Genomic DNA, 60,948 nt, shown 5'->3' with positions numbered 1-60,948 from the left:
CAGGTCAAAGAAAATCTCAAATTTTGACTCAAAACCATAAAACCCCAAAACCCCAATTTTTCCAGCAACCCAGCCAACCACAAAATCAATCACCAGCAGCCAAATGAGTTCCTAAACTCATTTTCCAGCCAAAAACGCAGCCAAAATACTAACTTCCCTTACCTCGGTATGAAGAAATCCAAGCGTCGGAGAGAACCCAAAGAGAAAACGAAGGAAGCTTGAACACGGGAAAGGAGAATAGCGAACTTCAACACCAGCTAGCAACCCACTTCACTCAGTTCTACCACCTAGTAGCAGGAAAAGGAAGGTCTAAGTGAAAAGGGGGAGGATTGAGAGTGAGATAAGAGAATTGAGGGAGTGAGAGTTTAGAGAGGAAGGGGGTTGAGAAAAAAAAAATCCTACGGGTCTTACAAAAATAACTCTTAAAAATACTTTTATTCAATAATAATTATAAAAATAATCTCATTTAAGAATAGTTTAAAAAAATATTTAAAAATAGAGCCGTGGTGAGTACAGAAGAAAAAATGGCAAACAAACCATTTCTTTAAAAATATATTTGATATAATATCTGTATCAAAATGGCGTTGAATAAAAGAAAAAAATGTTTAAAGATCATGTGGCATATTAATTACTTGACAGATTTATTTATTGTTGTATAAATGACCTTTGAATACCTACCAAAGATTGGTAAAAGACAGAGATACTACTTCTCCTTAGGCATAGCTTCCGACTAAAATTAATATAAATTGTTCAGATAAGTTCTATCTAAAAAATTGCTGTAGAATTTTGTTGATGCATACAAGGATTCACCAAGTTCAGCTACCATAAGATAATTGAACTACTTTATTTCATTATAGTATTTGTGTTCCATTTAGATATTGGTTGGCTTCATTGGATACGGAATGCAAAAGATGAACAATTCAAAATCACAGGGAAATCTTCGCGAGTGAGGCCCACGATTCATAAATGAGATGTTGTGCAACACTGTCACATATCCAGATATCCTAAACGGATGAGATACGGGCCACTCTAATATTTCGGGTGCAAAATTAAATTGGGCCCAAGTCTCGTTCTATATATGGGACTAGTGGTCTCCAACATCTTTGTACTTCCTTCCTCTTTAATTTCCTACCTAAAAATACGAGTCTATCAATTCTTCTCATGCTTTACTTTCAGATATCTTATGATAGGAAAGTTTAAAAGTGACTTTATGACCTCCTATATTTTTTTAAAACTTAAGGTTTATATCTATGATTTATAAACTTTATATTTATAAAAATAAATAAAAGGGACTAAAAAAAATAATATTGTTAACAACTAAAATGAAACTATACCTTTTAAGTCTCTAATTGATCGAGCAACTCCTCATTTGATTAAACATATCTCCAGTTGACCGAGTAGGTCAAATAAAGGTCCTTCAAGCTATTAACAAATGAGTATGAAGGGTATTGTACCCTCTAGATCGTCATCTGATCGAAAATGTCAAATTTCAAGATTACTCACGAATTTCTTATCGAATTAACTCCTTTAGAATTAATCAAGATTGTAATTTCCACGATTCTTGTACAAACTTAAGTACAATTATAAATATAGATCATAGACTTATTATAAGGATAAGATTCATATGTATTTTAAGGGGTTGAGATTGTTGAAAACAAACTCATATCCTTAATATGACACTCATATATATATATATAGAGAGAGAGAGAAAAAGAAAGGATTTTACAAAGAGGTAGATTATATTCATTTGAATATTTTAGGTCAAAATGATAATTAAATTCTCTTATAATTCACATTACTAAAGATTTTCCAACTGTTATCCTTTTACTGAAATGAAAATATTTTTAGTTATAAAAATTAAAAGATAAAATTAATAAAATTATAGAGATAAAAAAGTAATTAAACTTAAACTTTACTATTTTAAATCTTTATTATATGACCTAAGTTTTTAAGTTGATTTTTTATTTTTTTCTTTTTTATAAAATCTATTACATTTCAAACATTAATTTCTTTTAAAAAAAACATTTTATAATATTTGAGATCAATAAATAAATAAAATTTATTTAATTTATATCTCTTAAAATATAAATAGTCTCTCTCTCTCTTTTTTTAAGGCCAGCCCCTTTCTTTTTAAAGGGAGAGACAAAAACTTTAAAAATATCTTATTAATTTAAGTGTAGTTTTGGAAAAAGATTTTTGTAATGTATTAATTGATGTAGTAAAATCTTAATTTTTCTTAATATTAAAGATTTTTTTTTATCTTATAAAAATTAGTATCAAAGGTAGTATTTTAAAACGTATCAAAATAATTTATTTAAATCTTATTTAACATGTTTCTATATTGGATTCCTTATATAAACATTTACACTATAAAAATATTAAATGAATTAAGTAACATACACAAACAAAAGAGAGAAAGAGTATATAAAATCGCATCAAATAACAACTAAAAGTACAATGAATTTCACTGCGAAAGAGGTGGAAAAGGGTCAAAGCAGGTCTGCTCGGGGGTGGATGAAGTAAAGTAACTGCCAATTGCTAAAACAAAGGACCAACATTTTTTAGCACATGCTGTGTTTGCCCTTTTTCTCTTATATTTATATAATAAGATATCGTAAGATTTACATATGTAAACATTGTTTAGGGAGCCACGTGTGGGGTTCACAGTTCACACCATTGCTGACTGTTACAATAATAATAACCTTCTTCCTTTCCTTGCTCCTTAGTTTAGTTCCTTTGTGTTAGTATTAGTGTCAGTGTTAGTGTTACACCTCAGTTTAGTTCCTGTGAAGAGAGGTGAGAAAAAACAACGAAATGGAGAACAAGAGTAAAAATGGTGGGAAGGGAGAGATTGTGGATGGTTCCAAGATTATGGAGTTAGTTGGAAATGAGCAAGTTTTCAGCAACTTCGTGGACCATAAGTTTGATGAGTTGGATAAGGACAGAGATGGGAAACTCTCCATGAAGGAACTTGAACCTGCTGTTGCCGACATCGGTGCTGGTCTTGGTTTGCCTGCTCAAGGCACTAGTCCTGATTCTGATCACATCTATTTTGAGGTTCTATTTTTCTTTTTCTTGCCCAATAATCTCCACTCTCTTTTTTGGCTTCAATGTTTTTTAATTTGTCTTGTTCTCAAAATATCTTGGATTGGAATCTTAGCAATGTTGGGTGGGGGGTTAAACTTGAAAGAAAATATACATGGCTTTATTTGAAAGAAATTGCTATTGAACTAACTAGTCTTTGTCAGTTGTTTATAATTCTCCCTTAGAAAATAAGCGATAAGACTCAAATCAGTTTCTACAAAGTGTCAAACCGACTTGCTACCAAGATTGATGTTATAAGGGGCTACTTAGCTTTTGACTTTTGCATTGGCTTAAGCTTTGGCAGTATGCTTATTATTTTAATCCTTTCCATGACAATATTATCATGACTAAAAAATAGTTAACTTATCGTCAATAAAATACTCATTACCGTCATCTGATTTGTTTCGGTTCCCATGTCTTTTGGTTTCCATTTGTTAATTTTTTTTCTTTCTGTATATGTAGCTCCTTTGCAGACTCTATAGTCTATAGCTGTTTAATGCTTTAGATGTTGATGAAGAAACAGTCTATGTCTGAACTTGGGATAAAAAAAAAAAAATTAAATGGCAATATGCTTTTTAGCATTATTGTTAGTATGATGCTTGCTTTCAAGAACAAGTTCTCAAAATTTTGACTTCTAGCTGGTCCCAGAAGTATCATAATCCATCATCCATGTTACCTTGGTCGGTCCTGTGGAAATCTGCCTTGTCTGTTGCAATTACTTGGCCTGCTCCATTTTGCTTTTTATTATCTCCCAGGAGGCAGAAAAGGGTGACGTATATGGTGGAATAAACAAAGTCTAGCTGGCAATTTTAACCGCTAATGTATGTTAAGTTATTGATGGCCCGTGCTTTTTAATCTTTAAAGTTTAATCCATACTTGATACCAGACCCTACTGCTGAAGAACTAGAAAACTCATAGTTTATACTAGACTTAAGAGTAGCAAAAAGTTAATCTATTATTATAGTTAATGATGAAATCCTGGGACCCAAACTGCTAGTGCTCCATCTGTGGACAAGTAAAGATGTTCCTTTAATGGCATGCTTTGGAAGAAAGCAAATCTCTTTACCTAATTATGTGCTAAATATGGGAAAACAATAAATGCTAAAAAAAATTTAGAGTACAAGACACCTTAACCACAAGAAAGAAACAGAAGCAATATGATTCTAATTTCTAAATTAATGACGTGTTAGCATACAATGAGGATTTATCGGAGGGCTTTTCCCTTTAGTTATTTTCCTTTTAGTCTGTTTGTTATGAAATATGAAGTACTATTATCATGGATCCATTTTGGTGTTACATAGGATCAATATAGTGTTTGTGGGGTATAGGTATTTGTCTATTTGAGGTAAACCAAGATGTCTAACTTCATTCATTATATTTCTCTGATAAAGAATTTGATTTGTCATTATTTTTCAATAGAAGTCTTCAAGTTTTTTTTTATAATTTCTGCATGTACTATCTGATTTCCATACATTAATTTGCATTGATAATGGAACAAGAGGAAAATTTTCTATTGACTTGTCCTATAGGTCTTGAATGAGTTCACCCATGGCAAGCAAGAAAAAGTGAGCAAGACTGAGTTCAAAGAGGTTCTCTCAGACATTCTTTTGGGCATGGCTGCTGGACTGAAGCGAGACCCTATTGTTATACTCCGCATTGATGGGGAAGATTTCCTTGAGTTTGTTAATGGTCCAAGCTATGAAGCTGAAATGACATCCATTTTCTCTCAGATTGAGTCGCCAAGTGGGTCACTTCACGAACATGTAATTGAAGCTTTTGGGAGACTGTCTGTTGATCAAGGAATTCCTCCCACCTCAGATTCTTGGGTAAACGAATAATGCAACTATTGTGTCCTTGAAAGATGTTTTTCTACCTATCTAAGTACTTGTTTTTTAAACTAGAACTTTCTGTGATCAAAGCATGGTTAAAGGAAATATGTGGCTTATCTTTTTTTTTTTTTTCATCAAGGTTTTCAACAACATTGTGGATCCAGCACTGTCTCAAGCTGGCCCTACTTTGGACAAGCCTGTGGCTCAAGAGACATTTTTGGAAGAATTTAAGAAAGTGGCATTGAATGTAGTTGAATTTCTTAAAGAGAAACCCGTCATTGTTGCCCACAGTGAAAACACATTTGATGGACGCGGCATCAAGAGACTTTTATCCAACAAGTTTGAACTAGACAGGGTTTATTTTTATTGTCATTTATTGCACTTTCATTCTTGTTTTGAATTTACTTTGTTCAAACTTCCATATATGAAATTCACCTATCTATCGCGTGATGCAGACATTGAACTTAGCTTTAGACAATCTGCCAAAAGATCACAATGGAAAAATATCAAAGGACTATTTGCGGGTGGCACTAGATCTGGTGTCCCCATCTGCTGGTTTACCTCCAGTTGGTGCAATTGAAGAGGTATGTTGCCAATGCGAACAGACAAAATCAATCCATCCACATTCCAACTTACTTTGGATTCATTCATCTATTTGTCAATTGCTTTCGCTCATTGAATTTTTATGCTGCTGGACAGTGATTTTGGTAAAAAAGAACTAAACTAGGCAGAAAATATAGGAGAGATTGTCACATGTAATATTGAAGTGTTCTTACTTAGTACCATCATTTATAAGTGATCCTGGAGCAATTTGTTTCATGATACTCACTAGAAGCTCAAAAATCACTATTGGCTTGAGTCAATGCTACTGCGAAAGTTTATAGTAGAGTATAAATTATATTCTATTGAAGTGTTATTAGTACTATTGTTTATAAACCGGTGCTGGTACAATTTATGTTATGATACTCAATATAAGCTCAAAAATCTTAGTTGGCATGGATCAGTGCTACTTCTAGTGTTTAAGTTCTTAAGGTCATCACTCTGCCAGCAATGCATAGCATGAGATACAATGATGTATTACAGTTTATGTTCATTGCCTTTTCCAGAGCCAGAGATTAAAACGCCACGTGTTTGATTTTACAGATGGATAAGATTATTAGTGAAGCCTTTAAGATGGTGAATGCGGATGACACAAAGACGGTTAAAGAAGACGAATTCAAGAAAATTTTAACTGAAATACTGGGGAGTATCATGTTGCAGTTAGAGGGCAATCCCATATCTGTTTCTTCAAATTCAGTTGTGCATGAGCCTTTAGGCTCATCTTCTATACTCTTGCAGCCATCTTCTAGTGAAACAGCATAATTGTCTCATGTTTAAGACCGGCCAAAAACTAAATACAATAAAAAAAATTTATTGATGCAATTTGTTACAGACATAGTTTGTCTTTTGAGAAGTAACTTCCACTTTGTATGCAGTTGGATTATTTATAAATTTGAAAAATTATAGAATGCCATGGAAAGGAAAAAAATCAAACTGTTAATTACCCTTGTTGGGACGTGTTGATTACTTCAGTTGTAATGTAGACAGATATATAGGCCGTTGATGGCAACATAAAAAAACAGAATTAATATTGTAATATGACATACCTTTTTCAAATCACAGTCTTCGAAAGTATAGTATAAGTAGTAGCATTTGGACGATTGTTGAATGAATAAGGAGCAAAGGAAAAGTTGTAAATTCAAATCAATATGGATTCTGTTAGGCATACACCATGTTTTCTTGGATCTTTTGTTGTTTTTGCATGCAATTACAGCGTTCAAGAGGCAGAGCCAAAAATGTTGAAGAAATTTGGGATGTGGCACCAAGCCGGCTAGAGGATATTCCTTGTGCAATTAAATTATTGTTTGACTTGTGCAAAGGCATAATTAGGCATAGTTGCCTCTTCAACATGAATTTGAGAACATGTCAACTGATATTTGGAAAGAAAATCGAACTTGCTTCTTTAATCTCTTTTGTATTTGGATAAAAAAAAAAATTACTCCACAATTACTCGTGTTTGGTCTTGCCATCTCCATATATGGTAGAAAACAAACTCAGCATTTATGCAAAACCCATTCTTATCGGTTAGGATTGAATCTCAATACTTAATCAAGGACTATTTAGTGACCACTTGTAGCAACGATTTTCTTTTTGAATTAGCTCTTTGTACTAACCAAAATTCAATCATGAATCAATATCGGTGGCAAAAGTCTGTTAAAAAAATTGAGGTGATAAGGGTTGATAATTTAAAAATAAATGATATAACAACTCTCGAGTCTCCACAAGGATGGCGCGGTTAGTGATTTCACAACCTGCAAACTTATGACTCTGTCAGTTTTTTTTATCACTTTCAGCATGATTCAAATACGATGGCTAAAATACGTAACGTATGAAAGCAACTTTGTGTAAAACTTTTAACGGCTCACAAATTATTGAAATTAAAGAAAAAAAGTAATGAAAGGAAATTAATTTTGCAATTGCTTAGGCGCAAACAATCCAATTTTAGTAATTTTCCGGAAAATCAATCTACTGTGAGGCGGTGAAGCTTTGAAGGAAAAAAAAAGGTCAACTTTTAGGGGAAAAATAAAGAGTTTGAGGACCAGCTGTCCCTCCCTAAGGTAGTGATGTTGCATTACATAGTTGTTGGGGGCATGGGAACTGTTGGATATTGTAGCTGCGTATAAATCTATGATATGGATAAGTTTTGGACACAATCAAGGAAACATATCCCTTCTTGTTCTCCACAATTTACCCTGTCACCAAGACGTTATCCAATCCAACAAACATAATATTTCAGTCGATTCATAATAAGTCTCCTTTCTGACTTATTTTACATATATATAAAAAAAACTAATAAATAAATTAATAATTTTATAAAATAAATTTATAATTAATTTTTTATTAAAAAATAAAACACAATAATCAATTTTTGACATAATATTATTAGAATATAATTAAAAAAATATGTAATTAATATTATGTTCAAAAACTAAACATGACACGTTAAATTTATTTTTTTTTTAATGTGACGCGAAGGAGAAACTAATATTTACACTTTGAAACCCAATCAACAAACCATCAGAAACTTTACTTTAAAACTACATCATGGTCTAATAAAAAATGTATATCATGTTTATAGATTCTGTAATATATTTTGAGTTTTTAACATAAACTATGTTTTTTTTATCCTTTTGGAATGCAATGCTTTCTCTGTATTGTACATGGGTACCGCTGGCTCCTCATAAATAGCAGCTATATATGGAAGAAAATTTAAGTATATGCTTTGTGAAACATGATATGTACGCGTAGGTGATACCAAGACCACTAGACAATTCATTTTTTAAAAGAAAAATATATTATTTTTATACCGAAGACGAAATGCAAATTATATTTTTATCTTTTGGAATCCAACAATAATACGCTATTCTAGTCGAGTGCACATTTCAGGTATGTGCTCGACAGAAAGGACTTACACATGGCTGTGTTCTATGAGAACCTGTTCTTAACTGTCCTCGTACAGCATGTTCTTAACGGAAAGAACTGCTAATTATTTTATATTCGTCTAAAGCAGAATGTTATTTGATTTAAAACATACTTTTTATCATAATAATTAATAAATATAATTTTAAAAAATAATCATGTGCTTATTAGTTTAATATATTTAAGTGTATTTTTATAATTTTAAAATATCATTTTAAATTTGTAATAGAAAAAGATGATTATATATCATTAATAAACTAATATATATGATAATGAGTTGCTGAATTGAATAATTGATTATTATAGCAACTGCTCCTTTAATTATTAAAAAATAAAATAATTAATTAATTATTACTTGAAATAATTTATTACTTTAAGTAAAAATTTAATATTTTAATTTTTTATATTATTTTTTATTATTATTCAATTCTAACACATTTTTAAATCATCCATCATCATTTAAATAAAGATAAAAGGTTAATTTACTTACCAAGTACCAAACACACAAATAACAAAACTTAAAATTACACAAAACAAAATATAATTTGTATTTTTATCTATCATGAAACTTAAAACTCAAAACAAAATATAATTTGTACTCTTATCTATCAAGAGACTTATTTGTAATCATCAAAATTAACTAGATCATGTCTTTTATCTTGAGTTTGAGTTTGATCAACAGATGTTGGAGTTGTGTTTTTGTTGTAGCTAGCATTGGAGGTGTTATGGTTGTGCAAAAACTTGTGTATTTTATAGGATACAATCCCAGCCTCATGATATGTACATGCGTATTATTGCTACTGTGGAGTCTATTTCAACTTCTTGTTTGGAGGTGGCCAAGTTTACGGCTACTGGTGGAGTGCCTGGCGTTCAGAAGCAGGCTAGGTGGCAACCACCACTACACGAGCAATTTAAACTTAATTGTGATACTTATCTTACTGCAACAAAGGCGATTCTGGCAATTATCTTCTCTTATGCTGCAAACATTGGTTGTTGTTTGATTTTACATGTTGAGTTGTAAACTACTCACATTGACATATTACACTTGCTTGGAATAAAGGTTTTAGAAGCTTCCTGGTGGAATCTGATTCCACAATCGCAACCTCCTTGTTACAGGAAGGGTGCACATCTTATCATTCATGTTTTCGCTTAGTACAAAGTATTTATTCATTCAAGGTAGCTGGAGGTGATATGTGTTGGTGTCATGCGTTCCGTGAAGGAAATCAAGTAAAAGATAGTTTAGCTAATTTTTGGCTTGTCTCTTATCGAGAATTTACGTGTTTTTTTTTTTTTTTTTTTTTTTATGTTGTTTTACCGTCTTTTGCTTTAATTGCTATAGCTGATATAGCTTCAAAATTGTACCCTGTGATTATAATTGATTTTCATAAGTAAAAACAAAAACAGGAATTAATTCCATCAAGAAACTTATGAGTAAAATTTGAATACATTAAGCTGTAGAAAATAATTACTTAACTTCCAATCAATATTCGCATAAGGTCTAACAAAAACTATAAAAAAAAAGTCCAAGTGCCTCAGTGCTATCATAATCGATTTCAACACTTATCTGGATTGGCTTTGAAATCAATTGGTCTAGTAAATAACTAAAGAAAATGGGTTGAATTAAAAAAAATTATTAAAAAAAAAACATATAGAAAAAACTTTGTATTATGTAAAAGTAAAATCCATCTCACATAAAACAGTCTCAAGAGAAATGACAGGTCAAGAAAACATGAGACCTTAGCAAGTTTTGGTCAAGAGGATCTATTGTAATTTGTCCAAAATATTATTCTGTAGCTTGTTAGCATGCCTTAGAGTGGAATATTTTGAAATAGTAGCTAAATGCATGATTTGTCTAGTCGTAATAACTGCTGATATTTCCAATGACCCCTTTGTTTAATCCGAGTATTTTAATAAGAAGCAACACATAACGGGTTTCTCTAGATTGATACACTACTTATTAGCAAAGGCACCTAAACCTGCCCATTTTCAGAGCAACAAAAAAATGGTGCTGATTGTGCATCGCGTATATCCTCCTATTCTCAAGTGGATACTCTTAATTGCTCTGTGCACTATATCAGGCAATGCACTTCTCCTTGCTTCTTCTCTTCTGTTCTCATTAGCCTTTTTTTTTTTTTTCTCCTTTGCATATTTTCTTAGTTCTCAACCTTCTCTGCAGATTGCTATGACCCGTTGGATCCAAATGGGAACATTACGGTAACTTTTGACATTTACCAACGTACAGATCATGGATATCTGGTTAGTACAATCACAGGCTTAAACCGCAATATTGATTTTTCAACCACACACTTAGTAGCTTCACAGTTATGCTCAACAAAGTGTACCAAAAATTATCCAGGAGCTTGAGGAATTATTGATAGATAAATTATACAATGAAAATTAAAAATTTCCAATCAACTTGGTCATTGATACACTGTATAGACTATAATAGATTTGGTCTGCAAATTACTCTGAATAAAAGCATTTGGAGTTGAATTTTTTTTTTCCACACTAACTAAATGATCAAGTTCTACTATTTTGTAACATATAATATAAAGTTATGAATCACAACTAGCTTGAATTTTGTGCAGGCAAGGGTGACCCTTCAAAACTACTATCTATATCGTCATATAGACAAACCAGGGTGGAAGCTAGGATGGACATGGGATAACAATGAAGTGATATGGTCAATGAGTGGTGCCATAGCAACTGACAGAGGGAATTGCTCATCTTACAGCGGTTCTCAGATGCCACATTCCTGCAGGAAAGATCCCATCATAGTGGATCTCTCTCCAGATGACTCACAAAACAGGTCAGAACATTGTTGTCGTGGAGGCCTCCTCTCTGCCTCCTCTATTGACCCTTCCAATGCATTCTCTTCATTTGAACTTGAAGTCCGCAACTTGGGAGATAACCCTCTTGGACAAGCACCTAATAGTCTTACATTGATGGCCCCAGGTCCTGGTTATACTTGTAGCCCCTTTCTTGAAACTAATCCTACAGTGTCCTCAGATTTTGGGGGACTGAGACAAGTTCCTGTTCTCAGTAAGTTATGTAATATTTTCTCATACAACAAATGATTCTTCTTTTGTTGTAGCACTCAAAGAAAGTTCCCTCAAATAGAATTAAAGAAGCATGAGACACACACACTCAATCAATTAGATTTAGAAATTATACTATAAATGACTTTTAAAGCAGTTATTACAAAAGTCAACAATTTTATCATTCATGTCAATCTCTAATTAGATGTTTCACACTTTTAGTGTATTGTGTTGATTAATAGCACACATGTAACATTTTGTATTCCAGGAACTTGGAAGTCATCATGTACATACTCCAGTTTCATAGCAAACACATTGCCAGTATGCTGTGTTTCCCTCTCATCATTTTACAATCCCTCCATCACATCTTGCCGTAATTGTAGTTGTGGATGCAGAGAAGCAGATAAAAACACAGCATCTTGCATAAGGTGTATTTTAATTGCTCAAATTTGTGTGATGTGCGCGCGTTACCATTTAAGTGCTCTTTCCATATTCCTTTGTGTGTTTATCTAACCTGCAGGCCTAGCGATCCCTTGACGCGGTCTAGTGAGGACAGCAAAACTGAAATTGTTGAATGCACCGACCACATGTGCCCAGTTCGAGTCCATTGGCATTTCAAGAACAACTATATGAAGCAGTGGAGGGTCAAGCTCACAATTTCTAACTACAATTACAACAGAAACTACTCAAACTGGAACGTGCTGGTTCAACATCCTGGTTTCTCCCAAAACGCAACAACTTACAGCTTCAACAGCTCTAAACTTCCCACTCTTGGGCTCCATGGTACTTTCTTATTATCATTGATGATACACTTCATCTAACAATAATATTTAATCAAAAGCATTACTTCAATAATTCAATTCATACAAAACTAGAATCATTAGATTTATTGTGACTCATCATCATGCTGATTAAGAAATCTTAAATTTACCTACTTATAATAAGTATATGTTTAAATATAGCATAACCCGTTGATGACAAATTGACAATTATATTCGTTGCATTGATAAACTCGTATAGTATACTGAAGTGTTAACAAATAAATTATTACAGATGGGGTTTCGCTTTTTTGGGGGATAGATTATTACAACAGTGAGCTATTGCATTCTGATAAGGATGGAGTGGGTCTTGTGACAACAGAAATACTATTGGATAAAGATCCAAATTCTTTCACAGTACGTAATGGATGGCCATTTCCGAGAAGAATATATTTCAACGGGGAGAACTGTGAAATGCCTTTACCTGACACGTTTCCTATGTTACCAAATGGTAGCTCAAGTTTACGACCAACTTACTGTGTTTTCAGTCTTTCATTGATCCTTTTGTTTCTTGCCCTACTACTCCTTTGATTCTGAACATATATACCTCAATTTTGATGCTTTTGAAGAATCCTCTGTATTTTCTTGTAATATATTTATCATTGTGAAAATTGTAGTTGGAACTGTATGGGTTGGAAAGGAAGTTATTATGGCTTTCCATGTACAACAATTAGTTATTCGTTATCAGAAATGTTTGTAACCATTTTTCTAGTACACTTTCTTTTCTTTTATGGGAAAAAATTTATTTTGTAACTCTCACTTTTTATTAAAATATAGAATCATACTTTTATTCAATAAGTTTTAGCTAACAATAAAAAAAAATATTTTTATTCTTTTAGACTTTTATCAAATGGAAGCCAGACACATTTCTTTAGTATTACTCTCCCCATTCTATAATGATTGCACTTTTAGTATTTAGAAAATATTTTAAATAAATGATGTTCTCATTTTTTAATATAATATTTTTTTAATAATTTATTTCTTTATAAATTATTCAACCACCATAATTTAAAGTAATATATATTTATTAAGAAAATGAATTATTTTAGTTAATTTATATATAAAAAGTGATACAATTATTATGTCATTAATATGTATGTAAAAATCTTAATTTATAATCAATATGAGACAAAAAATAGTATAAAGATGAGTTTAATGATCATAAGCGATTGGTGTGAAAAATTTTACACTTGCATTACTATAAAGATACATAATATCATTTTGAAAAAATTATTTGTCTCGACTCCTTCTAAATTTTCTCTTACGTTATTTTTTTTTTATTTTACCAAAATACTATGAATTAATTTAAATCTTTAGTCAATATATAATATTTTTTGTAATTAATTTTGTTTTCAATATAGTGCAGATTCATTGTCACATACTATTTGGTAATTAATTATTATTGAAAAATGTTCCTAACAATCATATACGTATTCTTTTTGTAATTAATTAATGTCATTTTTTTTAACAAATTTAATTAATAATAGAATGCATGTTAAAAGAGGTGCACTAACGGCCTAACACTATTCTCTCCCATATTCTTTCTAAATTCCTAGTGAAATATAGTGTCATTGAAATGAATGCAGTCTAAATAACTCATAAATTGTTCTCAAAGAGATAATAGAATGGATAAGAGTGAAAACGATAAAAAGAAATTGGAAGCTGTGTTACCTCGTTTTGTAAAAAGTTGAAGATGTAAATAACTTTGAAAAGAATGTGCACATACCTACTAACATGTGACAAAATACACACGGAGATATGAAATATTTATTTATGCTAATATATAGTAAATGCTTTAAAAATCATATTAAAACTAATTCTTAATTAACCTACAATAGTATATAAAAAAAATATCATTCTTTGCATACATTCTGAAATATGTATATTCTTCTATATTGTACTTTAACTTTATTTTTTTAATTTCATGAAGTTTAGATGTGGAGACAAAACTTTAACAAGTAAATGTCAATTTAGTTGTCATATAATATATAATAATTACACATTAATTCAATTAAAAAAATTGCAACTTAAGTCCAGCAATTCAAATTATAATCATATCATAATAACAATTTTAATTAAAATACTTGCTCTCATAAATAACAACTATATTCGAACAACAAATATTAGACACTATGAATTCAATTCAAGTATTAAATAATAAATTTTCTCTTCCAGTGGTGCAAAGTGAATTTTAAAACAAATAAAAAATATAATTTAAAGAGTTATATAATTTCAATTAACTTATAAATTAAAATTAATATTAGTTAATCTAATAATATCAATAACTATAAGAAAACCTTTTAAACATCAATTTAGTTGACACTTAAATTAGAATTATATAATAAGGATAATTGATAAATAGTAATTGTATAATATTCTTCCTATTATTATCTAATTAAATTCATGTGTGAGGTTTCAAACAAATTCAACCAACTATATATAATTATACCTTTTTTTAGTCTTTTGTTTTCTTAAAAATAATTCATAACAGTTAAATGAATACTCCAACCTCACAAGCATAAATGAATTCTAATAGGTAAATATATTCATTCAAATGAAATTAACAATTACAAAAGCTTATAATAATTAACAATTAAATTAGTAACAATTGATGTCATCAATTTAAAACTTCATAACTATCAGAAATTATATTTAAATACTTGGTATTACAATAATGTGCGAGTTCAACCCTATATCAAATCAAATTTGCTTTCCTACCATCTAAGATTAACATACATGTTTTTCAATTGCAAATGTAACATTACAGGCGTAATTAAAAGATAATTGCAATTGAAATTCACATTTTAAGCTCACTAGTATCACTTAGTCAAACAACTCATTAATTGTGAAAAGTTTATCTCTAATTATTTATTGTAATTCAACAAGAACAATCATTGAAATTCATCACATACCAACACCCTGAATAACAATATTCACAATAAAATTCGAATAAGATAAGATAACAATGGGTAATAATTGAAATTAAAATTAATATAATAAACACTCATTAATTAATTTAGAATATATGTAGTTAACAAAAATACATAATAGCTAAAATTTAATCACTACGTATAAATTGGAGATATGATTGAAATAATCAATTAATCATCTAACATGAATTACCGACAACATCAATGCAATTAACAATTCAAAATAACCCAACACCCATTCACCTTAATCCAAAGACGTCACAACAACCCATTAAGAATTAACAAAAGTCATAAAACGTATAAAATAAGCCTCAATATCAAATGTAAGAAAAATATATCAAATCAATTACACTTTATATAAATCTAAAGCACCAATAAATAATACACTTTATAAGAATATTGTTAAAAAAGTGATTGAGTATACTCCTATGAATTATGTATACATTGTTAAAATTTTTACAATGAAGTAGTCAAATCTTCCTTTATCTAATCACACGTTTCAATATTTTAGGATCTTTAATGGAATAAACCTAAAGAACAATTATTTGTTATTATAACGACAAATGAGACCTAACCATACTATTTAATTAACCCTAAAAATCTATCATTACAAGCCTTGAAATTAAACTTATATTATTTCCTACATAAATCAAAATTAGATATCCAAAATCCATATATTTAATTACATTATTAATAGATTTAGTATCATTGGATGGATATAGTCCGTTTTTGACAAAACAAAATTTTGCACATAAAAGTTTATAGGAAACTTTCACGTACTTATTTAATCAATTATTCCGAAGAAGTTTTATCTTTCAACTTCTCTTTGTATTCTTCTTTCTCCACACTCAGGTTGACATCCAGCCATTCCAACTGGTCTGAAGCTTGTCCTTACCACATATGATTTTTCATGTTGTACGTGTATGTTTCCATAACGTCCATTTTCAATTGTAGTGGTGTTCTTCTCAGAATTACCAATGCTCTTATCTTCTGCTTTGACATTTAGGATATCCCACTGAGTAGCCCTTGGTCAGAATGGTCTATGTTATATTTTATTTATATTGATTTCATTACTAACTCATTTATTGATTTAGTGTCTCTAGCCAACTAATTACTATTCCAAGTTTTAAACTATGGTTCTACCAACAATAATTCAAATAAACAATTATTATTAATTCTTGCTCAAAAAAATTAATTTTTTTTTTTAGTTTTTTATTTTCTGTTATTCAAGATTAATGATAATACACTTGTGAGCAGCTTCTTGTTTCTTCTCTTCTCCCAGCCAGCTAATGTAACATCAGAACAACATTTTCTCTGCCTTAATATAATAATTTTAGGATCGCAATTAATCATGTTATTATTATTAATTGAATCGAGATATTTCATTTCTCTACATATATTTTATGTTTAAATATATTTTTAGCCTCTAAATTTAAGTTAAATTTATTTTTAATTACTCAAATTTAAAATTATTATTTTTAATTCTTATAATTTAAAAAAAATGTTTGTCCCTCAAGTCACTAATAATATATATATATATATATATATATATATATATATATATATATATATGTTATAGATTGAAACAATTATATATCATCATTTGGGTATAAGGTAATGTTCTCATTAATAGGAGATATTAGTAGATAAATTTTATGCGATATTATTTCAGAGATTCCTTAACAAAAATTAAGTATAAGAACTAAAATATTTTTTTTTTAAAAAAAAATTATAGAGAGTAAAAGACTAATTTTAAATTTGAGAGATTAAAAATAAATTTATCTTAATTTTAAGGGACTAAAAACATATTTAAGCCTATATTTTATTTAAGTTAAATTGAGAGATATTTACATTTTGTACATGAAAAAAATACAGTTATTTTTTGTTTTGGTAATTCTATTAAGATGAAAAACTACATTGTGTAGTAGAGATTGATAAACAAGTGAGAGAATTGTGAAGTAATTTCATATTAATTAATTAATTATTAAATTAATATTATAAATTAAAATTATTAAATTGTCCTATACTGATGAAAGAAAATATAAAAGATAATGTGATAAAAAAGAGTAAAAAAGATATAAAGAAAATTGTATAAAAGACATCATATCGATTTTATCTTCTTTTTTTTTTTTTTAATCAAATGATATGTGTGCTTCCCGATTTTTTTCCATTGATTTTGGTTGTTTTGAATTCCTAGAGTTCCTTTAAGATCTTTCTGATGTTTATGTAATTTGTTATTTTTTCCTACTAATTAATGTGTAATGAATAATGGTGATGAAGAAATGGACTCATGATAGTGTTTTTCATAGACACAAAAATAGCCATTGTTTCATATAATTTTTTTATTAAAAAAAATAGATTTGTTCTATTTAAAATGATACTTGCTAATTACTATGTGTGTGCACACACATACACTGTCGTATCGTATGTATGTGTATATATAAAATAATTAAATAAATAAATATTATTATGTACTAATAATGTCAAAAAATTATATGATTTTAGTTAATGTGATGGTGTAAAATTCTATACTAATAATATATAAAAGTTAAACACTAAAATTTTCATGCAAATACAAATAAAGAATTATTTCTTAATATATATATATTTTTTTATTTATAAATTTTATTTTGAAATAATTCTTGCTTCACGGAAAACTTAAAATCATATTTTTATGGTCCTTTAATTTAATGGAAAATATTTATTAAAAAATTAAGAAAATATTTGTATGGTCCTTTCACTAACAAAATTCATTTTTACCGACAATTATTTACCGGCAATAAATTAATTGTCTTTGTTTTATTATTTAATAAAAGTATTAGTGACTAATATATAATGGTTATTAAAAATATATTTATATCACACCAAAATTTACTATTAGCGACAATTATTTATTAAGAAAAACTTTAGTCCCACATTGACTAGAAATAAAATAACTAAAGAGTATATAAATAAATAATAACTCTCACCTTACAAGTTTGTTATGTAGAATTGAGTTAGACCTATAACTTATTATTCTAAATTAGTATGAGATTACTCACTATTATCAAGCTCAATAATCCTTAAACTTAAGGGGGTATATATATATATATATATATATATATATATATATATATATATATATATATATAATTAGAAGACAACCTTCATCTTAAAATCTCACATCAACTAGAAATAAGGTAATTAAAAAGAATATATAAGTAGAAAGACAACTCTCATCTTACAAGTCCCACATCAACTAGAGATAAAGTAATTATTTATTTGTACTCATCTTACAAGTCCCACAAAGTAAAAAATGTCACAAAAAGATATACACTTTTTTCGATCATTAAGGATTTTTACCAGCATTTTAAATAATTGTCGCTAAATATTTTAGCGACACTGCATACAATGGCTAATGTGAAAATGCCCGTAAAAGATTTTGTAACAACTTTTATTGCCACTAAAAGTCATATTAAATGCCACTAAAAGTCTATTTTGTTACAGTGTTTTGTCAAGAAAATTCAAATGTATTTTTTTAATGAGTTAAAGTTGCAGAAGACCTTTATACTTATCCAAAAGCTATAAGGTGTTCATTTCTCGTAAAAAAAAAAAAAAAAAAGTGCTTGTTTTTATTTACAATATTTATAATTCAGTGATTTCAACCAATCGTGTCCTCCTTCATTCATTCTTAATTTTTGCTACTATAAATAGTTGGAAGATAACATAAAAGGCATAAGAATCTGCAAGAAACAATTATGTCTATGCTTGGGGACCAATCAGTAGCTCCTCATTCTTTAGAGAAAGAAGCCATGGCTGCCCAACCCAAACCTCAGAACAGACCCGTTTCTAACATCGTCATCATCGTTGGTACCTTACTATGTTATGTTATGTTGTCTTTTTCATTTGATTAGTGTTAATATTAGCGTGAAAAACAGCTATGCAGACTGAGGCACTTCCTGTTGTCAATAGGATCCAGCTCACTCAGGACTTTCACTCTTCGTAAGTATCTCTTCATTTTTATTTTTATTTTTAAGATCACTTACTCTAATTAGTCCAGAAAAATCTTAGATATATTATTGAAGGTAATTATAATGTTGTCGTCGATAAAATTATATTTTATTTGAGTAATATATGTATTAACATTTAATAAAACATTTTATTACAAATATTATTGAAATAAAATTTTAATTTTGATTAGAGGATAATACTAATAAGTTGTACCAAATTGTATATAAGTTTTTAAAATAATTTTTGATTCTTAGAAGTTAGAATTAGTTTGGACTTGTTTTTTTAATTAACTAATTTGTTGATCTTTACATATATGCACGGGTCACATGCAATTTTATGTATGTATGTTTAACTTTTATTTTTCTTTTTTTAAGTTAAATATTTTAGTGTACAGTTTATATACAGAAACTAAATAGAAAAGGTAATTTGTAATTTAATAATAAATTACTAGTGTAATTTTCAAAAACAAATAATTTTTTATTGAAAATATCACATGAAAAGGATATTCTTTTATGATTAAAAATTATTTGTTCAAAAATAAAATATGGATATATTTTTTTTAAAATCATATAAGTAGGCATGAAAAAAAAACATTGTAAAAATCAAAAATATTACATATGTTATTGAATAAGATGTATAGATATAGTAATAGTAATTAGTAAATAGTTAATAGAAATAGATTATCTGTTTATGTTTTACTGAGAGAGTTGAAGTAAACTGAACCTTTGTTTTTGACGTATATGCATTGATTGAAGTGTTTATGCACAATGGTGTAGGTTTCCGCAAGGGGTTCCTTGGGTCCGTTATCATGGGACATACAAAGATCTCAATATAAACTTGATTTGGGCTGGAAAAGATCCAGCATTGGGTAAGAATTAAGATGTTTGTTCTTTTTGTTACAGAACTGAAAATTTATGAGTTAGTTAAGTTGTTAGGACTACTTAGTTGTAGTTAATTACCTCTCTTATAGGTTCTATAAATAGCTCTCAAACTTCTTGATATATGTATCTTTTATTAATCTATTACAAATATTTTTTTATAGCATTCATTTGTTGTATTTTGAGCTTTATGATGTGTGGTCACATTATGATAGTCTTACTTGTGTTTTCTCTCAAAATACATGATCTCAAATTTTTTATTTAATTCTTACTGCACCGCTTCTAACTACTCATAAAGTTATGGGTGGTATAACAGTTTTCTCTAGTTAAATTCATATTTGATTATTCACACGTCTGGGAAAATATTGCAACTTGTTGCAAGATGTATTAATTTTTTGGAAGAAATGTGATGATATGATAATAAAGAATGGGCGAATGATCAAAGATTGCAACGCATACTACTTAAAGAGTTGGAAAGAAAGACTCTACTTAAAGATATTTAATGAAAATTAATCATTAACAAAATCAATATATATTTTACACAAATCTTATAATAAAAAAATTCATTTAACATTACTCCACCACATGTCTTCAAGGAACATAATTTAAATTTTCATTTGACAACTCCTGATCCATTTCTTTTAGGGGTTGATAGTATAGGCACAATACCATCTGCTCTTGTAACATATGCTGCTATTCAAACATTACAACCAGACTTGATCATAAATGTAGGCACTGCTGGTGGCTTCAAGGTTGGCATTGTCTTCTCCCTCATTCCAAGCAGTAGCATAGAGATGCTGATTTTCTAGTTTTGTACTCCTAAATGTCTGTATGTTGTGTTGTTTTTTGATCTTTTCCTAGTTTAGCTAGCTTTAGTTCTCTTTCCTGTGAAATTGTTGCTCTATTCATTTTGCAATAATTGATGGTAGTGAATGATCTTATACAATGTTTTCCCATCTTTACATACACTGGTGATGGAGTTGATAGGAATGTTTTGAATAAACATTTCAAAGAAGAAAAAATTACCCTGTAATCTATGTTAAATAATACTTTTTATATTCTAAAAGAAAGTTTTTGTAATTAACTTACAAGAGAAGTGCTCAAAACCAATTAAACTAAAGCATAATTTGAAATTGTAATCAATAATGGTCATTATGTCTTAAAATTTTACATACATATATGTTGTTTTGGAATTAAATATTGAATTGAACTAAAAATGTATGACTATTTTTAAGTGGATTGACAATATGGTAATGACTTTTTGATGACAAAATTATGTTTTATTTGCATGTGCAATTGTGATATTTTCCACCATTGATTATCATGTATCATATTTTTCTAAATAGTGTTCATTATTGGATACTTTCAGGCCAAAGGAGCTAGTATTGGTGACATTTTCATTGTATCAGATTGTGCTTTTCATGACAGAAGAATACCCATACCTGTAAGTGTCGTGTTATTCCTCTTGGTAGATCTTGACTGTTTTATCTTTTGCTTTCTTCTCTACTTGAAGTGTGGTTGCAATGTAGTAAGGTAGAAGTTTTGCTGTCAACATCAAATATATATGTGATGTCTATTGCAGGATTTTGATCTGTATGGAGTCGGTTCACGAAAAGCCTTTGAAACACCCAACCTTATAAAGGAGCTTAATCTAAAGGTGTGTGTTATTTGTAATGTATGTATAACCCAATTTATGAACTGATATGCCTTGTTGGATAAATATTTCTGCTGATAAAATGAAGATTTACATGTTTAATTCATTTCATTATTTTTAGATTCATTTTGTGAAACTTGAGCATTAAACAATAGTTGTCCATATATCAGGTGGCTAAACTGTCTACCGGTGACTCTTTTGACATGACACAAGAAGATGAATCATTAATCAATGCAAATGATGCCACAGTTGTAGATATGGAGGTAGCCTAATTATTTGCGTTATAACTTGGGACATTCCACTCATCTATTGGGAATGACATGAATCCACATATCCACAGACAACATCTTGTGTCCTCAAATAAATCCCCATTGAAATCACGGATGACTGAATAACTAATAGTTGTTTTCATCTTTTCTTTGTTGAAATATAGTCTAAACTTCCCGTTTCAACTTTTTCTCCAGGGAGCTGCTATTGCTTATGTTGCTGACCTTCTCAAAGTTCCTGCAATTTTTGTAAAAGCTGTGACTAATACCATTGATGGCGAGTTTGGTAACAAACCATCTGCAGAAGAATTCTTGCAGAATTTGGCAGCTGTAACTGCTGAACTTGCTCTGGCTGTCGAACAAATTATTAATTTTGTTAAAGGAAAGTACATATCTGAACTTTAACCACTCAATTTCACCTTTTGAGTTTTTTTATATGCAATGTTGCATGGTGGGATCCGATTGAACACTACTGTTGCTGATTGGGAATTATAAACTGAAGATAATGCAGCCCTACCTCCCATTTCTCTTTTGTACTATTCTGGCCTTGCAGGCTGTATAAATTATCTGGCATTCATTGTAAACATGTACAATGGCAACCTTTAAGTGGACACCATAGTGCAATATGGTTGATTATTGTCTTTGAAGTTTTTCATGATGATGGAATGATTTAGTAATTTGACTTTGACAAAAGTTATGACTTGACAAAAGCTTGTATCTAGTAATTTTTGTTTAAACCAAAGGTTGGTAGTTCTTAACTGCAATCCAAACATGATAAAAAAATTTGCATTCCAACTTCACTTTTTATATCTGAAGTCAAAATTGAACAACTATTGTCTATGAACTTGTCACGCTAGCACTTCAAATGCACACTTTTGTTAGCATTCCTTTTGTGCTCAACAAAGTGTACCAAAAATTCCCCGTACAAAGAAAATTTAAAATTTCCGGTCACCATAGCTATTGATCCATTGTATAGACTATAGATTTGGTCAGCAAATTACACTGATTAGAGGCATTTGGATTTGATTCTGTTTGACACTAATTGATTAAGTTCTAATATCTTGCCTATAATATTAAGAAACTAACATAAGAAAACACAAAATAAATTATAAGGTTAAACTTAAAATAATTTCCATAATTTTACTTATTTTATTTTTTTCTCCTTATAATTTAAAATAGACATTTTTTACTTTCTATATTTATCTTTTTTTAATCCTTTTAATTTTATAATTTAAGATAAATTTTTTAAATATTTATACTTACAATTTTTTAATCATTTTAATCTCTATCGTTAATTTCTTTTGTTTTATAACGTTCTTTTATTTTGTGTTAATATGTAGAAAATTTTAATTTTATGAAGGTAAAAATAATAGTATTTCAATAATGTGTGTCAAATGAAAGTATAAAAAAGATACGAAATATAAAAAAAATCTAATTTAAAATATAAAGATTAAAAAGAGTAAAAAATTAACAATAAGGACAAAATGATTAAAAAAAACTGCAAGTATAAAAATTAAAAAGATGTATCATAAACTATAAGAACTTAAAATGACTGAAAAACATAAATATAAAGACTAAAGAAATTATTTTATACTATAAAAACAAAAAAAATTGAAATTATAGGGATTAAAATATATTTTAACCAAATTATAATTTACACTAAAATAAAAATAGATAAGAGCTGAATTTTCTAAAAAGTTAACGTATATTATTAGCTTCAAATATGATTTTTTATTTTAATATCTATAAAAAAATAGTCATTTTTAATCTTTAAAAAAACGTAATTTTTTTAATTCATAATAAAGTAAAATTTATATAATTTTTGTCAAACATAAAAATTATAAATAAATTTTTTTTATTCAAACTTAAATAAAAATCATATTTTAAAAGATAAAAATATTTAATCATTTATAAAATTTTGTCTCCGAGAATAATTATTGCTTCATGACAAACTTAAAATTGTTTTTTTATACAGGACTTAAAATTGTATTTTTATGGACCCTTTGATCCTAGCAGAAAAAATTATATTTTTCTTTGACATTTTTCTTCTTTGAGAAATAATCCATCAAGGCCCCGTCATGTGTTAAATGTCAGTATTTATTTCAGTAAAAATTGGTCACGATGTGAGCTTAATTTGAGGTGTTAATCCAATTCGTGGGTGGATATACTTTAAATTATTATTTTATTTGTAAATTTATTTTTGAAATTTTTTTAAAACATGAATATATATTTTAAATAAATTATGAATAAGTTCATGTAATCTGAAAAATAATTTCAAACGAAATTTTGTCAAAATTAAAATGCATTTATTAAATTTTTTTAAGTATATATTAACCAAGTTAAAAATTGCGGATTAGGTTTATATTTATGTGTTTATTCCGCGTAAAAAAAAATAAATTGTTCCGTTATTTATCAAACAATCGTATGGCTTTTCAAAAAGAAAAAAAATCAAACAATCATATTGTGTAATCCTTAGATCAATTAGTAGTTCTTAATTTGTGAATTATATATATTGGATATTGGTGTTGCGAGGAAATAGAGATAGAAGAAGAAAAGTCATCAAAAGGCATAAGAATCTGAAAGAAACAATAATGTCTGCGCTTGGAGACCAATCACAGGAAGAACCCATGGCTGCCCAACCCCAACCTCAGGACCGACCCATTTCTAACATCGTCATCGTCATTGGTACCTTACGATGTTATGTTATGTTTTGTTTGTTGTGTTTTTCATTTGATCCTCTTAATGTTCATGTTAGTGTGGAATAACAGCTATGCAAACAGAGGCACTTCCGGTCGTCAATAGGTTCCAGCTCACTGAGGACCCTCAATCTCCGTTCGTCCTTCTCTCTCTCTCTCTCTCTCTTCATTTTCTTAGATTTTAAGATCACTTACTCTAATTAGCTAATCACACACTTTTCTTTTATTTTAGCTCATCTCACTGCAAATTATGTTTTTAGTTTTGTACAGCATCTTAGAATTTGCTTGGGCTTGGTGTTTTAATTAAATATGTATTTATTTTTTTAATAGGGAGAGGGGGGTTGTATTTAACATTGATTTTGGTGTTTATGGACGATGGTGTAGGTTTCCACAAGGGGTTCCTTGGGTTCGTTATCATGGGACATACAAAGATCTCAATATAAGCTTGATTTGGCCAGGAAAAGATCCTGCTTTGGGTAAGGATGTTTTCTCTTTTCAATTTGATTCTTACTGCATCACTTTTAACTACTCAAAAAGTTATAGGTAGATTTCATAATTTTCACTAGTTAAATTCATATTTGATTCTTGTGCAGAGAAATATTGCAATGTGTTGCAATTCTTGATTAGGTTTACGGTGTATTGATTGTTTGGAAGAAATGTTATGAGCTGCGAATAATTCATGGGTTGCTATCCCAATCAAAACCATTACGAATGAATATAAAATCCAGGGTTTCTGCTGATTTTTATCAGGCCTGGACTTTCTTTATTTCCTGATTGTGTTCCATGGGCAGTAGTTCGGGCTTATGCTGGAATAACTATTTAACATGCTATCATTAGCATCAGCCTAGTGGTGGGGGGTTGGGATAGTATGCACAAGGTCTTAGGTTTGAACCCTAGTGTCATCATTGTAAATTTGATGGATCAAGAAAAAAAAACTATTTAACATGCTTCCACCACTTGTCATCAATGAACAAAAAGAGAAAAGTGGCAATTTTGTTTTTGGCTTCAAAATTTCATTTGACAAGTCCTGATCCATATCTTTCAGGGGTTGATAGTGTAGGCACGATATCATCTGCTCTTGTAACATATGCTGCTATTCAAGCATTACAACCAGACTTGATCATAAATGCAGGCACTGCTGGTGGCTTCAAGGTAGGCACTGTCTTCTCCCCTCTTTCCAAGCTGTAGTGTTAGAGTTGCTGGTTTTCCAAGTTTGTAAACCAGAATGTTTGTATGTTGTGTTATTCATTGATCTCTTTATAGTTTAGCACTTTAGCTAGCTTTAGTTCTCTTCCTAGTTTTTCAATAATTGATGATAATGATCATATACAATGTTTTTCCGTTCTTTATATACACTGGTGATGGAGTTGATAGAACTGTTTTGAATAAACATTCTAAGAAGAAGAAAAATCTTGACCTTGTAAGCAATGTTAAATGTTAAAATAATACTTTTTGTATTCTAATTTTTTTTTTTTTGTAATTAACTTTCAACATAAGTGCTCAAACCAATTACACTAGCAATATTTTTAATCAATATTGGCCATCGATTTTATGTCTTATAATTTTATATATAAATTGTAATGAAATCAAGAAATGTATTATAATAAAATTTATGACTATTTTAAGTAGATTGACTATATGATTGTGATATTTTGATGACGAACTTATGTTTTACCTGCATGTGCAGTTGTTCTACTCCCACCATTGGTTTACATGTGTCAAATAATCACTCTTTATAGTAAATTAAAATCTTATATTGACTATTATGTATATAGCTAAAATATTATGATGCATATATATATATATATATAAAAGGGGGGATTCATTTACTCCAGGAGTAAGTTTATTTAGACTTACTTCGTTCAATAACTTATATTCTACATCAAATTTTAACAATCCAAGCATTCAATTTAAAGTTCTTAATGCATAGATCAAGTTTGCAAATTTTAAAAAAAAATTGAGAATCAGTTAATACTTTATTTCATTAATTCAAATTGTCAGATAATCATAAAATCATTTTATATGTTGATTAGAAATAATGAAACAAAATATCAAATGGTTTTCAAATTTTTTAAAAATTTGCAGAATTGATCAATGTATTAAGAATTTTAAATTCAACGGTTGGATCGTTGAAATCTAATGTAAAACATGAATTATTGAACGGAGTAAGTCTAGGTAAACTTATTCCTAGAATAAACGGGTTTCCCCTATATATATATGTGTATATGTGTGTGCGTGCATAAACATGTTTTTCTAAATAGTGTTCATTACTGGATGCTTTTAGGCCAAAGGAGCTAGTGTTGGTGATATTTTCATCATATCAGATTGTGCTTTTCACGACAGAAGAATACCCATACCTGTAAGTGTTATTTTATTCCTCTTGGTTTGTTGTCTTTTGCTCTCTTCTCTACCTGCAGTGTGGTTGACTATGCTAAGTTTATATTTAAGACTGCGGTGAACAGAATAATCTACTGTTGTATTTGGTGGTGTTTGCTTGTTGTGCATGTATGTGTTGGGGAAGGGGGTGAGGTGAGGGAGAAGGGTAAGAAAAAATATCTAGTCTCTAGTTTTGGCTTTTGTTCTATGTAGGATCCTTTGTTATTCTTTTTATGTATATCTCTTCTCTTCGTCCAATTATATTATTTTATCCAAGAACAAGAATAATAATGATTTTCCATGTGGTGAGTAGGAAGTTTTTCCATCAATATCAATATATATTTATGTGATTCCTTTTGCAGGTTTTTGATCTGTATGGAGTTGGTTTACGTAAAGCCTTTGAAACACCCAACCTTGTAAAGGAGCTTAATCTAAAGGTTAGTGCTGTTTGCTAAAATGTATATGCTTTGCTGAAAACAAAACTCTTTGTAACGGTTAGTCTTATTAAAAATTCAAATTACCGACTCATATCCCTTCATATCACAAAATATTTTGTAAATTAGTTGCCATTTGTTAACCAGATTACCTGGACTGAAGAACTGCTCATGCATCTTGAGAAGTTTGTGCCTTCCTTCTTTTAATGATTGTCTTGGCTTGACATTTTGACAAAGGAGTTCATTTTGGATTAGTCATTCTCAGTCTCACCGACATCATATATTCATATTTATGTATGGTTAATTTAGGGATTAAATTTGAAGCTAGCATATCTTAATGTGCATACAATGCATGTGTACCCTAGTATATGAATTGATATGCCTTGTGGGATAAACATTTCTGCTGATAAAGTGGAGATTTACATGTCTAATTACTTTTCACTCTCGGTCATAAATGAATGAAGAAAACATAAACCACTTTATGCCAATGTAAAAAAGTGTTAAGCTTCCACCAGGTTGTTAGGCGTTACTGTTGTCAGGTCATTAATATATTTATCTCTCGCCGTTATTACTTGTTACTTTTTTGTGTGTTCTTTTGAGGCAAGGCAATACAATCTTGGCATAGTTTGGAGTTTGAGGAGATTACAACTGTGTTACTACCTTTGCGTTGATAATCTTAAAGTGAATAAAATGGCTTTAAGCTAGATCATAATAATAATAGTTGCTCACTGTCTGTCAAACTATATAAAGATCCTACTTTGAAACTAGGTTATGTTCTGTTTTACACAGTTCAAAGTCAAAACACATTAAAATGTACTTTGATTTGCTTCATTGTGTTGTTGTCGGTGCCCAATTCTTATAATTGTTTAGATTAATTGTACAAAACTTGAACGCTAAACAATATTCATGCATATTGCAGGTGGCTAAATTGTCTACTGGTGACTCTTTAGACATGACACAGCAGGATGAATCATCAATCATTGCAAATGATGCCACAGTTAAAGATATGGAGGTAACCTGATTATTTGGGTTATACCTTGGGACATTCCACTCATCTATTGGCATGGCATGAATCCACTTATTCACAAATAACACTTTGTGTCATCAAATAAATAAATCTCCATTTAAATTGCAGAGGACTGAATAACTAGTAGTAATTCTCATCTCTCCTTTGTTGAATATAGGCTTAACTTCCCTTTCAACTTTTTCTCCAGGGAGCAGCTATTGCTTATGTTACTGAACTTCTCAAAGTTCCTGCAATTTTTGTAAAAGCCGTGACTGATATCATTGATGGTGACAAACCAACCGCAGAAGAATTCCTGCAGAATTTGGCAGCTGTAACTGCTGCACTTGATCTGGCTGTTGAACAAGTTATTAATTTTATTAATGGAAAGTACGTATCTGAACTTTAATAACCCAAATTCACCTTCCGAGTTTTTTTTATATGCAATGTTGCACGGGGGCCTCCAATTATACACTACCTTTATCGATTGGGAATTTGTGAGATTTAAGCAAAAATATAAACTATATTTCTGCCCCCACCTCCCATTTCTCTTTTGTACTATTCTGGCTTGCAGGCTGTATAAGTTATCTTGGAAAGATTGTGTGAATCATTGTAAAATGTACAATAACATACTTAAGTCAACTGCTTAAAGCAATATGGTTGATAGTTGTCCCCTTAGTTTTTCGTTATATTGGAATAATTGAGTAAACTTGATTTTAATAATGGAAGTATCATAGTTCGTGGTTGCTGCAATTTGTTTGGGATCTAAATTTGCCACTTAATGCCAGTTGTAATTTATGGCCTGTCAATATTGATTGTTCGGACCTGAGGCAATCAAAAAAGCCTCGTTTCTTAAACGCAAATAAGCTAATGAAATTCATATACTAGAAAAGGACATCTCATCTCAGGATTCCAGACAGAATCTGGCGGAAGGGATAACAATCATTGTAGTGATAAAATATACTGATCCTTCATCTGTAGTATGTAGAATTCGGTCTCGAGATTCATTTCTCTTAAATTATGCTTGCATCCGCCAACTGACAACTTCCATGCTATATAATACACTAGGGTGCATTGGTATTGGTTACAGTTCAAAACGCTGAAAAAACATTTAAGAGAAGTTGGAAAACATGTCTTAAACTTGCGACTATCCCGTGTTCTAGTGATTTTTGTTTAAATCAAAGTTTAGAATTTTCAACTGCATTTCAACACATTCTAAAATCTTAATGTGCCTGCTGACCAACTAATCACGAATTATATTTGAAGTAATAATTACATACCTAAATGTCTCATTCATTATGAACTTAAAGGGGGTTCCAATTCCAAATGTTTATCTAAGCTTACCACTTACCGAACATGTAAAAAAATTAAAACAAGACAAGCAATTACTTACTACATGAATCTAATATAATTCGTTAACATTCTTTTTATTGCATCATAAATTAAATTTATTACATTTACTGGTGAAATTCACAACTGCACCGCGTATAATTTCTTTAAATTAGAATTTTCAAATATTTATACTTTATTGATATCAAAATGTTCTTTAATCAGTTAAATTAAAGTTTTTCAATACTATTTTAACTTATTCTTTTACATCTTTTAAAAAATATCCGGGTAAAATACACGGGATACCTAGTTAACTGTTATGAGGCTTGGTGTTGTCAAGATCAAGAAGCTGTTTCTGGAACGAATAGAGAAGAGATGTTGCTGGTTTTGAACGTAGCTATTAGACGCTGAGATTACTCGAGGACCATTCGTAGCAGGGACCTAAGTGTCTTACTGTTATTGTCCGTTTCTCTTATACTCGTGTCAAGCATTAAACTCTCAAAATGCTAATTTTGGACACGGAGAAAGAAAAGCTTGAAAAATACTTTAAATCTAAATGTTATGGAAAAAAAAGTCCCTTCAAAGCAACCTTTATAGTGACTGCCTCATTGGCTCAAGTCATGCAGTTAACTTAGGATAACGTGGAATATTTCAATCAAGAACTGAATTTCATGAGCCTAAGCAAATAGACACATTATGTGTAACGCATTTCCAACTGGAAATACTGTATACCTTAAACATAAATATTTAAGTTTTTCCTTCATCTCTAACTTTACAAAGAACCAGCTTTTTCAAAGGAGCCAAACTTTTTCAATGCACTATGGACTCCAACAATGATAGCCGACCATATAGTTAATTTAAATGCAAGTATGCAGTGAAGTGAATCTTCAATCACACCACTCCAGAAGGTAGGCGGAGAACAAGCTGTCCCCCAAAGACACTGCAATAAATTAAATATCATAAGGACAAGAATCACACAGGAAACTTCGAGACATTATCAGCAAAACTGCAAAAACAATTGTCAAAGAGCAAAGACCTACATAATGCACTCAACTAACCTTTTGACATAATAGTAACAGAAATCAGCTAAGATAAAAGTCTGGACAATTTCTGAAATAAGCACCATTGACGGCCATAATCCATACCCCAAGGCAACCAACAAATGTCCACGACTATCTAACACCTGTTACAAGAAATGATAACTTAGTGGGAGACCAGCAATTCGTAAATCCAATAAGTTGCCCCACTAAAGCAATGTGCTATGAACAGGAAACTAATATCCCTAAGATTTTGGTTTTTAACCAAGTTCATCAGCACCATCTGATTCATGTTGCCGACCTCACCTGGCAGGATAAGGCTATTGTTGTCAAAAGATAAAACATACAATTTATACAAACAATCAAAGGAAAACAGATACAGGCAAAATACATGGCCCTGTAATACTTCTAGAGGAAACCTGATTATTATACCATTGGAAATGAAAGCCAAACTTCAAATTATAAAGTAACTATAATTATATTCACATTTGACTCCCTGATCAAACAGAAAGCTAATCCTACAAAAGTCATCTTAGTGATAACAGACGCCAGCACAAGCCAGCAAACAAGTGACAACTAAATTTGAAAATAGTTCAAAGAGCTGACTAATGCAATTACAATTTTAGATGAACAGATTATACCTGAAGAACCCAATGAGCACAGCTCAAGAATCTGGCGACACCCAGAGCAAATACATAATGTGCTGTGAATGGCTCAACAATCTGAAAGCATAGAAATGAAATGAAATTAAGAAGGAAAGGAGTATGATCAAATAATGTATGTAATATGAATGATGGAAATTCTTATATACTTTGGTGTTCTGCATGACTCGCAATTGGGGTAGTACTGACACAGCTTCAAGATATACACAGAATGCCCAGAAAATCCTGTTCAATAAATGATGAGAAGTTGATGGATGAATAAACAAGGCTAACACAGCACAGGGTATCACCTGCATTCAATTTCAAAAATAGAGCAGGTAAATGCACGAGTAATGGTCAATAAGTGACAGAACAAATCTATTCAAAAAAGGAATGAATAAAAATCCCTTGAAGTTGAGTAACCAAAACCACGTTAAAAATGGTCTACAACAGTTACTATAAGATGCCATGGCTTTTTCCTTGGTGCAACAGGTTATTGTTTCACGGCTACTATCCATCAGGTAGCCTTGATATAATGTCAGCTTCCTTTAAAAGACAAGAATAATTTTAAAATGAAAAGATAGTGGGGGAGCTTACCACATAGTATATAGCAAAATTGTCTTTCTCCTCCATGTAACTAGACTTCAATTTAAAACGAATCATGTATATAACCCAGAGTGTCGTTGCCAAAGTAGCCAAATCAAGCAGGGTGTGTATGTCATATTCCATAACAAAACTGCAGTACAGCCTGACAGCTAAAAATATAGCCGTCAATTCCTGGGATTTGAGCGATAATCCTGTACATCACAAAGAGTTATGATAAAAGGCATAAACAAAGTTAGAGGTGCCAAAAGCATTAGCAAAATTAAACAAAATGATTCTTCCTCTTTTCATTCCCTAAACAATAGGAATTCAAATAAGCCAAACGATGACATTAATTAATCGCACAATAAGAACGCTTAGAACCAAACAATTTCTTGATGCTCTAGGTAGGTCACATTTAATATCAAATTTTTCATAAGAAATTGCAGAAATAGTCAATCAAAAAATGAAGAAATTAACAAGAAAAATAGTTTTAGACATGAAAATTAGGGGACAAATCCTAATAATAATAATAAATAAAAGAAAGAAGTAAAAGAAAGGGGTAGGTGACGGACCGGCACAAGTTTTCTCTTTGATGAGCTTGTAGATGAGAACAGAAATTCCAAGGGAGTGGACAGCCTCGGCGGCGACGAAAAGGTTGTCGTGATCGTGAACGATGAAACGGAGAAAGACGAGAGCCGCCATGCCGGAAACGACGGCGAGAAAAGCCTTCACCTTTGGGGGTTGTCGCCGCACCCATGTCGTGATCGCGTGGATCGACTTTCTCCCACCCCTCATTGTTTCCTTCCGCCAATTAATTCTTTTGTATATGATTATGCGTTCTTAATTGCAAATTGCAATGGAGGAGATGAGATGAGAGCGATGGTTGATTTTCCTTTCTTTCCCCCAAACTGATGAATTAGGGCACAACTCCAGCGTCAACGTCAACTTGAGTCGTTGCAGTTTGCAGATGCAATTCCCACCCAATCTGCCAATGCCCCCAACTTCCCTTGAGTCTACATATTTATGTCTCACCACTTTCTACTTTCTACCCTACCAAATCATTTTTTTCATTTATTACCAAAAACTCACAATGTATTTTCATTTATTTTTTTATAATTAAAAATTAAAAATAAGTTAATAATAAAAATTTTATAACAAATATATTATAATTCAATTTTATGATAATTAAATATTTTTACTAAAAATTATATTTTATTTTTATGATAATTATTTATATTATAATATAAAATTATTTTTAACTATAGATACTTTTTAAATATTTATATTTCATATAACAATAAAAATGAAAATAATAAATTTAAAAAAAATGAAGTTATTAAAAAAATTAAAAACCTTCTCGTTTGAAACTAGTTTTTATAAAATACTCTTATTTGAAATTAGGTTAAATTACATTTTTATCTCTAATATATAATTCACAATTTTAATTTTTAATTTTTAATTTCACAATTTAAGTACTTTAATTTTGTAAGATCAATTTTAGTCTCTTTATTATATTTTAAATAGTTAATCATTAAAATTATATCATTGATCATAATTTAATATTAAATAAATGACATAAAAATTAATATTTAAAAATATTTATGTTAAAATTTACTTTTAATTTCGTCTTTTTTTTCTTTTAAAATGTTAAAATGAGATGAAAATGCAATATAAATAGAAACTAAAAATGTAATTTAATTTATTAGTGGACATGTCATCTATCCAATATTAAGTAATGATTAATATTATAATTTTAAAGATTAATAAATAAAATTTTAGTGAATGATCAAAATAACGGATTTTACAAAATTGAAAGACTAAAATTATAAAATTAAAAATTAAGAGACTAAAATTTTAAACTTTATATTATAAGGATTAAAAGTAAAAGTGTATAAGTATATAAATAGGATTATTATTGATAATTTCTTTAAAATAATATTAGATTTTAAAAAAAAATTTATATATATAGTTAAATATAAAAATTTATGATCTCGAGAAAAATTAGTTTCCACAAAAGCGATAAATATTTTTATAAATACTATGGTACAAAAAAAAATATAAAAAAAAATTATGAAAAAAATCTTGAAAAATACTTTCGTATGAAAGAAAAATAGCTAAAAATATTTTTAATAAAATAATGCTAAAAGATACTTTTGAAATAGTTATTTTAAATTCATATATAGAGTGAATTATATAGAGACATATATAGAAGATAATTTTTTAAAATGATTTTAAATTCAAATGTAAATCATCTAATGATAGATACAAGAGACCATAAAAAAATGTCAAAAGGAGATCCATCAAAAAGAAGAATGACTAAAAACACTTATGTTGAATAATTATTTCTAAAAAATTATTACGAATCAATTTAGTTACTTTGTTTTAATATATAGGACTAATTGATCATCTATTTAAATATTAAATTCAGATAGAAAAAATTTGTTAAATATAAAAGATTATAAATAAAGATAAATAAGATTTCATTAAAGAAAAATATTTATATATTCTTGTTTGAGAAAAATGTTTTAATTTAATATGTGAGTATATTTAATTCGAATACACATCAAATATTTCTCATATTTTAAAATTAAAAGATTATAAAAAAGAATAGATATATAAATATAATAATAATAACATAAATGTAATATGTATTATTAAAAGAATTATATATATACTTAAATATGTCTCATGAACTTAGATTAATCATTAATTGTTTAGGGTTTAGATTAATCATTAATTATCAGCTTTGAGATATTATACACTATGTCTATGAATAAAAAAAAAACACTGTATATATAAATTTTGTAAACATGTGTGACAATTAGTTTAATGTTATTATATAGAGTGTACTACATTATTTCATTATCTTTTTATTCAATATTGATAATCATTGAAGTGTCATCTCATATCTAATATTTTTTGATAAATAAGAATATAGTTTATTTTGTAAGACATTTGAGTAGCTTATAAACTCATTTACCCTAATGCTAGTTTGACTAAAATAATTTTATTTGTTATGAGAACTTATTTTCATAAGTTAATTGAAATAATAGGGTCAGTCCAATATATTGTTAGAACTAAAGTAAATTTAAAAATGAGATTTCTTTAAAATTGATAATATCTTTAAGTAAAAAAATAAAAAATATTTTAAAAATAGACCTTAAAGAATTAATCATATTTACATATCTTTTAGAGATGGAGTTTTTAAAATGAGTTTTAAATAATATAAAATATTATGTTTAAAAAAATTAAATAAATATTAATATAATTATTTTTAAAGAGGCTTGAAGCAAGATAATCATTTGCGTCATACCTTGAAAGCGCTTACTACTTATTAAAGAGACAAACAAGACGTGGTTTATTAATTTTATAGTGTTAAGGAATGTTACCGTAGTTTCAGCGTTGCATATAACAATTTGCCGTTAAGAATCCATAAGCTTTCTACAGAAGGAACGCGTAAAGATAAGAAATGTAAGATGGAAATGGAAAGCTTGGTCCTAATTTATCATTGGTGTTAAAAAATGATGGAAAAAGAAGAAACTCAAAAAGTCCATGAATTTGATCTCTTGAGTAATGGCTTTAGCAGCTTGTCTTCTTCGAGTGCTACAAGACCTAAATGTGATGGATCATCCATCATCATCCTAGCGGCCAAGTAACCAGCAATGGACCAGGTCTGGAATTTACGGGCCTGCTTTCCAACGTATCGGCCCAACGTTCCATCATAATATTCGGGCCAGCTGTCCTTTGACAATTTGGTCTCAGCCACTTGTAGGGCACGTCTCGCAATTTGGGGTCTCCCAGTCTTGATCGACGCCGCAACCAGAAGCCATAAAAGAACTGTAACAACCATAAATAAACGCATGTCACATTCCTTCAAATTATGTATATTATCACCACTTTCTGAAGAGTAGATAGTAAAATTAAATTAAAAATATAAATCATGTTAATTAAGATATCCTTGAATTATTGTAAACTTTCTTAATACTAAATTAGAAAATTCTATTAATTCAATGTCTTTTAACTTGTGTACTATGTATATACACGATATAAGAAAATATGTTTCTTCTTTCAACCATATTTAATGAAGTAAATTAAATTATCTGATTCTATTAATAAGTTAGATTAAGGTATCAAAATCTGATTTGGAATTAATGAGATTGAAATCCAGAATGATAGCATAAGAATACCTGGCCAAGATCCCCCGTTGTGGTAACTCCATCTAGTATTTTTTGGGTCACATCCTGTTATGAGCCTCCATTCATGGCTTTCAAGAGCTGGATAACAAACTTTGACAGGCATATCCCCAACTAATTCCTCCCACCGTGATTCAATGAGATCCATGATTGCAGTTGACTGTTCAGTTGTTGCCATGCACGACAAAATTGCAATGCAATTGCCCAGACAAAACCACCGGAAATCCATCCTAGCAGGGCTCACATTCCCAAGAAAGTATCCACCATGATGAGGCATGAAATCAAATATCCAATCTGGTAAAGAATCAGGAATAACATTGAACTTGTTCACTGCAGTATGTGAGTACTCTTCTGTTTTGAACCGGTATACATCGTTAAGCTGCTTCAGATCCAACCAAAAGTAGCTCCTCATGTGATAGCTCAAGGCATGCAACCGTTTCAAAATTCTTTCCATGAACTCTTTCCCTTCAGCATCTTGCTTAAGCAATTGCAAGGCACATCTTAAAGCCATGAAGAACAATGCTTGAATTTCAATTGGATAACCATAAACACCCTGAAAATCATAATACAATATTCAAAGTAAGAAATAGATAAATTAACCACCGGCAATAAAAGTAGTAATAACAGTAACTACTTCTGAAATTACTCTAGAACAATCATGAATCATTTTGTCCTAATCAGTGCCTAGTTGCAAGACAGATAAGGTGAAAATGAGGGTATCAAAAATTTTAGAAAACTCACCATTCTACGATCAATCATGCAGCATCCATCAGCACATAGTAAAGTCGGAAACGTGTCAAACCCTTCTGACAGGCATAAACTCAGGATCAAGCGCATACCCTTTTGACATTCGGGTAGTTCAGCCAAAGAAGAGTCTCCTGTAGACTTTGTGTATGCACGAAGTAGAATAATCCACCAAAATCCAGAATCAACAGGAGCAACCCTGCCTATTGCACTTTCACCAAAATCTGCTATAAGGGTTTCATGGTTTCTGACTGGATCATGGAATACTTTAAAACTAGCAGGCATCACCCCTTCTGCCAGCTGGAACCTGTCAATCTTTTTCTCCCATGATTGAAGGCGAAGGGTCTTTAAGATAAAATTTTTAACAATGTCTGGTTCCCCGTTCATTAGAAAAGCCAAAGCACTTGGGACAAAGTCTCTTACAAAAACCTAAGCATCGATACAATCATACCTTATATTAGATCTCCACAGAAAACACAAAATGATCAAAGCTATTAATCCAGCGTGATAAAGGAAGTCAAAACTAAAAAGATGAAGAGGAATGCAGAAAGGCTATTTTTTTCAGCTGTAATATAACATGTATATCTGGTTAATGGATTTGATATCACTTGAAACCATGACTACGGGTATGTGATGAAAACATGGCCTGAAACTAACCAAAATTCAAGTTTATTATTTGTACAGCAAATTTTAGAACTAAGAGCGAGAAAGACAGAAGAAATATGAGATGTAATAAATGATGTGATGAAAATAAATAAAGACAAAAAAATATCGGATGTATAAATTATTGTATGAATAGCACATCTCAATAACAGAAATATTGAGGATATGGCAAGGTCATGCTACCTGATCATAATTAAGTTTTTCATCAGAATTATCCAAAGCAGCAATTGTACCAACTGGCTGACCGCGGAAATATACCAAGGAACGCCTTAGAGCATCCCAAGCTTCCGATGCTATTGAATGTGAATCAAATGTAGCTGATCTGGGAGTGTTAAGACCTGACTTTGGCAGAGGAGAATTTAGATGATCAAGATGGTCCCCCAGGCGAGAACAGTTTTCAGCTTTTGCGGTCAATTGACGTGGAGAAATGCCTATGGATAGTTCACTCATTGTTCTTTCATCACACGATCTTTGTCTCTCTATATTCAAAGGCCTTGGCCTTTCTAATGCTTTTAAGAAATCAAATTTCCCCACTTCTGCCACACTCTCTGGTGCTTCTAGATTCTTCAAATCTCCATTGTGTGACCTCTCCACTTCTGCTACACTCTCTTTATTCGAAGCCTTTGGCCTATCTAGTGCCTCTGGATTCTTCAAGTTTCCCTTGTGTGACCGATCTTTCGGAATGGAAGACATCTTTCAAAAGATTAGCACTTGCAAAAGTCTTGCTAAAAATTCTGCAGTGTAAAGTTTATTGACATAAAATTAACATAATTGTAAACCATACCCACAAACTGCTAAACTCCTTATTTTCTATCACTTCATAAGCCAAAAGCATATATTTCCAAGTTCATGTGCCTCATTCTTTTAATCCGAAATGGAAAGAGATTGAGTTCAGAAATACAGGCTCCCTAAAACGATACCACGTGAAGATTATAAACACCAACCAAGAAGTGAATAATTTTGAAAATAACACCACACGATACAATTCAATTGGTTTCTCGTTACTAATCAGACGAGAGAGAGAAAAAAAGTGGTCTTAATTATCAGATTAGGGGAAAACAAGAATTATACAAACTAACACAGTAACACCAATTGATTAGAATTAGTCATCTAACAAATAGCACGCTGGCTTTAACTATATAGCCCCGACTTTCCAATTCCAGATCCTGATCAAAAAGTTATTTTCTCACTGTTGTTTTTCGATTAATTCTAAAAAAATGGTTACTTCTTAATTAACTATCTGATCAAAACTCTCCCAAATGCTAAAATGAACATCCCACACACGATTTTGACAATATAAAAAGGAGAACCACAATGAGCATTGAGCAGACAAGATGAGCCAACCAAAAAATAAAAATCATTTAAAAAAACATACATGTAAATCTACAAGCTTGTACAACATGATCACGTTGCCATCAAACCAGTGATGAGAAAGCTTTCAAGATTTACATTTAGGCATCATGTTCATCCAAAAACAATAGATTCATGGAAGCTCGAAAATGTGTAGGAACGTAAAGACGAAAACATGATGCATGGCAAAGATGAGTGAAATAAGATAATCATTTTAAGTTGCAAAGAATTAAAGAAGAGAAAAACTAACCCCCACAAGTTGGGAGTTTTTTTGTTTTTTGTTTTTTTTTTTTCTCTTTGGGTTTACAGTGTAAAGTTGTAGAGACAGAAGTTGAAGCACGTGAAGGAAAAAAGGTGCTTCCTTTCCCTGTGTATTGTGACTGTGATCGTGATTTGCGAAGAAAACGAAGAAAGGGTGGGTTTGTGCGTCTATGAATATGATGCATGACATTTGGGTTTGCACGGAGAAGCTGATATTGTGGTGCTACGTGTGATCTTCATATTGCTCATTCACTCTTCTCTCTCACTCACCCACATACGGACAAATTCAAATTTCAGATTTCCTTTTATTTTTCATTCTTATTCTTATTGTCACACCTTCCATATTTACAAGCTATTTTCAACTCTTTCTTGCAAATCTTTGTTTTAAGGACTTCGATTTTAAAAATAATAAATAATACATGTAATCCAATCGCAATCCAACGATAGATTTGTGGGTTTTTGTAATAATATTACACAGATAAAAGTTATGTTAAAATATTGTTTCTAATTAAATAGTTTGGGTTGAATATGAGATCCTAATTTTAAATTATGGTGTCTCGTTAAAATAACGATAGATAAAAAAGGATAATTTTTAATTAAATAGTAACATAACGATTTATACTTATCAAACTTAATTTAAAAATTTTCATTCATTGTAGCTTCCGGTTCACGTTTGGTTCACTCTCTTTTAATATTTTTCTCAAGAGCACTTCATTTAGTACAATTCCATAAATTTTTATTACATAAGTATTTACGTCATAAATTTGATCGATAATTTTTATTTATATAATTAAAAAAACTTATTTTAATAAATCATATTAATTCTTTGTTAGATTAAGTTTAGAAAAATTATAAAAGTTGCAAATTATTCTTATAAATTCAAATAAATTATCATAAACTCTTTTAAACATTACTTAAGTTTCCCTGTCTGTAATTATTTTTAAAAAAAATTGTTTAAAGGAAAAGAGGTTTTTTCATGTGAAAAAAAGAAAAGTTGAAATTCTCAAGTATAAATGTTTTACCATTAATATCTTTTGTCTAAATTATAGTTTTGGTTCCTCTATTTTTTTAATTCATAATTTTGATCCCTCTATTTTAAAATAAAAATATTTAGTTTCTTTAATTTTAAAAATACAAAATCTTAAATCTTCTTTCAAATTGACATTTATTAATTGTTAAATTTTAACGTTTAACATTTAATAATATGATATTTGGAGAAAAAAAATAACTAAATCAATCACTCATTAAAATATATAAAAATAAATATTTTTTATCTTATTTTTTCATTTTTATATTTACATCTCATGTCATTTTATATCATGTCACTTAAGTAGTAAGTAGTAACAATGTAATACTATGAATTCAAGAGTGTTGTATATTTTTTTTTAGTTCAATGTTGTTGTGGTTATTAAGTTATTTAGTGTTAAAAAAACTCTCAAATTGAGAAATTCTTCATGAGTTTTGTGTTAGAAGAGAAGTGTCTCTAAACAAAAGTTAAGTTGAACCTGTAGGAGAAAGGTATGTAAGACTTTTCTTTATAAATGAGATTTATTAGTTCATTTCTTCAATGGAGTCAGAGAGAAAGAGTAGTGAAAAGAGCTCTAAGAATCTTGAAAACCTTCCTTTCTTCTTCTCAAATTCCTAAGTAGAGATTCAAACTTGAAGAGGGGAAAATTTGTTTCTAGGGTGTCGATGTAGAGATTACGTGAAGCTTCCCCTTTCTTTTTCCTCTTCTCCTTCTTGGTGTGCCTGGAGTCGAGGTAAGGGGACTAGATTTCTAGTTGATTAACTAGTTGAGTTGTAAGTTAGTGCATGAGTTGTTGGTTGCTTGAATTCCCTTGAGATTCATGGTTGTGTTTGATCAAATTGAATTGGGTTACAAAAGGGATTTGGGACTTTGGTGTTCATGATGAAAAGTTAAGAAATTGATAGTTTCCTTGAGGTGTTGTTGATGCATGTTTCTTTTCCTTTGATTTATGAGTTGCATGTTATTATAATTGGAAGATTTTGAGGTTGCATGCATTGTTATAAGTAGAGAGATTTTGGAAATTTGGTAGTGTTCATAACTGTTGGGATGTTCTTCATTGATGTAGAAATTTTTGGGTATTTGAGGCTAACCGTGAGTTTTAACACTTAATGTGAGAATTGGGAAGTGCCTCTAGAAGGTTGAGGCTAAGCGTGAGTTTTCACACCTAGCATGGTTAACACTATGCGTGAGTTTCACGCTTAGCGTGAGAATTGGGTGTGCTTCTAGAGGGATGATGCTAAGTGTGAGACTCCACGCTTAGCGTCTTGAAATTTTTCTTACATGACTATGTGGAAGCATGACACTTAGTGTGAGATTTCACAATTAGTGTTCAAACTTAATCAAATATTTTCCTTTCTAATTGAGTTGGTTGCCTACTTGATGAATGGGTTGTATGTTGAACACTTGTTATTTAAGTTGTTTTATGACTAAGTGAGGATGAATAAGTTGTATGGATGATGTCATATGTTGATGATTGTATTGTGAGTTGCTAGTTGAAAGTTGAGTTGAGTTGAGTCATAGGTTGAGTGGTTGTGTAACTGTGTTGAAATTGCTATATGCACGATGTTGTTGTGTTGTTGAGAATGTTTTAGGCATGGTATTATTGAGTTGTGATAACCAACCTAGGACTAGAGGAGAGCTTTTTTAAGTTGTATATCTCATTATGTGGATATTATGTTGAATCTCTTCTAAAACTTAGTTGCTATTGTGTGTGGACAAGGTCGAGACATACATGTATAAAGCAACCAAATTGAGTAAAGTGTGAAGTTGAAAACTTAGTTCCTAGCCAAGTATTGAAAAGATGTAGTATTTGGAGGGTAGTTTGTGGGTTAATCCCATGAAGGTTTGGTGAAGCTAACTAATGTCGTGATAGACCTATACACAACTAGTTTACCCTAACAGTAATATTAGACTTCCTTATTTAAGTAGGGGCATTCACAAAACCAAGTTGTTGTGTTGTGAATTGATATCCAATTTATTATTGATCTAGTAAGTCCAAAAAGATCGTTATATGTTGTTGATTTGGTAGGATCAAGCCACTCAAAGTGTTTACCTTATGTTGTAGGAGATCTCCTAGTAGAAATGTGCGACAACTCATATAATTGTTGTGTTATTCTTATGATGTGTTGTTTATATGAAATATTGATTTAAAATGAATCATGATGAGATGTTCAATTATGTTGATAATGTTAGTTGCATTGCGATGCTATGCATTAATAGTGTTGAAGATGCAATGAAGATGTGTTGATATGCTTAATGTTGTTGATGTTTTGTGTTGTATTCATGTTTTTTTTATATAAAAAATATATATAACTTACCCTTGCTTATTTTCATGTGATTTGGATTGTGATGATCATACGTGGTATGAGACCAGGACAAGCATAGATTAGTCTTGGGAGTTATGCAATGGAGACCACAATGAGGTGTTGGAGCTGGTTGTTCCTTTTGAAGCTATGATTAAGTAGAAATTGTATAATAATGTATAGAAGTTACTTAATCGATAACTTCAACTATATAGTTTACTTTTGGCTAGATTATTGTATCCATACTTTATATATATGTGAAGTTGATGTAGTGTTATATACCTTATATATAATATATATTTAGGAATTAATATTCTTAAAATTTTAAGTCATTAGATGAATTTTCACTACTAGTAGTTGTGCCACCTAGTGTAGGATCATTGGTGGATTGTTACAGACAAATCATTAAACAAGGTCAAAATTTAATAATTAATAAACATTAAATTGATGATAGGATAAAATTTGATATTTTAAAAAATAGGAAAATTAAATGTCTATCTCTATTTTAAAATAGAGGGATCAAAATTGCATATTGATAAAATTAGAGTAACCAATAGTGTAATTTAGCCAATTTTTTAACCTATTATAAAATTAAAAATATATTATATTAATACTGTAAAACTTATTAAGAGCTAAGATTTCATTCCGTGATAAAGTAAAAAAAAAAATCATTTAGTGTTTAAAGTGTATTTTTTTAATTTATTTTATCATTATTTATTTTTTAATCATTAATCTAAATATCCCTATCTAATTCCAGATTATATTTTTAAAGAGTGTTTAAAACACTTCACAATCAAATTTTCAGAAAAGTGATTTGTAAAGGTGTTTCTGGAATATAACTTCTGAAAAGGAATTTATTATATATTCTAGAATTAAAACTACATAAGAGTGTGTTTTAAATGTATTACAAAAATATTAAAGGTTATTAGTTCGAATAGTTCAATTTTTGTGTTCTTTATCTAAAAATTATGGTTTTATTTTCGAATTAAGTATAGAGTGATGATCATAAACATCCCTTTACTCTTATAGGAGCTGTTTTAGTGAAAGAATGTTTTGAACACAATCCAAAATTCTTGGAAGAGTATTTTAAATATGTTCTAAAAAAATTAATTTTGAAATGTTTTGTTAATTACTTTAAGAAATTTAATTTCGAAGGTTATAAAAAGTATTTTTAGAGATTCAAACGTTTTATTATAGTTAATTATATTTTTAGAATGAAAGATAAAAAAAAATTAAAGAGTGGTGCAACTAAGAACAATAATAGAAAAAAGCAATTCCCGTTTAGAATTAGACCTCTTTTATAATATACACGTCCTTTCCGATTTGAGAAATTTTCTTGTTGTGCGGCCCAGTTCACTTATCTTAAATGGGTCCATATACGATATACGAGTTTTCATTGACCCCAAAAAAAAAACAATTTCTTTGTTCCTCTTTTAGAGAGGAAGCTTTTTTGTGTGACCAATTTACATCAATTTTTTCACACTTTTCCTTAATTATTTTTTATCAAACAATACTCATTTTTTAAATTTCACACACTTCTCCTCTACTTCCTCTTTCTCAAACATACCCTTAGTACCCTTTGCAATTCATATGTTGGTAAATTGAACCCTAATACATAATTTTGTGAAAAATGTCATTTTGTTCATTGTTCATTTGCAATAAAATCATATTCGAATGCAATAATGTACATCTTTAAGGTCGTATTTCTTTTTTATCAAACCAAAAAAAGGAAGAGGGTAAGAGAGACCTCAATTAGTCACAATATAAAAATAGTTATAAAAAATATTAATAAAGAGGATATCTTATTTTGGTGTTCATATTTTTTTTACTCTTTTATCCTTTATCTACTTTGTTTAACTACAATTTTATTTTTTAATTAAATTGCTTAACTACTTCATTATTTTAAAGTTAATCATATATTTTCTTAATTTTATTTGTTTATTTTTTACGGCAAGATACAAAGTGCATCGCTTTCACTTAGTAAAAAATAACGACCATTTTAATCGTGTATTCTTCTATATACTTCAATATACCTTTGCCTATTTCGAGACATTTGATCCTATAAATCTGATTGATAAAGTGATGTTGATTCCTTTTGTGGCACACACATTTGGGAATTGATTGTTCATTTCTGGTGCTAAATTGAACAAGTATATATTTAAACTTTTTAGAAATTGATGTGAGCACCTAGAAAGTAAAAATAAATTGACTACACAAATAAAACAATTTTGGCCTTAATTTAATGACAGAGTATTTCGGTTGCATGACGTCTTTTACTTATTAGTTTCCCTGTTTATATATGGGTTTATGGATGCCAAAAGAAGTGGCATCAGAAAGTTGTGTATCGGTTTTAGTGTTTCACTGCCCATTAATTTTCTTTTGTTTTATTTGTTGCAATTTAGTTACCACTCGCAACGTTAAACTTTTCCTTCTCTCTGTCTCAAAAAGTCAGAGTACCTAGATTTACGTTTAACTCTAAGCTTACCAATACAAACCCAATTTTCATTTCGAGGTATTAAGAACCCGAAGTTTACATACAATGTTTGTTTCTGTGATTGTGATTTGTGAATGATCAGATAAGTTTATTATTACTTTCAAATGATGCCATAAAAATTACATGTTAGAAAGGATTTGGTTTATAGGAAAAACTATTGCAGACTACAGTACTCGTAATTGATAAAGAGGTTGATGATAAGGATCAGATTACAGTGATGCGCAACGAAATTAGTTTATAGTGCTAATGAGATCACCAAATGATGGAGACTAAATAGCTAAAACTACTCTTAAGTTTAGAGTAAAAGAGAAGGAAAAGAGGATTATAAAATAAATGTTCAAATTCTTCATTCATTATAATTTTTGTATATTTATGTAACTCTCAAGGTGTGAATCAATGAATAATATTATCTATGTGTCAATATTCTATTATTTTAAAGGATGAAGATAATTATTTAATTCTATCCATTATGATCTTTCAATTATTTATTTTTAGAGTATTTTTGGATCTTTTTAAGTCATCTTTTACAATACACTTTAAGTCTATATTTGATAAAAAGGAAAAAAAAATAAATGAGATCTAGAATGAAAATTTAGTTGTTTAATTGAAGAAAAATAATATATATATATATATATATATATAAAAGAAAAAGAAGAGAGAAAAGAGAAAAGAGAGTGGACTTCACTACCTTTTAATTTCTTGCCTCTTTATTTCTTATCAACCAAACCTTTCAACTTATTTTCACTATCTCATTTCTAATCTCTCAATTCTATTTTTCACCAGTTTCATCTCAATCAAATTGAATTGAAAAGGCAAATAGCATACTGAATTCCTTTTCATAATGAAATGCTTTGTCCCTATAACAAGTCCAATTTCCAAAAGCTACTTGATATCACCATCTTACAAGATGCCACATAGACCATGTAGTTGACCCCACGCCATGGAGCCTGTTTTGATCATTATTGTTGAATGTGATGGCTTACTAGAAAAAGTTGGGAGAGAGCAACTATGAAATGTTGTGAGGTGGATATTAATCTTGGTTGTGATGAGTGGTTTGTTCTATAAAATCCCAAAGAGGGAAAGGGAAGGCTAGCTTGCTTTTCCTATTGCTATACATTAATCATATGCTTTGATCACTTTGAGAATCTCTAAAATTAATCCCTTCAAGATTTGTGAGGATGGGTTACTATTGCTACAAACGCAAGGCTTATAGCACACATACATCAGATGTTGTTGTGATGTTGGCCGTGGCGTTGATGCTTCTGGGAATACCATGGCTCTTCACGCGTGAACAAGTGGTGGTAGTTGAAGAAAAGAAGACGAATTGGTCAGCTTTGGTGACACCATTACTAGTACTACTCATCCTGCTTTTGCTGTCGTTGATTGGAAGTCCAAGAAGGGTTTATGCGAAGCCAATGTGCTATCGGTGTAAGCATGTCTGCTACTGTTACCGCTAGTGTCAGTCCAACACCCGCTCCATGGCTCCATCATTGGTACTGTATTGCTCTATAATTATCCCATATCCTTCGCCACTAAGTAAAATATTGTATTACGAATATCATGTACAAAGTTTCATTGCTTGTTACAAAAACTAAAAAGGAAGGTTTTGTGCTACAGTACTAATTTATATAATCAAGATGAGATCAATCATTAATGTTCCCTCTGGCTCGGGTTACTATGTTTTTATTAATTTAAGCATAATCTATTAGTATATATTTTTATAAGATTGAACTTTCATGCTTGCTTAAATTAATTCCCGGGGAGAATAAGAATATGGGTATGAATATAGAATTGTGGCATTGGGATGAACACTATGGTCAAACCGTGTGAGAAGGAAAAAGCATGGTTTCATCTCATGAGTCATGACATAACCGTGACCTTATTACCTAAGTGTGTGTTGTGTGTCCCCACCGCAGCTCAATTATTTTCTTTTGTATCGGCCGGACTCAGTCTAAAGCAGTATCAGCTTTTAAGATATATTACGCGTCTTTGTGCAACCACCTCACAGCGATAACAACACAAGTCTTTTAAATGAAGCCACCAGTAGTGGTATCAACTATGCATTTGGAAAGTATTAACTATCACTTAATAAATATTTGGATAAACTTTTTCAAAACATGTACAGGGAATTCAAATAAGAAAAAGATAAAATTTACTTATGCATGAATTAATTTGTAAAAATATTTTTAAATATATTTTGTAATTTATATTTAAATTAATTTTAATTTATGGAAATCGATAAAAAAAATTACATATCATTAACTCAAAAAATTAGAGTGAAAATATAAAAATCTTTTTTACTAAAATGATGAAGAACTTGATTTGAGTTTTAATTTTTAGACTTAATTACGTTATCTCCTCTACTTTGAATCGTGTGTGATTTTTTTATCCTCAAGTTCTCTTGAGTTAATTAAGTTATTCTATTTTTAAAATTTATCCCTCACTAACTTTCTTGTCTAAAACCCTCTCTCTCCCCACAAAATATTTATAAACTAAATTGATTGAGTTATTTCTCACTCAAAATTCTTCAACCAAAGCGTCAAAATTTCTCCATTTCAAATCCTAAAATCATATTTTATAAAATCCCTCAAAATTTATCATTTTCTACTAACTTTCTCATATCTAAACCTTTAAAACTATTTTCAATATCAATTCTATCATATTCCCCCCTCCAACAAATATTTGAATAATAATGTGAGAGTTTAAGGAAAGAAAAATCAAATGTGATTAGCTTTTAAAGTAAAAATGCTTAATTAGATTTTTTAAAAAGTTGAAGAATCAAAATTACGTATAACTTAAATTAAAGAAAGTAAAAACACAATTAAATTTAATATTCATGAAATTGAGAATTAACTTTTGAATTTCAAAAAATATAAACTAAAAGAGTTTGTTCTTTTCACTAAAAACTACTGCGTACATAGTACGTTAGGTTTCTGCCACTACTAGAATTTCTCTTATTACATGTAATTTTTCCTGCGAATTTTTCATAAAAATTTGCAGGAAACGTTATTCCTGCAAATTTTTCTGCGAAATTTTATTTGCAGGTAATACCTTCGTGGATAATATATTTTTGCGAATTTTAAAATTCGCAGGAAATTTTCCTGCAAAATTTATTGCGAAAAAAATTCGCAGAAAAGTTTCCTGCAAAAAAAAATTTGCAGGAAATTTTCCTGTAAAAAAAATTCGTAGGAAAATTCACAGGAAACTTTCCTGCGAATTTTTTAGCAAGAAATTCTGCAAGAATATTTTTTACGAAAAAAATTAAAAAAAAATACTATAAATTCTATATTATAAGAACTCATAATCTTTTATTTTCATGTCTCATACATAATCTTTTAAATTCTAAGATTGTAGATTATAAGTCTAACACTCAACTATACAATTCAACTTGTAAGGTAAGTGTTACTCCAACTTATATATGCTTTAATCACTACAAGAAAAATACAAAATAGCGACCCAAATTAGCGACCGAATTTTATCGGTCGCTATTTAGCGACCGAATTAGCGACCGACTAAAATAGAGACAGATTTAGCGACCGAAATTTATCAGTCGCTGTTTAGCGACTGAAATTTGTCAGTCGCTATTTTGCGACCGAATTAGCGACGGATTAGAGTGGTAGCGAGAAAATCGGTCGCTATTTACTTGTGTTTCATAAAAATATAGTTTGCGACGGAATTAGCGACCAATTTTGAAAATAATTATCAAACAATTGCGACCGAATTTTTTAACTAAAATTACAAAGCCAGGATTCGATCCTTGGTTATGGGGGTTATGAGCCAACAACCATACCGTTATACCAACTTGATTTCTTAGTATTCTTGGGAAAGTAATATATATATATATATATATATATATATATATATATAATACAAAAGCTTATAATTTTATTATTTATAATTTAATATTGGATTTCTTTTGATTATAAAACATAGTAAATAAAATCTAAAATCTGTATTAGTTTCTTTGATAAAAATATTTAATTAATTTTAATATATAATAAATTTAATATCAAAATATTTATCTGGATTTGAGTTAATTATTATAATCTTTTTGATTTAATATTAGATATCTTTTGATTATAAAATATAATAAATAAAATCTAAAATCTGTAGCAATATCTTTATACAAATATTTAATATCAAAATATTTATTATAATTTTAATTATGATTTTTATAATCTTTTGATTTAATACTGGATTTCTTTTGATTATAATATTTTAATGTGTTTTATTTGAAATACCACTTAAAATATTTTATTATCTTTTTATTTTAATTTATTATAAAATAATTAGAATATTTAATTTAGTATTATTAAAAAATAACTATTATAAGATTTAATTTATTTAATTTCATTATTTATTATAATACTTTTAGTCATTGTATTGATAAAAAAAATATTTTTAATTAAAATATATTTAAAAATTTTAGTTAATTTATTATCATTCACTTACTTTATTAAAAAGTGATAAAATATAATTTATTTTTAATTAATTTAATAAAATAAAAACTTTAAAATATATATTTAAAATCTGTAACAATTTCTTAAATATAAATATTGAATTAATTTTAATATATACTAAATTTAATATTAGAAAATTTATTATGATTTTAGTTATAATTTTTTATTATCTTTTAATTTAATATTGAATTTCTTTTCATTATAAAATATAGTAAATAAAATATAAAATCTGTATCAGTTTCTTTGATAAAAATATTTAATTAATTTTAATATATAATAAATTTAATATCAAATTATTTATTATGATTTGAGTTATAATTATTATAATCTTTTGAATTAGTATTAGATATCTTTTGATTATAAAACATAATAAATAAAATTTAAAATCTGTAATAATTTCTTTGATACAAATATTTAATATCAGAATATTTATTATAATTTTAGTTATGATTTTTATACTCTTTTGATTTAATACTAGATTTCTTTTGATTATAATATTTTAATGTATTTAATACTTTTGATTTTTTTATTATTTGAATTATAATTTTTATAATATTTTGATTTATTATGATTTAATTTTTATAATTTAACAATCCAACCCTTAAAAATAATGTTTATTTTTAAGATAAATATTATTTAATTATTTATATGAAACTAATTAAAAATTTGATAATAAATTAATATGATTATCCGACACAAGTGAAATTTAAAACAATTTCTTTATTTTAATCTAATTCAATAATAACATGTTTGATTTAAATTAAATTTTAAAAAATTATTTATTTATTTATTTTAAATAAATTAAGCACAAATTAAAAATATAAAAAAATGCTCATAAATATTTATTTTTTATTTTTTAATTACCATGCCTAATCACAATTCACATATCATCATCTCACACTTTGGCAGGATATAGTGGCCCATAGATTCAATAATTCAGTAATAATAATAATAATAATCAGTAATCATTATTTCGCAATTAACAAGCAGGTGAGGCGAGAGAGCGAGGCAGTCCCTCCCTCCGTTACAATTCACTATAGGGGTTTTCCCAAAATCTTAATTAATTAATAATTAATTAATTAATAATTAATTAATTAATTTCCATTTTCTTATTTTTTAGGTTAGTAGTAAGTAGTTTTGCCGGGAGAAAAGCAAAAAAGAAGGGGGAAAGAGTGAGTGAGTGAGCTAGTGGCGAAACCCGCTCACAATTTGGCATCAAATTTTGAAAACCACCCCACACACACGCTTTCACCCTCCAGCGCGCCCTCTCATCAAACTCCAATTTCATTTCTCTCTCTCTTCTAATCCCAATCATAACGATTCTGTTCCCTTTCCATCCAATTCTAGGGTTTCTCTCAACGCTAGGGTTCCCAATTCTCTGGTCCCCCCTCCCCCATCCATGGCCACCGAAACCCTAGAAGACTCCAAGCCTCCGCTCCACGACGCCAAATCGCCACCGGCCTCCGAGATTCCGGAGAAGGAGGCTTCCGCGGAGGCCGCTAAATCCGAGGATGATGTCGACGGAGCAAGCAACCAGGAAGTAGAAGAGGAAGACGCCGGCGAGAAGAAAGAGATCGACGAGGACGATGAAGAGGAGAAAGACGACAACGACGATGAGGAAGAAGTGGAAGAGGAGGAGGACGAAGCGGAAGAGAAAGAGAAAGGGAAAGAGAAAGCGAAGGCTAAGGGAAAGGGACGCGGCAAGGAGACTCCGAAGAAGAGTAAAGCATCGGAGAAGAAGGATCCAGTTACGCCGGCGAGTGAGAGGCCAACGAGGGAGAGGAAAACGGTGGAGCGTTACTCTGTGCCCTCGCCGGCCAAGTCTGCAAGATCCTCCGCTAGTAAAGGTTTCACAATTGAGAAGGTACACTTTATATTATTTATTTAATCTAATTACTTAATTGTTTATTTTCTGGGTTCGTGAGGACTGGAGTGGAGTGATCATGTTTTGAATCGTTTGGATCTGTTTGCTTTTTTTCTTCTTTCTTTCAGGGACGTGGCACGCAGCTAAAGGATATACCAAACGGTGCGCTTAGTTTCTCTTCTCAATTACTCTGTTGTTTCCTTCTTGTTGTTGTAGCCTTTCATCTTTAATGATTTCAATGAGGGTGCTGAGTTTTACTTGTTAATAATTACTTATGGATCAAGTAATTGTGAATGTTGTTTGAGGCTTTCTGTGATTAGGTCTGGAGTTCGAGCAATTGTGTTTTGAAGTGATGCCATGGCTTACTTGTTGTTGATGGTGTTTTTCTCGCTGTTCATTTCCTTTGCACTTTGTTTTTCATGTTTGTTTGTTTGTTGTTTTTTCTTTTTTACAATGATTAGGCTGCTGGGTTCCTGGTTCCTTTGTTTAAATATGTATAACCATTAGGTTTTAGATGCTTGCACCCTCAATGATTATGGATTTTAGTGGTTACTAGTGTGTTACTGAAATTGAAATTTTTGTCTCCTTGATGCAGGATATTACTCTTGCTGACTTAGCCCCCACCCACTTGATTAGGCTTAGGCTTGCTCTCAACTTTTTTGTGTTTTATTATGAAATCCTTAACTCACCAGATTGTGCTTGTAATCTTGCCAAACAGGTATATACCTCCTAGTTCATTTAATGAATTGAATGTGTCATGTGCTTGATTAATGTATGCCTCCTAGTTTCTTAACTACATGTAGCTTTCTATAACATCCTTTTTATTTTCTTTTTTCTCTGCATAATTACATAAGCATATATTTCCAAGAATTTCTGAGAGAGATGTTTAAATTAGATGTTGTAGAGTACATGATATCCATTTGTGGTGGTTATGGTCTAAGGGACATATCTTCACTTGGAAAAAGTGGCAGCATCTTGTTTCTTTCTCAAGATGATATATTCGTGTTATATGGAGAAAAAATGATTGCTTATAAGTCCATCTTTATCGATCCATCAACACCAAAAGGAATTGCTAGTGTGCGCTTGTGATTTGGTGACAATTTTCAAGGACAAAGTTCATGAAATATAATGCCAAAATATCTAACGAAAGCCACATTATGATAGAGTTTTTCTAGATAAACACCATATTGGAAAGTCTAATGAGTGAGCTGCATTGGTAGATTTTGGGAACTTCAAAACAAAATTGTGGCTATAAAAAAGTTCTAAATACATGACTCATGACATTGCACCATCTGTTATGAAATTTCAATGATGTTTCTTTTATCTGTTTTGATGCAGGCTGTGATATTTCCCTGCTGCTATTGTGGCTGCGGTGCTTTAGATCATAGTTGACATGCCAGCGATATCAATTATTGCCATATGCAAAAGCCTAGAAAACTGATTCTAACTTTTTACTGTGTAAGAATCCTTACCTTATTTTTCTTGTTGCGTGATTTCTTCATTTAATTAGGTACCTTCATGGAAACATGCTAACTGGTCCAATAACGCCTGTACTTGGCAATATGTCTATAAAAATAAGCTATAATCTAGTATATAATAATTCTAATAAAGTTGTTAAATATGATAATACTCTAGTATATAATAATTCTAATAATTCTTTCTTTTCTAATTATACAAGTTTAAATAAGGATAAATATTATTTTGAATCTAAGTCATGGGTGTTGGTTCCTCTGCTTATGTGAATCCTGTTGCAATTCATATTTAAATATTTTTTTTCATTCTAATTAGAAGTTCAACAGTAAGGATAAAAAAGAAGTTTGAATATTGGTTTCTATGTTCTCTTGGACATGATTTTCTTTTAATTAGATCATTATTTTGAATTAATACTTCCCTTGCTTTAATTGTGTAATAAATAGAATTGATAAGGTATTTCTTTGATCTTTAATTTGTTTTTGGGTTGCTAATACTTTGAGTTTTTAAATCTTTTTCAAAAGCTGAATTTGGTGTTTTAATCATAATTTCTAGAAAAAATTTACAAGGCACAATGAAATCTCTTTTGGCATGTCAAATTAATGGTTAAATTAATACTTCCCTATATTGCAGACTCATGAGCAACTACTAAGTTACTATTAAGTCTGATCTTGTACATGTTGAATATGAGAGGAACAGAGGGAATCCAAAAGGTTATGAATTAGAAGAAAATATTTTTTTAATCAAAAGAAACAAAAGTAATTCTCAGATTTTTTTTTAACGGTTACTAAAATTTTTCACAATTAATTAAATATTATTTAGCATCATGTAATAATTTTGGGTAGTCTAATAATTTTATGAATGAAGATTAATAGCCTTTTTTGGTTTAAAATTATAATGTGTTATCCATGGATAATAAGGTCATCAATATTTTAAACAATTCATAGGTTTTGTGTTCATGTACTACTTCCAAGTCCACTTCTATCATACCCACATTAAAATTGACAAACTGAGAACCAAATAATAGTCCACACATGTTAAAATTGTCAACTTGTTCTTTTTTGTTTGTTTATATGTTTAATAAGATTCTCTGATCATGCCTTACAAAGTGTATTAATCTTCATGCTTTTCAATTATAATCGATCAATTGAAGTTTTAAGTAGTTTTTAAAAACTGCTTTAAGAAACCTGACAAGATAGATGCATTCGAGCCAAGTTCTTACTCTATGCTCGTTGTATTTGTTAGCATTCTTTGGGAGTTAAGATACTGTTCTAAAGTCGTTCCCTTACATGAGTTTTTATCTCATTCGCCATGCTAATTACTTTTACTTTGCTGTATTGTTGTTTCTCTAGATATGTATAAACTTGTGGCTTTTCTGACAACAAAATGAACTTCCTTGACTAGACATGTAAATATAACTTCCTTTGGTATGGAATATAAAATTTTAATGGACAGATTACTGTCTCTTCTTTTTTTCAAGAAAGTAGCAGACAATTTGAATTTTCGTTTCATCCTCAAGGGGTTTTATGTTTTGTCCTGATTCTCTTCTCTTGTTGCTACTTCTGCACTTAGGGTGCTGCCAAATCGTTAATAGAAGATGATTCGTTTTATACTATGAGTTTACTCAAGAAAAGGGCCAATTTGTTTATTTTCTTGTACTTGATTTTGTTATGTTGTTGGACTGCTGTTGGACACTGGCTATCACTTAGAAATTCCAATTCAGTTATGTTTTAATTTATAACTTAGAAATTATTCTTTTTTGTAAGTTAGTTATGACATTATATAAAAGGAAGCTAATACAAGTTCAACAGCATGATGAGCAGATGCAGTATATACTACGCCATCTCAACATTGACCCTTTAAGGCCAACCCCTCCTGCACCGAGTACTACCCCAGATGATCCTGACCATGCTGTTGATGATGCTCTTGATGACATAGCAGAAGACCCTTAATTAAGCTTCTTTATTTTACTTGTTTCGGGATATTTTATTGTATTTGACTATTACTTTGTTCAAGTTTAAACGTTTTATGTTATTATTGTGTTTTTAGCATACTATATTGACATACTTATATTTTATTTAGTTTTTACTATAATATAAATCTTCTTTGATAAGATTTTGTCTTTTAGTATGTTCTAGTTTATTATTATAAATTGTGTAATAAATATATTGTTAATTACATATTCATTAACAGGTATAAATTTATAATTAAAAAAGAATTTAAAAATACTGGTATATTTTAGTGACCGAAATAGCGACTGAAATTATTTGTAGCTAATTAAAGTTATTAGCAACTGAAATAGTGACCAAAATAATTGGTGGCTATTTCAAATTTTTAGCGACCGAAATAGCGACCGATTTTATCTGTATCTATTTTAGGTTTTTAGCGACTGAAATAGCGACCAATTTTATTTGTACCTATTTCAGTTTTTTTAACGACCGAAATAGCGACCGAATTTATCCGTACCTATTTCAGTTTTTTAGCGACCGATTTAGCGACTGATTTATAAAATGTTTTTATTAAATAAATACAAAAATTAGCGACGGAAATTGCTACCAAAAAATTCGGTCGCAAAATTGGTCTCAAAAGTTAGGAGACCAAAATTTTAGCGACGGATTTTTATTGGCTAGCGACTGATTTTTCGGTCGCTAAATTGCGACGGAAAAAATTTCGGTCGCTATTTCAAATAGCGACCAGGGTTTTAGCGACGGATTTTTTCGGTCGCTATTTCGGTCGCTGAATGAAATAGCAACTGAATTTACCTAAATAGCGACCGATTTTGGTGGTCGCTAAAATTTGATTTTTTTGTAGTGAATTGTTTTATTTTCAATCGATGTGGGACTTGAAGATTTTTTAAAATATTAAAATTATGAATTTAAAAATATTTTTTATTTTTCCTGCGAATTAAAATTTGCAGGAAAATTCGCAGGAAAAGTTAGCTGCAAAATTTTTCTACTATTTAGTAAACATTACTTGCGAATTTATTTTTGCAAGAAAATCTGCAAGAAACAAAATAAAATTCTTGCAATATTTTCTGCAAATTTTTACCATTGAATTTTTTTTTTCATGATTATTAAAATTGTAGCAAAATTTGTAAGAAATATCTGTAAATTATTTTTTGCAGGAAAATTCGTAAAAAATTTCTGCGAATAATTTTTTGCAGGAAAATTCGCAAAAAATTTCTGCAAATATTTTTTTGCAGGAAAATTCGCAAAAACTTTCTACAAATATTTTTTTGCAAGAAAATTTGCAAAAAAAATAACACTTTTCTAGTAGTGTGCATCGATTGTTTTACATATAAAATAAAAAATACAGTGACAATTCTGTAAATATTATTAACTTTAATGCATTTGATAAATATCACATATTATTAACTTTAATGCATTTGATAAATATCACATTCTACATAAGATAAACAATAAGATATGTAAAATTGTTTATATGATTTGAACCATGACCTTGTGGAATAATTTTGGATCTTAAATTTTGAAGAAAAACAAAATGAGAGGCTTGGTCGCTTGGATAGTTGGATCTGTTCCCGCGGTATGGACTTGACCTGATTTTGATGTTGCATTGTAATTTGGGTTGGCTGATTGGGTTGAGGTTTAAGAAACAACTAAGGAGCTTTATTTATTGAATAAAAAATATACTTCTTCTATTTCATAAAAATATAAGAAAAAATTAAATTTTAAAATAAGTGATTTTTTCTGTAATATGAATTATTTTTTACTTATATTCTTAATTAATAATATTGTATAAAAAATTATTATTGTATTACATTATTTATAATATAAAAAATTAATAATAAAGGTAATTTTATAAAAAAAATATATATATATATATATTTATTAATTTTTTAATATTTATATAAAAAGATCTACATTGTAACATCATACTTTCTTAATTATATTTATTCTAGTAAATGTAATTAAATTAATTATATTTATTCTAGTAAATGTAATTAAATATGTTATTTTGTGTTGTTTTATTATTATAGCTTAAGAGCCTGAAAGTCAGTCAAAGAGCTGCTATATATGAGGTGAATTCTAAATAATAAATTTTATAAGTTCATAATTCTAAATTCTAGAGAGAAATTAGAGAGAGAAACTCAGAAGCTTGAGAAGATCTCTTCTTCTCAGAGACTTTTTGAGGATGTTGTGAACCTCCTTAAAGCTCAATCATAGGAGTGGTACAAAAATTCAAGGTTCAAAAGGCTGAGAATAAAGTTGTGGTGATTTTGTGCAAAATTTTCTCAAAGCTTGGTTTCTTCTTCCTTCTTCCTCATTCTCTTTGAACTCAAGGCAAGGGAAGTTGGATCCTTGATTTCCAAATGGATTGTTTGGGTGTTTATAAATTTGTAAAGTTGAATGTTATTTAACTCCTGTAAATTCATGGTTGTGTTGGTTGAGTTTTAATAGAGTGCATGTTGAAAGTTGGGGGTTTTGGTGGAGAAGAAAAGGTTGGATGATCTATTTGGTGTGTCATTGTTGCATGTCTCATTTCATTCAATTTATGAGTTTCATGCATGTATTGTTATGAGTTGAGAGGATTTGAGGTTGTTATTGAATTGTTGAGTTTTTCTTGAAGTCATGCATGTTTTTTGGGTTAGGTCACCTATAGCATCCATGGGGGTTGCTCCAAGTGAGCCTAGGTGGTTATTAGGGATGCTCTCTAACTTGGGTTGCTTAGAACGAGTTTTGCTTGCTCCTAGAGAATTATGGTTGCTCTGGGCAAGCTGTTTAGTCACTGTGAGCTAGCAGTTGATAGCTCTCAACTAGCTATTGGTAGCTCCAAGCTAGGTGTAGCTTCGAGCTAGGTGTTTATTGGTAGCTTCGAACTAGTTGTTGGTAGCTCCAAGATAGGTGCTGGTAGATTCGAGTTAGGAGTTGGTAGCTTCGAGCTAGGTGTTTGATGGCTCTGAGCTAGGTTTTTGGTAGCTTTGAGCTAGGTGTCGGTAGCTTTAAACTAGGTGTTTGGTAGCTTCAAACTAGGTGTTTGGTAACTTTGAGCTAGGTGTTTGGTAGCTTCAAGTTGGGTATTTGGTAGCTTTGAGCTAGTTGTTGGTAGCTCCGAGTTATGTGTTTGGTAGCTCCAAGTTAGGTGTTGGTAGCTCCAAGCCAGGTGTTGGTAGTTCCGAGCTAAGTGTTTAGAGTTTTGAGCCAGGTGTCTAATAGTTTCGAGCTAGCTGTTGGTAGCCTTGGGGTACTTGGAGTGCTTATTTTTCATTTTACTCGTAATCTTCACATATGTTGTTGTGTTGATTGTTTTAAATGGTGTATGATGATGATTGAATATGACTTTTTATATATTGAATTATGATAATGCATATTAATCATTTAACTGTTGATAGTTAAATGTCATAGGATGATGTGGGTTCTATATATATTGATTTGGAATGATATATGTAGATGGTTGTATGAGTGACAATGATGATGGATATTGATACTATAGTTGTATAGACATTTGGTATGCCTTACTTGATTTGTATGTTATACTTGAATGGTTGAACTCCTGATAGACATTGGCATGTTATTCTTGGATGAGTTGTCTAACATTGGTATGCTATGTATGATGATGTGACCTGAGGTAATGTATATAGATGATATATGTTGAGGTGTTGATGTTGAGAATATTGTAGGCATTAAAGTATGTTGATTGACTTAAGACTAGAGGAAAAAGTGTTGTTTGAAAGTTAAAGATCCTATATATAGAATATTGTTTTGGTGCTCTAGAAAGCCAATTGTTGAAAACCCGCCTTAAGTAGGAGTGAAACTCTCAGAATGAATTTTTGTTGAGTTTCTTTTAGGTCCTTAGTCAATGTAGAGTAAAATATGAAGTCGATGGCTACAACCCTTAACTGATTACTAGAAAGGTTGTGTGGTTCCTTATAGATAATTAATGGACTAATTTCATATGCGACTTGATAATGTATGTTAAGATTGTGGTATGCCTATACCAAGTTATATTATTATTGCTTGTGGAATCAAACTTTCCTAGTGTAAATGGAAACACTTGAAATATCATAGGAAGGATTAATACCCCATTTTAGTTGTGGGTCCAACATATGCGTATGGTGTGGAAGCGATTAAGGTTGATTTGGTAGGATTAAGTCACTTAGACTATTCTAGTTACTAAGAGATTTTTGTAGGTGAATGCGTGACAATGTATTATATGTGATGTTTGCATATGATGTGACGTGAGTTGATAGTGTTCATATGCATGATGTGAATTCCTTGAGGTATGGTATTATTATGGTGAATGTTTGGATTTGCTTGGGTGTTTAGCTTTTAGACATGATGGTGTTATGTTGTTTGGTGGAAGTTGTAGATCATATGGTGTATTTCTGGTTGGTTTACATGTTGAGTAGTATAGATGTTCCTTTCTATACATGTATATTTTTGAAATCTATCTTACCTTTAACTGTTTTTCATGTAGTTTGAACTACGATGATCATGATTTTCATAAGAGTTGCAGGGAGGTCATGTTGTTGGTGATGTAGTCAACGACTACTTTTATTTATCTATATAGACATTGTTTGACCAACATCTTGAGATTTTATATTTTGTACTTATCGAATTAATGTACATATATTTGTATAGTTGCTTTAGTTGTATCCACACATATATTTGTTATAGTGCACATATTCTAATATTATAAGTATATAATCCCAAGTAATAGTTGTATTTCTATTGCTAAAAGTAATTGATTCGTAAGTATGATAATTATGAGTTGTTATAGCTATGAAATAAAGAATAATTAAAACTCAATATTTATTCTATAGGATAATAATAATAATAATAATAATAATAATAATAATAATAATAATAATAATAATAATAATAATAATAATAATAAATATATTTTAACTGTTTATAGATGTAATTATAAGCCGTTTAGGCCAAATTAGATTAATTTTTTTTAATATATATCTTTCCTCTTATATTTTTGTTGTTTTAATTATGTTTTTATCATGTTACTTGATCTACTTGAAAGAGCCTATTAGTATTGGCAATTTTTTGTTGTGAAAGTATGAACGAGCAATTTTTTTAACATAATGTTATCACTCACTTCAAGTCATGTGTTTTTTCTTTTTTAAACTAACAATTCTTTTCAATAAAAAAGAATCTAATGCCAAGTTACAAAAATTGTTTATAAATTATTATCACATAATATATTATTATTTATTTTTATCTTACTAATTATATACTTTATAAATTTATTTAACTTATTTATTGAACTTTTGTATTAATTTATTGGTGGATTAAAAATTGTAAAACAATATTTTGATAGTTAACTATATGAGACAGTTTTTTTTCTTATTATAATATTCAAGATATATCTATATTTCTAAAAATAAATATTTACTTGTATTATCATTACTCCTGCACGAAATAACTATTAACAAAGACGTGTCTTCATCATACATGTGGGGCAACCCTCACATTGAGTATTGAGCAACATCCGAATTGACATTCACTGTGTCAACCTACCCGATAAAATACAGTAAATTATGTAGATGGAGTAGTGCTTAGGGACAGATTAACTTTTTTTTATAAATTATTTTATTCATTTTTTAAAAATAAACTAAACTCAATAGTTAATCTACAAAATAAACTTTTTTTTAGCCATAAATTAAAAAATATTTTAGATGACACTTATTTTTAATCCCGGCTCAAATGCAATCATATTAATGAACAGTAACTTAAAATGTTCATCAATTAAATGACTATTTTAATTTTTAAAGTGAAACAAAAAAAAAAAAAAACTAAAAACATGTATGGGTTAATTTACTTGGAATTTTTTCATATAAGAAACACATGAAAAATTGGCTTATACAAATTTATAATGTTTTTTAATTAACTAATATATTAACTTTATAAACTAATTTTAATTTTTTAATACTTTTAATAAAATAAATATTAATTCAAAATATTTATAAATACTTATCTCATAAAATATTTTTTACTTTAAAAAGCAAAACAAAACTCGTCGCCACTTGCGGTTCTTATTAA

At 29.7% G+C, this 60,948-nt stretch overlaps 7 protein-coding genes across 15 annotated transcripts; 5 read left to right on the top strand and 2 right to left on the bottom strand.

Annotated features, from left to right (window-relative positions):
• The first annotated feature begins 2,512 nt into the window (after positions 1–2,512).
• On the top strand, positions 2,513–6,421 carry LOC109802840 (uncharacterized). Of its 3 annotated transcripts, none has more exons than XM_020364240.3 (5): positions 2,513–3,057; positions 4,614–4,910; positions 5,053–5,268; positions 5,369–5,497; positions 6,057–6,421. In XM_020364240.3, the coding sequence occupies exons 1-5, from the start codon at positions 2,815–2,817 to the stop codon at positions 6,273–6,275; spliced, it is 1,104 nt and encodes a 367-aa protein (XP_020219829.1). In that variant the 5' UTR covers positions 2,513–2,814; the 3' UTR covers positions 6,276–6,421. The 3 variants fall into 3 exon arrangements, with proteins under 3 accessions (XP_020219829.1, XP_029128087.1, XP_020219830.1); XM_029272254.2 differs by lacking the exon at positions 2,513–3,057 and adding an exon at positions 3,085–3,905; XM_020364241.3 differs by lacking the exon at positions 2,513–3,057 and adding an exon at positions 3,922–4,429.
• Positions 6,422–9,723: 3,302 nt separating this feature from the next.
• On the top strand, positions 9,724–13,768 carry LOC109801855 (COBRA-like protein 1). The gene is made up of 6 exons (XM_083073249.1): positions 9,724–10,510; positions 10,609–10,688; positions 11,021–11,474; positions 11,739–11,898; positions 11,991–12,253; positions 12,524–13,768. Exons 1-6 carry the CDS (start codon positions 10,435–10,437, stop codon positions 12,817–12,819), a joined length of 1,329 nt encoding a protein of 442 aa, XP_082929375.1. The 5' UTR covers positions 9,724–10,434; the 3' UTR covers positions 12,820–13,768.
• Positions 13,769–18,861: 5,093 nt separating this feature from the next.
• On the top strand, positions 18,862–22,661 carry LOC109801994 (5'-methylthioadenosine nucleosidase). 4 transcript variants are annotated; one of them, XM_020363175.2, is made up of 8 exons: positions 18,862–19,063; positions 19,144–19,199; positions 19,985–20,076; positions 20,732–20,838; positions 21,456–21,530; positions 21,669–21,743; positions 21,911–22,003; positions 22,205–22,661. In XM_020363175.2, the coding sequence occupies exons 1-8, from the start codon at positions 18,956–18,958 to the stop codon at positions 22,409–22,411; spliced, it is 813 nt and encodes a 270-aa protein (XP_020218764.1). In that variant the 5' UTR covers positions 18,862–18,955; the 3' UTR covers positions 22,412–22,661. The 4 variants fall into 4 exon arrangements, with proteins under 4 accessions (XP_020218764.1, XP_020218765.1, XP_020218763.1 ...); XM_020363176.3 differs by having other exon boundaries at positions 18,862–19,067; positions 19,136–19,199; positions 20,819–20,838; XM_020363174.3 differs by having other exon boundaries at positions 18,865–19,067; positions 19,136–19,199.
• A 1,835-nt stretch (positions 22,662–24,496) lies between these two features.
• Positions 24,497–29,193, top strand: MTN1 (methylthioadenosine nucleosidase 1). The gene is made up of 8 exons (XM_020363178.3): positions 24,497–24,691; positions 24,775–24,838; positions 25,087–25,178; positions 25,748–25,854; positions 26,987–27,061; positions 27,441–27,515; positions 28,432–28,524; positions 28,727–29,193. The coding sequence occupies exons 1-8, from the start codon at positions 24,598–24,600 to the stop codon at positions 28,922–28,924; spliced, it is 798 nt and encodes a 265-aa protein (XP_020218767.1). The 5' UTR covers positions 24,497–24,597; the 3' UTR covers positions 28,925–29,193.
• A 1,210-nt stretch (positions 29,194–30,403) lies between these two features.
• On the bottom strand, positions 30,404–33,113 carry LOC109802123 (uncharacterized). Its single transcript, XM_020363341.3, has 6 exons — positions 32,680–33,113; positions 32,120–32,319; positions 31,693–31,833; positions 31,523–31,603; positions 30,903–31,027; positions 30,404–30,784 (listed from the first exon to the last, which is right to left on the bottom strand). Exons 1-6 carry the CDS (start codon positions 32,900–32,902, stop codon positions 30,736–30,738), a joined length of 819 nt encoding a protein of 272 aa, XP_020218930.1. The 5' UTR covers positions 32,903–33,113; the 3' UTR covers positions 30,404–30,735.
• Positions 33,114–35,584: 2,471 nt separating this feature from the next.
• On the bottom strand, positions 35,585–39,534 carry LOC109802880 (putative alkaline/neutral invertase B). 2 transcript variants are annotated; one of them, XM_083073867.1, is made up of 5 exons: positions 39,308–39,534; positions 37,891–38,441; positions 37,042–37,473; positions 36,295–36,853; positions 35,585–35,944 (listed from the first exon to the last, which is right to left on the bottom strand). In XM_083073867.1, exons 2-5 carry the CDS (start codon positions 38,398–38,400, stop codon positions 35,649–35,651), a joined length of 1,797 nt encoding a protein of 598 aa, XP_082929993.1. In that variant the 5' UTR covers positions 38,401–38,441; positions 39,308–39,534; the 3' UTR covers positions 35,585–35,648. The 2 variants fall into 2 exon arrangements, with proteins under 2 accessions (XP_082929993.1, XP_082929994.1); XM_083073868.1 differs by lacking the exon at positions 39,308–39,534 and adding an exon at positions 39,083–39,289.
• A 9,798-nt stretch (positions 39,535–49,332) lies between these two features.
• Positions 49,333–55,975, top strand: LOC145957556 (uncharacterized). 3 transcript variants are annotated; one of them, XM_083073866.1, is made up of 4 exons: positions 49,340–51,466; positions 51,595–51,628; positions 52,062–52,184; positions 52,805–55,974. In XM_083073866.1, the coding sequence occupies exons 1-3, from the start codon at positions 51,002–51,004 to the stop codon at positions 52,076–52,078; spliced, it is 516 nt and encodes a 171-aa protein (XP_082929992.1). In that variant the 5' UTR covers positions 49,340–51,001; the 3' UTR covers positions 52,079–52,184; positions 52,805–55,974. The 3 variants fall into 3 exon arrangements, with proteins under 3 accessions (XP_082929990.1, XP_082929991.1, XP_082929992.1); XM_083073864.1 differs by having other exon boundaries at positions 49,333–51,466; positions 51,595–52,184; positions 52,805–55,975; XM_083073865.1 differs by lacking the exon at positions 52,805–55,974 and having other exon boundaries at positions 49,333–51,466; positions 51,595–52,352.
• Positions 55,976–60,948: the final 4,973 nt, after the last annotated feature.

Source organism: Cajanus cajan, chromosome 4 (genome assembly GCF_000230855.2).
Source record: "Cajanus cajan strain Asha chromosome 4, NIPB_CcT2T_4, whole genome shotgun sequence".
Lineage (NCBI taxonomy): Eukaryota > Viridiplantae > Streptophyta > Magnoliopsida > Fabales > Fabaceae > Cajanus > Cajanus cajan.
Note: the sequence above shows the minus strand (reverse complement) of the source record. Positions and strands in the feature narration are given on the sequence as shown.

What these genes read in the sequence shown, in the direction of transcription:
- LOC109802840 (XM_020364240.3), top strand. Translation starts at nt 2,815, where the DNA reads ATGGAGAACAAGAGTAAAAATGGTGGGAAGGGAGAGATTGTGGATGGT. An exon ending in CTGATCACATCTATTTTGAG is followed by an intron (nt 3,058 to 4,613) that starts GTTCTATTTTTC and finishes CTTGTCCTATAG; the next exon opens with GTCTTGAATGAGTTCACCCA. An exon ending in ACAAGTTTGAACTAGACAGG is followed by an intron (nt 5,269 to 5,368) that starts GTTTATTTTTAT and finishes CGCGTGATGCAG; the next exon opens with ACATTGAACTTAGCTTTAGA.
- LOC109801855 (XM_083073249.1), top strand. Translation starts at nt 10,435, where the DNA reads ATGGTGCTGATTGTGCATCGCGTATATCCTCCTATTCTCAAGTGGATA. An exon ending in GTACAGATCATGGATATCTG is followed by an intron (nt 10,689 to 11,020) that starts GTTAGTACAATC and finishes AATTTTGTGCAG; the next exon opens with GCAAGGGTGACCCTTCAAAA. An exon ending in TCCCACTCTTGGGCTCCATG is followed by an intron (nt 12,254 to 12,523) that starts GTACTTTCTTAT and finishes AAATTATTACAG; the next exon opens with ATGGGGTTTCGCTTTTTTGG.
- LOC109801994 (XM_020363174.3), top strand. Translation starts at nt 18,956, where the DNA reads ATGTCTATGCTTGGGGACCAATCAGTAGCTCCTCATTCTTTAGAGAAA. An exon ending in ACTCAGGACTTTCACTCTTC is followed by an intron (nt 19,200 to 19,984) that starts GTAAGTATCTCT and finishes ACAATGGTGTAG; the next exon opens with GTTTCCGCAAGGGGTTCCTT. An exon ending in CCACAGTTGTAGATATGGAG is followed by an intron (nt 22,004 to 22,204) that starts GTAGCCTAATTA and finishes CTTTTTCTCCAG; the next exon opens with GGAGCTGCTATTGCTTATGT.
- MTN1 (XM_020363178.3), top strand. Translation starts at nt 24,598, where the DNA reads ATGTCTGCGCTTGGAGACCAATCACAGGAAGAACCCATGGCTGCCCAA. An exon ending in GCACTGCTGGTGGCTTCAAG is followed by an intron (nt 25,855 to 26,986) that starts GTAGGCACTGTC and finishes GGATGCTTTTAG; the next exon opens with GCCAAAGGAGCTAGTGTTGG. An exon ending in ACAGAAGAATACCCATACCT is followed by an intron (nt 27,062 to 27,440) that starts GTAAGTGTTATT and finishes TTCCTTTTGCAG; the next exon opens with GTTTTTGATCTGTATGGAGT.
- LOC109802123 (XM_020363341.3), bottom strand. Translation starts at nt 32,902, where the DNA reads ATGAGGGGTGGGAGAAAGTCGATCCACGCGATCACGACATGGGTGCGG. An exon ending in CAAAGAGAAAACTTGTGCCG is followed by an intron (nt 32,320 to 32,679) that starts GTCCGTCACCTA and finishes TGTGATGTACAG; the next exon opens with GATTATCGCTCAAATCCCAG. An exon ending in GAGTCATGCAGAACACCAAA is followed by an intron (nt 31,604 to 31,692) that starts GTATATAAGAAT and finishes CTATGCTTTCAG; the next exon opens with ATTGTTGAGCCATTCACAGC.
- LOC109802880 (XM_083073867.1), bottom strand. Translation starts at nt 38,400, where the DNA reads ATGTCTTCCATTCCGAAAGATCGGTCACACAAGGGAAACTTGAAGAAT. An exon ending in GCATGATTGATCGTAGAATG is followed by an intron (nt 36,854 to 37,041) that starts GTGAGTTTTCTA and finishes TATGATTTTCAG; the next exon opens with GGTGTTTATGGTTATCCAAT. An exon ending in CAACGGGGGATCTTGGCCAG is followed by an intron (nt 35,945 to 36,294) that starts GTATTCTTATGC and finishes TGGTTGTTACAG; the next exon opens with TTCTTTTATGGCTTCTGGTT.
- LOC145957556 (XM_083073864.1), top strand. Translation starts at nt 51,002, where the DNA reads ATGGCCACCGAAACCCTAGAAGACTCCAAGCCTCCGCTCCACGACGCC. An exon ending in AAGGTTTCACAATTGAGAAG is followed by an intron (nt 51,467 to 51,594) that starts GTACACTTTATA and finishes TCTTTCTTTCAG; the next exon opens with GGACGTGGCACGCAGCTAAA.